General features: G+C 46.2%; 3 protein-coding genes and 1 non-coding gene across 4 annotated transcripts; 3 read left to right on the plus strand and 1 right to left on the minus strand.

The window, feature by feature from the left end:
* Positions 1–595: 595 nt before the first annotated feature.
* SNAPIN (SNAP associated protein) lies at positions 596–2,302 on the plus strand. Its single transcript, XM_005910019.3, has 4 exons — positions 596–782; positions 1,044–1,090; positions 1,322–1,440; positions 1,688–2,302. The coding sequence occupies exons 1-4, from the start codon at positions 640–642 to the stop codon at positions 1,787–1,789; spliced, it is 411 nt and encodes a 136-aa protein (XP_005910081.3). The 5' UTR covers positions 596–639; the 3' UTR covers positions 1,790–2,302.
* Positions 2,303–2,484: 182 nt separating this feature from the next.
* Positions 2,485–13,022, minus strand: ILF2 (interleukin enhancer binding factor 2). The gene is made up of 14 exons (XM_005910017.3): positions 12,928–13,022; positions 12,165–12,224; positions 11,912–11,954; positions 8,119–8,223; positions 7,660–7,737; positions 7,260–7,362; positions 6,706–6,771; positions 5,389–5,505; positions 4,855–4,933; positions 4,117–4,204; positions 3,647–3,708; positions 3,454–3,568; positions 3,157–3,247; positions 2,485–3,016 (listed from the first exon to the last, which is right to left on the minus strand). Exons 1-14 carry the CDS (start codon positions 12,930–12,932, stop codon positions 2,856–2,858), a joined length of 1,173 nt encoding a protein of 390 aa, XP_005910079.1. The 5' UTR covers positions 12,933–13,022; the 3' UTR covers positions 2,485–2,855.
* A 246-nt stretch (positions 13,023–13,268) lies between these two features.
* On the plus strand, positions 13,269–13,340 carry TRNAM-CAU (transfer RNA methionine (anticodon CAU)). Its single transcript has one exon. It is a non-coding gene; the product is annotated as a tRNA-Met (tRNA).
* A 10,052-nt stretch (positions 13,341–23,392) lies between these two features.
* NPR1 (natriuretic peptide receptor 1) lies at positions 23,393–37,656 on the plus strand. The gene is made up of 22 exons (XM_005910020.3): positions 23,393–24,532; positions 25,211–25,410; positions 25,825–25,938; positions 26,348–26,483; positions 26,849–26,940; positions 27,537–27,672; positions 28,038–28,122; positions 29,074–29,194; positions 30,252–30,326; positions 30,484–30,561; positions 30,965–31,069; positions 31,323–31,394; positions 31,502–31,658; positions 31,934–32,089; positions 32,330–32,498; positions 33,447–33,593; positions 33,678–33,801; positions 33,959–34,027; positions 34,513–34,687; positions 34,919–35,017; positions 36,398–36,489; positions 36,642–37,656. The coding sequence occupies exons 1-22, from the start codon at positions 23,821–23,823 to the stop codon at positions 36,702–36,704; spliced, it is 3,177 nt and encodes a 1,058-aa protein (XP_005910082.2). The 5' UTR covers positions 23,393–23,820; the 3' UTR covers positions 36,705–37,656.
* The last annotated feature ends 19,946 nt before the right edge of the window (positions 37,657–57,602 follow it).

The following is a 57,602-nucleotide window of genomic DNA, read 5'->3' on the forward strand; positions in this document are numbered from 1 at the left end:
GATTCAGTTTTGTATATGTTTTAGTGCCATTAAAAATACACTTAAATTTAGAAATATACTATCACTTGGATTTCCCACAAAATTAACATGGGAAAGCTATGAACAATAGGGTATGTAAGCAATTATTTTTCAACTTTGGAGAAAACAAAAAGTACCCACCCCAAAAACGGTTCCTTTGGACTTCCCTGGTGGCTCAGACGTCTGCCTACAATGGGGGAAACCCGGGTTCAATTCCTGAGTCGGGAAGATCTCCTGGAGAAGGAAATGGCAACTCACTCCAGTATTCTTGCCTGGAAAATCCCATGGACTGAAGAGCCTGGTAGGCTACAGTCCACTGGGTCGCAAAGAGTCGGACACGACTGCGCGACTTCACTTTCACTTTCAGCTCTAGAAGTCTGGAAACTTTCTCCACCAGTCACGTCAAAGCCTACAAAGAACTACAACTCCCAGTAGTTCTAGGTTCTGTCCCTTCTCTTCTCTCCGTCCCGCCCCGCCCCTCTGGCTCCGGAGACTGCATTTCCCAGAAACCCCTCGCAGGGTCGGAGCCGGCACTCCCCGGGCGCCCCCTGGCGGCGCTTTGGCGCGGCTTAAGTTCCCGGCGGCCTTCGCGGCGTGTTCCGGGCGTAAGGGCAGTTCGTGATGGCGGGGGCTGGTTCCGCCGCTGTGTCCGGTGCAGGGACGCCCGTGGCGGGGCCCGCAGGCCGCGACCTCTTCGCCGAGGGACTCCTCGAGTTCCTGAGACCGGCTGTGCAGCAGCTTGACTCTCACGTCCATGCCGTCAGGTGCCCTGGAGGGCAGCAACGGGCGGGGCCTCGCCTTGATTTGGCTTTTTAGGGGCGGGACCAAGAAAGGGCGGAGACAAGATGAGTTCGCTGGCGTTCTGGTGGGACTAGAAGCGGGGAAACAGATTGGAGGCGGGGCCGACTGGCGGGAGGGCGTGCAGGTGGAGGCAGAAGCTGGCTTCTCTAAGCACTTGGGAAACATAGGGGAGGTTTTTTATTCCATTAACTGTCTGACCGTGTAGGCCTCGTACCTCTTTGCAGAGAGAGCCAAGTAGAGCTCCGGGAACAAATTGACAACCTAGCCACCGGTGAGTAAGCATCCCTGTATACCCAGGATCCTACAGCTGACTTCAGTACCTTGTTTTGCTAACGTCTTGGGCTGGGTTTCTCTCACTTGCTTCTAGGGCTGCTGACTGACTCCTAAGTTTCTAGTGACAGTATCCATGTGGTAAAGAGTGTTTTCCATAACATTTACTAGCTTACTCGTTCCAAGAACAAGGCCATTAGGTGTTTAGTTGCCTCTTCCTTCCGTCTCCCAGAACTGTGCCGTATCAATGAGGATCAGAAAGTGGCCCTGGATCTCGACCCCTATGTGAAGAAGCTCCTTAATGCGCGACGACGAGTCGTCTTGGTCAATAACATCCTACAGAATGCCCAGGTAAAGGAGTTTCCTACCAACAGTAATTCAAGGTACTTTCCAGTTTTCAAAAGGTGTCATAAAGTCCCCAACACAATGAAAGTCACCGTCATTTTGTCTTTGGGGAAAGGGAGTTGTCAACTAAAACTTACTGTTCTTAACCTTGAGATGAATGAAGCAAGCCTAAGATACTTTCCAGCACCTAGTTGACAGCAAGCTCTAAATCCTTTGACAGGGCAGTTTTCTGATTCCAAATCTTGTTTTGCAGGAACGGCTGAGAAGGCTAAACCACAGCGTGGCCAAGGAAACAGCCCGAAGGAGAGCAATGTTGGATTCAGGAGTATACCCCTCTGGTTCCCCAAGCAAGTAACAGGCCAGAAGACGGCCCATGGCCGCAGTGTAGCACGACTACTATTCCCCAGCTGCCTGTCTCCTCTAGGACTCCCTGTAGGTGTTGGGACATCAAAAAGGGAGCCCTGTGGTTTGTTTGAAACACTTCAGAGTCTTACCCATTTATGTGGGGCCCAAAGAAACCTGTGTGCAGCAGGACTCAGGATCCCAAAGGATTTATTATGGCTCTTACTTCCAGGAATGAGTTGAGGCTTCTGCATTTTTTTTCTAAGCTGTGTCAAGGCCCACTTCCTGTACCATCTCTGAGCCTCATTAACAAGGGAGGGGCTTCCTGTTACATGCCAGGTCGTTGGACCTGGGCAGAATGTCCTCTGTGACTTCCAGTTTTCCTTTGTTTACGCTAAGGATTGAGAGGAAAGGACAGGCAAAGTCAAGGTGAATAACCAATCTACCCCCTTTTGTTGACTGCACTGGCTTGACTACTGTAGCAGTGTTACTAGAAATATTTCATTCAATAAATGCATAAATGGTATTCCAGTTTACTCTGGTATATGGAAGTGTTCCAGGAGTCTTCTACATTAATTCAAATATAGCTTCAAATTGAGATCTAGCATTCACAATGAAAAAACTCAAGTATCATTTTCAGTGAAGAGTACAGAAAGTAAATGGAAGCAAAACGATTGCCAGATGCCAAGGAAAAACAGTACCAAGAGCCCTACTAGGAAGTACTTTAATCTTTTTTCTTAGAAAAAAAAAAGTCCAAACACAGTTCACAACATTTCAACAACAAAGTACTGGCTGAGAGAGGTTTCAGGAGCTGGGGATTCTAGAATATTAGGAAGAAAAGTTGGTATCTTGCTTCACTGTAGATGGATGGCACAGGTCATAAACGGGAGACTTCTGATTACTAAGACAGTTTCAGAACCCAGTGGAATGACACTTCCTTCTACAGAGTCTTTCTTTAAATCTTCCTTCCTGTCTCCCTTACTCCCTCAGAAATGCCACCACATAAAGCCCAGTAGCAGTCAGCTTAGACTCCAGCCTTCCCCTTGGGTAAGAAAGGGGGCGGTGAAGAGATACGGAGGTCACTCCTGAGTTTCCATGCTTTCCTCTTCCTCTCCTTGAGGTGGCTCTTCTGTATTCTCCTCCTCTTCCTCTCCTTCCTTCTTCTCTGGTGGCTTCTCATAAGCCTTTTCTGAAGGTGTCACTATCACTCCATCCCAGGTAGATATTTCAGAAGCAAGATCTAGAAGAGAAAAAAGGTGACTTGACAAGCAGCCCACATGCAAGTCATGACCTACCCAGAGGAAACATGGAGACCACTGAGTGGAGTTACTCTGTGGATCAGAGCATCATAATGGACCCTGTCCCACAGTGGCCACTCACAGCTGGCATCACCCTCCTGGCCAAGGATCTTCCTAAAGCCACCATGTGAGAGGATTCGGACCAGAGTCTGAGCTGTGTAGCAGACCATATCCTGAGGGAGACCAAAGTAAGAGTAAATTAGCAAGGAGAATCAAAATACCTTCTCATTTTCATGACAGATGAAGAAAACTTTTAATTTCAAAACCAAAATTTGTGAGAACCCCCAAATCTGACCACTAAGATCACATTTCCTTTGCTTTCTGACACGGGATATTCAAGAGGGGGGCACAACGGACCATTTCAGAGCTGCACCAATACCTGCTGTTCCAGAGTCATGACTGTGTGTACTCTGAAGTTGCCACTCTCACAGGGGTCTGTGATACCCACCGACCCTGGCAGGAACAGTCCTGCAGCCAGAATCTGCAAGCATCGTCTGAAACATGGAGAGGTATTAGAAGAACACACAAGACAACTTACAGTCAAACCCCAAGCCCAGAGCAGCATGCTATACCTGTATGCCACGTTCAGGGCCAAAGGCTGTCTGGTGGGGTTGTTCATCACGGCATAGTGTCCCTGTAAGAAAATCTGCTAAGTGTGCCATAAAGCGGCAGTTCTATCTTCAAACAAATTAAAACTTTAAACCATCATGAAGAAAACTTTCATGTTCAAGAAGCAGTTTTGAAATGACTGCTCATTCAATAATTTCTCTCCTTTACATTAATAACAGTAATGAAAAAGATAAAGGAGCAGTAATAACTACCCATGTAATTGAATACTCCAAAAGCCCAAGAAATAATAAACATTGAATCTTTATTGGATTACTTGTCCTTGTCCACTAATGAGATTTCCTTTTTTTTTTTGGTTCCTCCATTCCTCCAAGATTTCTTTTAATCTGTACCAAGTTTCATTTTATGGTAGGTTTCAGACTACCTACTGATTCATAGGGTGGATCAGGAATTCCAGTTGCCCTTCATTACTTACAAGTAGGTCAAGTATCCAAGGAGTGAGGGGCTCAAAGCCAGGAAAACGAATCCTCAGGTCCTTCAGCAGTCTGATGAGAACTTTAACTCTGAAGATAAGAGACACCAGGAATTAAAAGCCGTAACAGATGATGAAACAAATCAGTGAATATAACAAAAAGGAAACAGAAACAGACCCACAGATACAGAGAACAAGCTAGTGGTTACGAACGGGGAGAGAGAAGGGGAAGGGGCACAACAGGGGCCATGGGATTAAGAGGCACAAACTACTACGTATAAATGTTACAAGGATATACTGTACAAGATGGGCATCCTATAACCTTTAAAAATTAAAACAAGGAGATTTTACTTCCATACCTAAGGCACAGAGCTGAAGCTATTATCAGAATTGTTCCCTTCTTTCCCTCAACCTAAGTTGCTTGAAGTGAAGTGAAAGTCACTCATTCATGTCTGACTCTTTGCAACACCATGGACCATACAGTCCATGGAATTCTCCAGGCTAAAATACTGGAGTGGGTAGCCATTCCCTTCTCCAGGGGATCTTTGTGACCCAGGAATTGAACTGGGGTCTCCTGCATTGCAGGCAGATTCTTTACCAGTTGAGCTACCAATTACTTCAGGTAAAAAAAAATCAAAATCCAGACAATCAGTCAAAAACAGTTGTCAGAATAAGACTGGGTTCAATGTAGTTAGAAGGATTAGGATATAATTAGGATCACTCAAATAGGGAGGGACTCACGTGGACTGAGAAGCATTTTCCTCAAACCAGCGGGCATGTCGGATGGCTGCTAAGGCACTCTGTAACACCTTGATATCCACTGGAAGACAAGCATGACATCCACCAAGATGAAACGTTCCGATTACTGAGCAAGCAATTCAATTCCACTGCCACACTCCAAGAACTCAGGAGGAGGACAGGATAACTTAGTAATTCCTTGAACTAATCCCCATGTCCCCAGATCAGCAAATCCCCAAACCACTGTTCCTCCCCTAAACCAGATGTGGAAGCATGAAAGAGCCCCAGTTTTCTCCAAAAGGTCCTTTTTCTTAAGTCCTCAAACTGCTTTCTTGGCCTGGCTGTTTCTGACAATTTCATTAGCAAGCTGATAAAACTGCTTCCAAATTACAAAGGAAGATAGCAAAGTTTGGGGGTAAACTTGGGTCCCCAAAAGGTCTCATGTGGAACAGCAACAAATGAAGTAAATTCAATAGCACTTTATACCACGTTTTAAATTTCCCCCGAATTTCACAGCAATGGAATAAAAGGACTAACAGTGGAGTTCTGGGTCCAGTTTTCGCAGATTTGGTGGCACTGTTGTAATGAGAATCTTCACTGTAGCATCAGAAGAGCTGATTTCAAAGCCAGTTTCATTGGTTAGCATGGTCAAAACTGAAAGAAGAAAAATCAGAAGTTGCACTCACATTTCCATTAGATGACCAAAGGTAAATCCAGGATGAGGATAGGGGAATAGATATTTTATTTATCTATTGATTTACCTAACAGATCTATCTATCTGTTATTATTTGTTATTTGCTTGGCCACGAGATCTTAGTTCCCCAACCAGGGATCGAACCCATGCCCCCTGCATTGGTAGTGTAAAATCTTAACAACTGGATCACTAGGGAAGTCCCAAGTTTTTAAAAACAGCAACAGTCCAGAGTCAGAATTGAGAACACAGAATTTTAAAAGTAAGGGAAATGTATTCTTTTTAATGGCTGAGTAATACTCCATTGTGTAAATGTACCACAGCTTTCTTATCCATTCATCTGCTGATGGGCATCTAGGGTGCTTCCATGACCTGGCTATTGTAAACAGTGCTGCGATGAACATTGGGGTACACGTGTCTCTTTCCCTTCTGGTTTCCTCAGTGTGTATGCCCAGCAGTGGGATTGCTGGATCATAAGGCAGTTCTATTTCCAGTTTTTTAAGGAATCTCCACACTGTTCTCCATAGTGGCCGTACTAGTTTGCATTCCCACCAACAGTGTAAGAGGGTTCCCTTTTCTCCACACCCTCTCCAGCATTTATTACTTGTAGACTTTTGGATCGCAGCCATTCTGACTGGTGTGAAATGGTACCTCATAGTGGTTTTGATTTGCATTTCTCTGATAATGAGTGATGCTGAGCATCTTTTCATGTGTTTGTTAGCCATCTGTATGTCTTCTTTGGAGAAATGTGTAAAATATCATGTATGAAAGGAGATGCCAGTCCAGGTTTGATGCACGATACTGGATGCTTGGGGCTGGTGCACTGGGACGACCCAGAGGGATGGTATGGGGAGGGAGGAGGGAGGAGGGTTCAGGGTGGGGAGCACATGTATACCTGTGGCAGATTCATTTTGATATTTGGCAAAACTAATACAATTATGTAAAGTTTAAAAATAAAATAAAATTTAAATAAATAAATAAAAATAAAAGTAAGGGAAATCAATTAGATTTTGAACACTGGTGATCTCCACTAGAAACTTCCCCAACATAAAACTCTGCACTCACTCTTCCTTCTAGCCTGACCTGACTTTGTTAAATGTACTTATAATTATAAACCTGGCTTCTGTGACCACTGTATTACATGTTCAGCAACAAACTCAAACCTTCAGAAGGATCCTGTGCTCTTAGGCTCTCCACGACCTTGTTTCCTAGTGCAGCAACAGCTTCCACTAGATTGAGAGAGAGAGATAACGAAGATTATAATTATTTTAGTCGACTTTCTATATGTCTCAAAGCTACTTTGCACTCTGATTCCTGCGGAGCAACAACAAGCAACTGAATACACACTTTTGCAAGGGGAAGTTTGTAAAAACAGAGAAACTGAAGGCTCGGCGACACCCCCTCCTTTACACACACTTTTTTTTCCACAGTAGGGATTTTTATCAGTAGGACTAATGCCATTTTGGCCTGGATAATTCTTTGTTTGGGGTTGGGAGGTAGGGTCTGTCTTGTCCACTGCAGGACGCTTAGCAGCAACCTTGGCCTCTACCTGAAGACGTTAGCCTCAAATATCTCCAGACACTCCCGAATGTCCCCTGGGGAGCAAAGTCTGTCCTGCAGTAACTGGTCATAGATTCTTTCACATACAGCACACATTTAGATGCCTCGAATCCAACTGCTATGTTCTGCTGCTGCGGCCAGAGAGAGGCACACTCACATGTTGGCAAAATCTTTAGGATCACCACCAGGTCAGCCACATTGTGTCCTGTAGTCATCGTTCCCTTTTTATACGATCCGACTTGTCGGACTTCTTCAATTTGCTGTTGGAAAAGGGATTTAAGAAAGAAAAAACAAAACTTAGAAGTGAGAAGCTTATTACCCAGATTTGGAAGTAGCAGAGTTCAAATCATATGCCAACATGAGCAATGAAAAGCCTGATTCATTACGGCCAGCTGATAGTCTGGTCCCCAAGACCAGCACTACAAAGGAATTCCACTGTACTTTCCCATTCCAAGAGTGGCTTTCAATAAGCATCTGAAGAATCAAGCAACAGGAACCAAGGAAACTTTCCCACACCATGGCTTCCCTTTCCTAGGACTAAATCTTCAAAAACTCACCACTTCAAATGTCCCTGGAGCCACAATCAAATTGTCAATCACATTGTTTATTTTTGTAACCAGGGAAAGGATAGAGGCCTGAAAGACAGCAGGAAACAAAAATACCCTCAGGTGAAATACCAAGCAACTTTTCATCAAGTTTGACTATTTCCCCCAATTCCTTCAACAGGAGATGAATCAACACCTACACCGGATTCTGAGAGCACCCTGACCCTCCCAGCCTTGAATATGCCAGAAGAGAAAACTTTTTGATCCCAAAGATAGATTCCCCAATAATAATATGAATGCACATGTAATCTGTTTATACATTCACCTGATGCTCTCCCTTTACCCACAATGAAAAATAAGAATAATTAAATCCATGGAGTTCAGGCTCTGATAACAGTAGCCTCACCAAATAGCTATATACTTCTCTAGCTTCCTTCATGAAATCTCAGGAAGAAAACCAACAGAATATACCTGTTCAGCAGAATTAGGAGCAAGGTCCTGATTCCTCTTCAGCAAGGCCTCACTGAAGGAAGTTTCATCAGGTGCTGGCTTGACCCGGGGAAAAGCCATTTCACACTAAACAAGAAATAAACTACTATTTACTACTTACCAAAAATAATATACAGCAGATTTTTCTGTTGCCACAACACAAAAAAAGAGACAATTCTACAACACTTATGCTCTCAGTACCCTACTATTAACAGATGAGGAGATACCCCTCGTCCAAGGAAAGGAGCAATGGCTGCACTTTGCTGGAGCAGCCGTGAAGAGATACCCCGCACCCAAGGTAAGAGAAACCCAAGTAAGACAGTAGGTGTTGCAAGAGGCATCAGAGGGCAAACACACTGAAACCATACTCACAGAAAACTAGTCAATCTAATCACATTAGGACCACAGCCTTGTCTAACTCAATGAAACTAAGCCATGCCTGTGGGGCCACCCAAGATGGGCAGGTCATGGTGGAGAGATCTGACAGAATGTGGTCCACTGGAAAAGGGAATGGCAAGCCACTTCAGTGTTTTTGCCTTGAGAACCCCATGAACAGTATGAAAAGGCAAAATGATAGGATACTGAAAGAAAAACTCCCCAGGTCAGTAGGTGCCCAATATGCTACTGGAGATCAGTGGAGAAGTAACTCCAGAAAGAATGAAGGGATGGAGCCAAAGCAGAAAGAATACCCAGCTGTTGATGTGACTGGTGACAGAGGCAAGGTCCGATGCTGTAAAGAACAATATTGCATAGGAACCTGGAATGTCAGGTCCATGAATCAAGGCAAATTGGAAGTGGTCAAACAAGAGATGGCAAGAGTGAATGTCGACATTCTAGGAATCAGCGAACTGAAATGGACTGGGATGGGTGAATTTAACTCAGATGACCATTAAATCTACTACTGTGGGCAGGAATCCCTCAGAAGAAATGGAGTAGCCATTATGGTCAACAAAAGAGTATGAAATGCAGTACTTGGATGCAATCTCAAAAACGACAGAATGGTCTCTGTTCGTTTCCAAGGCAAACCATTCAATATCACAGTAATCCAAGTCTATGCCCCAACCAGTAATGCTGAAGAAGCTGAAGTTAACGGTTCTATGAAGACCTACAAGACCTTTTAGAACTAACACCCAAAAAAGATGTCCTTTTCATTATAAGGGACTGGAATGCAAGTGTCAAGAAACACCTGGAGTAACAGGCAAATTTGGCCTTGGAATACGGAATGAAGCAGGGCAAAGACTAATAGAGTTTTGCCAAGAAAATGCACTGGTCATAACAGACACCCTCTTCCAACAACACAAGAGAAGACTCTATACATGGACATCACCAGATGGTCAACACCAAAATCAGATTGATTATATTCTTTGCAGCCAAAGATGGAGAAGCTCTATCCAGTCAGCAAAAACAAGACCAGGAGCTGACTGTGGCTCAGACCATGAACTCCTTATTGCCAAATTCAGACTTAAATTTAAGAAAGTAGGGAAAACCACTAGACCATTCAGGTATGACCTAAATCAAATCCCTTATGATTATACAGTGGAAGTGAGAAATAGATTTAAGGGCCTAGATCTGATAGATAGAGTGGCTGATGAACTCTGGAATGAGATTCGTGACACTGTACAGGAGACAGGGATCAAGACCATCTCCATGGAAAAGAAATGCAAAAAAGCAAAATGGCTGTCTGGGGAGGCCTTACAAATAGCTCTGAAAAGAAGAGAAGCAAAAAGCAAAGGAGAAAAGGAAAGATATAAACATCTGAATGCAGAGTTCCAAAGAATAGCAAGAAGGGATAAGAAAGCTTTCTTCAGCGATCAATGCAAAGAAATAGAGGAAAACAACAGAATGGGAAAGACTAGAGATCTCTTCAAGAAAATCAGAGATACCAAAGGAACATTTCATGCAAAGATGGGCTCGATAAAGGACAGAAATGGTATGGACCTAACAGAAGCAGAAGATATTAAGAAGAGATGGCAAGAATACACAGAAGAACTGGACAAAAAAGATCTTCACGACCCAGATAATCACAATGGTGGGATCACTGACCTAGAGCCAGACATCCTGGAATGTGAAGTCAAGTGGGCCTCAGAAAGCATCACTACGAACAAAGCTAGTGGAGGTGATAGAATTCCAGTCGAGCTATTCCAAATCCTGAAAGATGATGCTGTGAAAGTGCTGCACTCAATATGCCAGCAAATTTGGAAAACTCAGCAGTGGCCACAGGACTGGAAAAGGGCAGTTTTCATTCCAATCCCAAAGAAAGGCAATGCCAAAGAAGGCTCAAACTACTGCACAATTGCACTCATCTCACACGCTAGTAAAGTAATGCTCAAAATTCTCCAAGCCAGGCTTCAGCAATATGTGAACCGTGAACTTCCTAATGTTCAAGCTGGTTTTCGGAAAGGCAGAGGAACCAGAGATCAAATTGCCAACATCCGCTGGAGTTCCAGAAAAACATCTATTTCTGCTTTATTGACTACGCCAAAGCCTTTGACTGTGTGGATCACAATAAACTGTGGAAAATTCTGAAAGAGATGGGAATAGCAGACCACCTGACCTGCCTCTTGAGAAACCTATATGCAGGTCAGGAAGCAACAGTTCGAACTGGACATGGAACAACAGACTGGTTCCAAATAGGAAAAGGAGTACGTCAAGGCTGTATATTGTCACCCTGTTTATTTAACTTCTATGCAGAGTACATCATGAGAAACGCTGGGCTGGAAGAAACACAAGCTGGAATCAAGATTGTCCGGGAGAAATATCAATAACCTCAGATATGCAGATGACACCACCCTTATGGCAGAAAGTGAAGAGGAACTCAAAAGCCTCTTGATGAAAGTGAAAGAGGAGAGTGAAAAAGTTGGCTTAAAGCTCAACATTCAGAAAACGAAGATCATGGCATCCGGTCCCATCACTTCATGGGAAATAAATGGGGAAACAGTGTCAGACTTTATTTTTCTAGGCTCCAAAATCACTGCAGATGGTGACTGAAGCCATGAAATTAAAAGACGCTTACTCCTTGGAAGGAAAGTTATGACCAACCTAGATAGCATATTCAAAAGCAGAGACATTACTTTGCCAATAAAGGTTTGTCTAGTCAAGGATATGGTTTTTCCTGTGGTCATGTATGGATGTGAGAGCTGGACTGTGAAGAAGGCTGAGTGCCAAAGAAGTGATGCTTTTGAACTGTGGTGTTGGAGAAGACTGTTGAGAGTCCCTTGGACTGCAAGGAGATCCAACCAGTCCATTCTGAAGGAGATCAGCCCTGGGATTTCTTTGGAAGGAATGATGCTAAAGCTGAAACTCCAGTACTTTGGCCACCTCATGTGAAGAGTTGACTCATTGGAAAAGACTGATGCTGGGAGGGATTGGGGGCAGGAGGAGAAGGGGACAACAGAGGATGAGATGGCTGGAAGGCATCACTGACTCGATGGACGTGAGTCTGAGTGAACTCCGGGAGTTGGTGATGGACAGGGAGGCCTGGTGTACTGCGATTCATGGGGTTGCAAAGAGTCGGACACGACTGAGCGACTGATCTGATCTGATCTGATCTGAAGGCAGTGATACAATTAACTGTTCAGAACAAAGATTATAATCATGTTACTGTCAATTGTATGAAGGAACTATCTTCCTCACCCAGGTTACACTGTTTTTGTATGCAAAGCAACACAGATGACTCAAAACCTCCCATTTTCTACTCCAACTACCATACGACTTCATTAACAGGGAGACGCCAGGTTCCAAGAAACAACAATTGAATAGTGGCCAAGGTACTCACCAAATAGAAGTCAAACGGAATATGTGGCACAAAGGGCCTGAACCTAAAAAGCGGAAAAACAATCCAGATTACTCACCACATAAATCAAACTGACTTCACATAATGGGGCCAAACTCATTTATCAAGAGCGCATGAGAAGAATACTTCTAAACTACAGCTGGATCTCAACAAGGCAGGTAAGATTACTCCACTCCGAACTATAGATGACTGAAACGGAAACCAACGGGCACAGATGCTAAAAACTGGCACTCACCCTCCTCCTGGGCCTCCTCTGGAACCAAAGCGCCCGCCACGACCTCGGCCTCTGTCACCCCTAGAAATGCATTATTAACATATTTTAACTTTCTTTTCACCTCGTTGAAGCAATCTCCTCGATACCGGCCGTATGGTTTCAAGTTAACCTACCTCTATCGCTCTGCACTTCCCTCTGGAATCCACAGGATCCCATTCTCACTTACACTTCTACACCTTCCAAATGTCCAGCCTCACTCCCCATGACTGGATAACTGAATCACATCAAACCACATTAAATACTAAAGAGGCTCAGAGCCCTACAAGAAACACCCCGTAATCGCCGGGCCCCGCCAACTCTAATACTTCGGAGACTAATGTGACTGCTTATTTATTCGTTCATGTAGTAAAAGCATCTATCAGGCGTATCGTGCATGTCAAGCGCCTGGCATTGAGGATGAATGAGACACGTTCCAGCCGTCTCAGTCTAAACAGGAGGTGTGGGGGTGCTCCTCCTGGAACCTGAGGACACCCCGTCATCTGAACCCCCCAGAGAGCGAATATCGAAACCGCCTCTAGACTCCTGGGCCCCACCCCCCATCCCCGGCCAAGTTTCCCCGCCTCCGCTGCCCCCGACCTCCCCCTCTCTTAGACCCGGAGTTCTCAGGTTTCCGTGCAACCCCCAGGTACATGGCCCTTTCCAGTCCGCCGACTCCTTTGGACCAACTTCCTAAAGTTTTCGGTCGAATACCCGAAACATCTCCAAAGCACCCCACAACCCTTACCGCATGGCGTCCTAGATCCCGAACAATGGAGGCCAAGCCACACCAACCGCCCCTTTCCTCTGGGGATCCGACAACTGGAGAGGCAGCTTGCCGGCGTGTCCCAATAAACTCCAGCGCGATTGGCTCCCGCCGTACTCCGCTGCTTGTGCCTATTGGTTTACTTTGGCAAACCGGTTTATTGAGCCAATGAAAAGGGCCTGCTATGTCAGTAACTAGCCAATAAGAACGGGTTAGACGTTAACGCCCTTTTGCAGACACTAGAGAGCGCTGTGTAAAGAAGTTAGGATGGCTGGCATTCAGAGACCTTTCTATATGATTCTTGGGGCACAGAGAACTGCGACAGCAGAGTGGCGCAGCGGAAGCGTGCTGGGCCCATAACCCAGAGGTCGATGGATCGAAACCATCCTCTGCTAGTGGTGTTTTTCTTATTTCTTTTTCTCCTGGGACAGTTCTATTTTAAATCTCTTCAGTAAATGGAACTACCATAATCCTACTTTTTTCTCCCTCAAAAATGCAGCCTTTAAAAGCTGTTTTTTGCCATCAGCGAGTGAAATGGAAAAGGCAAGCGAAATCATGTAGGAAGGGATTTTGGGTGACTGAACACTTCATGTCTGGATGTGGTTCACAGAGGCTCTTGAGGCAGAAGAAACGGATATGAATATGTATGTTGATTGACTCAGAGAGGGAAAGTACTGATGGTAAGGGACTAGAAGGGAAACGGAGACAGCCTTTGGAAAGAAAGCTCAGAAAAGGAGGGCAAGGGAAGCGACAGGAGAGAAGGACCAGCCGTCTGCCGTTTTTTGTCGTTTCTTCTCCTTTTCCTCATTCTACAACCTCTCTGGCGGATTCCACCTTTATGCAAAGTTTCACAGCCACGTATATGGATATACTGTGGTTGCATTTACATCAACTCATATTACTATGTGCTTTTTGTCCTTCCTATAATCCTGTTTTTCCTATTTGGAACCAGTCTGTTGTTGCTTGTCCAGTTCGAACTGTTGTTTCCTGACCTGCATATAGGTTTCTCAAGAGGCAGGTCAGGTGGTCTGCTATTCCCATCTCTTTCAGAATTTTCCACAGTTTATTGTGATCCACACAGTCAAAGGCTTTGGCGTAGTCAATAAAGCAGAAATAGATGTTTTTCTGGAACTCCAGCGGATGTTGGCAATTTGATCTCTGGTTCCTCTGCCTTTCCGAAAACCAGCTTGAACATTAGGAAGTTCACGGTTCACATATTGCTGAAGCCTGGCTTGGAGAATTTTGAGCATTACTTTACTAGCGTGTGAGATGAGTGCAATTGTGCGGTAGTTTGAGCCTTCTTTGGCATTGCCTTTCTTTGGGATTGGAATGAAAACTGCCCTTTTCCAGTCCTGTGGCCACTGCTGAGTTTTCCAAATTTGCTGGCATATTGAGTGCAGCACTTTCACAGCATCATCTTTCAGGATTTGGAATAGCTCAACTGGAATTCTATCACCTCCACTAGCTTTGTTCGTAGTGATGCTTTCTGAGGCCCACTTGACTTCACATTCCAGGATGTCTGGCTCTAGGTCAGTGATCCCACCATTGTGATTATCTGGGTCGTGAAGATCTTTTTTTTTTGTCCAGTTCTTCTGTGTATTCTTGCCATCTCTTCTTAATATCTTCTGCTTCTGTTAGGTCCATACCATTTCTGTCCTTTATCGAGCCCATCTTTGCATGAAATGTTCCTTTGGTATCTCTGATTTTCTTGAAGAGATCTCTAGTCTTTCCCATTCTGTTGTTTTCCTCTATTTCTTTGCATTGATCGCTGAAGAAGGCTTTCTTATCTCTTCTTGAAAGTGAAGAGGAACTAAAAAGTCTCTTGATGAAGGTGAAAGTGGAGAGTGAAAAAGTTGACTTAAAGCTCAACATTCAGAAAACGAAGATCATGGCATCCGGTCCCATCACTTCATGGGAAATAGATGGGGAAACAGTGGAAACAGTGTCAGACTTTATTTTTCTGGGCTCCAAAATCACTGCAGATGGTGACTGCAGCCATGAAATTAAAAGATGCTTACTCCTTGGAAGGAAAGTTATGACCAACCTAGATAGCATATTCAAAAGCAGAGACATTACTTTGCCAACAAAGGTCCATCTAGTCAAGGCTATGGTTTTTCCTGTGGTCATGTATGGATGTGAGAGCTGGACTGTGAAGAAGGCTGAGTGCCAAAGAAGTGATGCTTTTGAACTGTGGTGTTGGAGAAGACTGTTGAGAGTCCCTTGGACTGCAAGGAGATCCAACCAGTCCATTGTGAAGGAGATCAGCCCTGGGATTTCTTTGGAAGGAATGATGCTAAAGCTGAAACTCCAGTACTTTGGCCACCTCATGCAGAGTTGACTCATTGGAAAAGACTCTGATGCTGGGAGGGATTGGGGGCAGGAGGAGAAGGGGACGACAGAGGATGAGATGGCTGGATGGCATCACTGACTCGATGGACATGAGTTTGAGTGAACTCCGGGAGTTGGTGATGGATAGGGAGGCCTGGCGTGCTGCGATTCATGGGGTCGCAAAGGGGATTCATGGGGTCGCAAAGGGGCGGACATGACTGAGCGATTGATCTGATCTGATCTGATCTGATAATCCTGTTTATCCTCCTTGCCTTCTTTTGCATTAATTACTGTTTATTATTCCTTCCCTGCTTCTGTCAATTGAGAGTTCCCACTCTTTCTACATTTCTAGCGGTTACCCTAAAAATTATGACGCGCCTCCTCGACTGTCAAAGTCTAATTTTATAAAATCTTTTCTCTCCTCAAGAAAAATGCAAGAATAATTTAATTCCGTTTATCACCATCACTCCCTCCAGGATTGTATATATTGTTGTGTTACTCCATTAAGTACTATATTGGTGGATTATTTACTACAGCAGAGTGCACAGATCTTAAGTCTACAGCTTGATTAATTTTGAGTAATATGTTTTGCCCAGGTATCCACCACACAGATTAACAAAAAACATTTTTATCACCTCAAAAAATTCACTGATACCCCTTTGCCCTTCTCCGAGAGGCAATCGCTATTCTAATTTCTATTATCAGAGATTACTTTTGTCTGTTGTTCACATAAAAGGGCTCTCATCCTATGTACTCTTTTTTTGTCTAGCTTCTTTTGCTTGACCCATTTCAAAATTCCTCTCAAGTTTTGCGTCTGTCAGCAATTTGTTCCCTTTTATTATGAGTCGCATTCCATTGCATAAATATTCCACAGTTTGTTTATCCATTCTCCTGTGTTGAATACAGGACCTCTGACTGGCTGAGACACGGGCTAATACATTTGGGTTGTTTCCAGTTTGAAGCCTTTATGAATAAAGCTGCTATGACCATTTTTGTACAAGATTCTTGTGAGATTCAATTGTTTCTATTGGGTAAGTGTAGGTGTATATGTTTACAGAATTTAAATTCCATATATATTTTCAATCCCATAGGACATTAATGCTTACTAAGACAATGGTCACTGAGATTTACCATTTTTAAAGCTCTTTATTCCTTCCTGTATCCACAACACTATGGAATAATACTCCTTGAGAATTAGTGCCCTTCTGCTGGTGGCTAACTTTCTTGTTTTCAGCTTCTCTGAACACATCTTTATTTCACCTTTGTTTTCGAAGGACATTTTCTCTAGATATGTAATTCTAAATTGGAAGTCATTTTCTTTCAGCACATTTACAATATTATTTTACTATTTATGGCTTCCATTTTTGCTATGAATAAAGAATTATTAGTCAAATGATCAGACAAATTGACAAAGACATCTGATGACAAAGGTCCCTACAGCCAAAGCTATGGTTTTTCCAGTAGTGAATTTAACAGTTGGATCATGAAGACAAAAGAATAGATGCTTTCAAAAGAGGGAAGACTCAAAGTCCATTTGGATGAGGTGCCAGTTAAAGGAAATTAATGTTGAATAGTCATTGGAATGACTCAATGGACTGATGTGGAATTTGAGCAAAGTCCAGATTGAAAGGCAAGAAGAAGGACAAAGGATGAGGTGGTCAGATAGCATCACTGACTCAATGGACAGTCCACAGTGAAGGGGTTGCCTGGAAGAACTGGACATGAGTTTACTGACTGAACAACAACAGTGTCACACACACAGTAATTTGGTTTTAGATTTAAAAGTAAGATCAAGACTTTTTAATTACACTCTCACTCCAGCAAATTGTATTATATAGTAAATATTTTCAATGACAAAAGGTACTCACTAATGGATTTAATTATGATCCTAATAATAATCAGTTCAAGCTTGAGAAATAAGTGATGCCAGGTTGGACTCTCATTAATGGATTTAGATTATGATGGGGACAGAGGATGAGATGGCTGGATAGCATCATCGACTCAAGGAACATGAGTTTGCAAACTACAGGAGCTCCTCACTTGAGTCTAACTTGCTCTTAAACCCATCAATTGGTTCTTAATTGTGGGCTTTTGACTATTTCAAGACTGGACTTTCTGTTTACTTCTGGTTTCCCCTACTCCTGGGTTTCCCCTAAGAGTGCAGCCTTTCAGGATCCTAAGCCTCAATAGGAAGATGGTTTCCCTGGGTGATCATCTTTGGGGACATTTGGACTCCAACTTTTGCCTCACTTGCCCCATGTAGCCTATTTTCTGCCACCAGTTTTGGATCAGGAAATGACTCCAGGGGGAAAAGGCCTCCTACTGCTGGTCTCCTGCTTTCCTGTCCTCTCATGCTCTCACTGTCTTCCTAGACTGTTGATTTTCAAAAGCATTTCATCTACCATTTTTTAGTTCTCTTCAGCTCAGCTTGAGGGTTGGACAGATTATTTAAGCCACCATGGGTAAAAGGGAAGCTCAGTTACTAAGTTAGATTTCTAGTCTAGTTCTCCTGAGTTCCAGTTCCACTATTCCAATGGCTTATTGGATACCTCCACTTGGGTATCTATAGGCACCTCAAAACCAATAAACTAAAATTGTCATCTTCCCCCCCAAAACCTTTCAGCTTCTCAACTAATGGGTCAGTGTTGCCTAGACTTCAGTTATTTGTATGCTGTCATCTTTTCCTGAATTCCAATTGGTTCTACTTATATAGCCCTATAATGAACAAGACCACATTATACATTTCAAATTTTGTTGAAAGGGTAGATCTCATGTTAGGTGTTCTTATACACACACACACACACACACACACACACACAAAAGGACACAAGGACATTTTTGGAGGTGATGAAAACGTGTATTACTTTGATGTTGTGGTGATGGTTTCACCAGCATACGTGTATGTCCAAGCTCATCAAATTGTAATATATGTTACAAATGTACAGTTTATGGTATAACAGATATACTTCAATAAAGTTGTTTTATTTTTTTATTTCCCTATCTGCTCTCCACCTCTATAGTTTCTGGAGCCCTCCCTTTAGGACAAAGACATTTTGCCTGTTGCACAAAGCTTGCATTATCTGCCCTCTGCAGCCTTTTCTTGCCTCTCCTCCTCAGTCACTCTTACACCCATATAACTTATATCTTAGATCAGGGTTGAAAACATACACTGGTGCTGCAGCCAGTGATGCAAATGAGTCAACATGGTGTATAGGAGCTGTGATGAGCTAGACTCATCTCGAAGAAATACTGGATGCTTGGTTTCAGATGATTGTTCATAGAGAGATGCACCAGCTCTGCAGTATTTTAAGACAAGTCAGAAGTCTAAATATTCATGTGCCACCTGCTGATATAAAAATGGGGGCCAATTAAATTACACATACACAAGTGTGTGTGTGTGTGTGTGTGTGTCTGTGTGTGTGTGTGTCTGTGTGTAATTTAATTGCCCACATTCTTGGTCAATTCCAAGAGAGAGAGAGAACAAGTGAGATAAAACATGCCTGCCGTCTAAAAGTTGGCCTATGGGCTACTGTTTGCTCTAGACCATAACAATATTCAAAATTCTCCTAAATATGTAGGAAACATACTTCAGAATTCTTTCTCTGTACAGAATAACTTTCTCATCCTCCCAACCCTTTCATGGATCACAGCCTTGTCATGGTGAAGGGGCTTGTATAACTCAGTGAAGCTGAGACATGCTGTGCAGGGCCACCCAGGACGGACGGGTCATAGTGAAGAGTTCTGACAAAATGTGGTCCACAGGAGGAGGAAATGGCAACCCCTTCCAGTATTCATGTTGCAAGAACCTCATGAACAGTATGAATAGGCAAAAAGATATGACACTGGAAGATGAGCTTCCTAGGTCGAAGGTGTCCAGTATGCTACTGGGGAAGAGTGGAGGACAATTACTAATTGCTCCAGAAGGAATGCAGCTACTGGGGCAAAGTGGAAACGACACTCAGTTGTGGATGTGTCTGGTGGTGAAAGTAAAGTCTGATGCTGTAAAGAACAATATTGCATAGGAACCTGGAATGTTAGGTCCATGAATCAAGGTAAACTGGATGTCAAGACGGCAGGAGACAGCAAGACTGAACATTGACATCTTAGGAATCAGTGAACTAAAATGAATGGGAATGGGCGAATTTAATTCAGATGATCATTATATCTACTACTGTGGGCAAGAATCCCTTAGAAGAAAGGAAGTGCGTAACCCTCATAGTCAATAGAAGAGTTCAAAATGCAGTACTTGGGGGCAACCTCAAAAACAACAGAATGATGTCTGTTTGTTTCCAAGGCAAACCATTCAATATCACGGTAATCCAAGTCTATGCCCCAACCACTGACACCAGAGAAGCTGAAGTCGACAGGTTCTATGAAGACCTACAAGAACGTCTAGAACTAACACCAAAAAAGATGTTCTTTTTATCATAGGGAATTGGAATGTAAAAGTAGGAATTCAAGAGATACTGGGAATAACAGGTAAGTGTGGCCTCAGAGTGGCTTCCCTGGTTGCTCAGATAGTAAAGAATCTGCCCTTAATGCAGGAGTCCTGGGTGGGGAAGATCCCCTTGAGAAGGGTATGGCTGCCCACTTCAGTTTTCTTGCCTGTAGAATTCCATGGACAGAGGAGCTTAGTGGGCGTTATAATGGTCCATGGGGTCATAAAGAGTTGGACACAACTGAGCTACTAATACTTTCACTTTCAGTTGGCCTTGGAGTACAAAATGAAGCTGAGCAAAAGCTAACAGAGTTTTGTCAAGAGAACACACTGGTCATAGCAAACACCCTTTTCCAACAACACAAGAGATGACTCTACACATGGACATCACCAACGCTCAATGCTAAAATCAGATTGATTATATTCTTTGCAGCCAAAGATGGAGAAGCTCTATACAGTCAGCAAAAACAAGACCAGGAGCTGACTGTGGCTCAGATCATGAGCTCCCTGTTGCAAAATTCAGACTTGAAGAAAGTAGGAAACACCACTAGGTCATTCAGGTATGAGCTAAATCAAATCCCTTAGGATTATAAAGTGGAGGTGACGAATAGTTTCAAGGGATTAGATCTGATAGAGTGCCTGAAGAACTATGAACAGAGGTTCGTAACATGTACTTGAGGCAGTGACCAAAACTATCCCAAAGAAAAAGAAATGCAGGAAGGCAAAGTGGTTTCTGGGGAGGCTTTATAAATGACTGAAAGAAGAGACACGAAAAAGCAAGGGACAAAGGGACAGATAAACTCAACTGAATGCAAAGGTACAGAGAATAGCAGGGAGAGATAAGGTCTTCTTAAATGAACAATGCAAAGAAATAGAGCAGAACAATAAAATGGGAAAGACTAGAGATCCTCTTCAAGAAAATTGGAGATATCAAGCCAACTTTTCATGCAAGGATGGGCATGATGAAGGAGAGAAACAGTAAAGACCTAACAGAAGCAGAAAAGATGAAGAGGTGGCAAGAATACACGGAAGAACTATACAAAAAAGGTCTTAATAACTAGGATAACCACGATGATGTGGTCACTCACCAAGAGCTGGACTTCTCGGAGTTTGAAGTCAATGGGCCTTAGGAAGCATTACTACAGACAAAGCTAGTGGAAGTGATGGGATTCCAGCTGTGCTATTTCAAATCCTAAAAAATGATGCTGTTAAAGTGTTGGACTCAAGATGTCAGCAAATTTGGAAAATTAAACGGTGGCCACAGGACTGGAAAAGATCAGTTTTCATTCCATCGCCAAAGAATGTTCAAACTACCATACAATTGTGCTCAGTATTCTCGCCTGGAAAATCCCATGGACGGAGGAGCCTGGTGGGCTGCCGTCTATGGGGTCGCACAGAGTCTGACACGATTGAAGCAACTTAGCAGCAGCAGCAGCAACATGATAGCAAGGTTATGCTCAAAATTCTTCAAGCTAGGCTTCAGCAGTATGTGAACGGAGAACTCCAGATGTACACACTGGATTTAGAAAAGGTAAAGGAACCAAGATCAAATTGCCAACATTTACTGGATCATAGAGAAAGCAACAGAATTCCAGAAAAACATCTGCTTTGGCTTCATTGACTACACTAAAACATTTGACTGTGTGGATTACAATAAACTGTGGAAAATTCTTCAAGAGATGGGAATACCAGACCACCTCACCTGTCTCCTGAGAAACTTGAATGCAGATCAAGAAGCAACAGTTAGAATCAGGCAAGACCGGTTCAAAATTGAGAAAGGAGTACAGCAAGGCTGCATATTGTCACTCTGATTATTTAACTTGTATGCAGAGTACATCATGTGAAATGCCAGGCTAGAAGAATCACAAGTTGGAATCAAGATTGCCAGGAGAAATATCGATAACCTCAGATATGCAGATACTAAGATTCTAATGGCAGGAAGTGAAGAAGAACTAAAGAACCTCTTGCTGATGGTGAAAGAGGAGAGTGAAAAAGTTGGCTTAAAACTCAACATGATTAAAACTAAGATCATGGCATCTGGTGCCGTTACATCATGGCAAATAGAAGGGGAAAAAGTGGAAACAGTGACAGATTTTATTTTCTTGGGCTCCAAAATCACTGCGGACAATGACTGCAGCCATGAAATTAAAAGACACTTGCTCCTTGGAAGGAAAGCTATGAAACCTAGACAACACATTAAAAAGCACAGACATTACTTTGCCAACAAAGGTCCATATAGTCAACATTATGGTTTTTCCAGTAGTCGTGTATGGATGTGAGAGTTGGAGCATAAGGAAGGCTGAGCGCTGAAGAACAGATGCTTTCAGACCGTGGTGCTGGATAACACTCTTGAGAGCCCACTGGACAGCAAGAAGATCAAGCCAGTCAATCCTAAAGGAAATCAACCCTGACTTTTCATCAGAAGGACTGAAGCTGAAGCTCCAATACTTTGGCCACCTGATGTGAAGAGCCTACTCACTGGGAAAGACTCTGATGCTGGGAAAGACTGAAAGTAAAAAGGAGAAGGAGGTGGCAGAAGATGAGATGGTTAGATAGCATCACCGACTCAATGGACAGGAAATAGTCAAGGACAGAGGAGTCTGGTGTGCTTCAGTCCCTAGGGTGGCAAACACTGGGACATGACTTAGTGACTGAACAACAACAAGGACAAATATACACACAGACAATCTTCATATTTATGCCTTCAGCATCTAGTTGTTGCTTAACATGTAATAGGTCCTTTGAAAGTCTACAGTGCAGAAGTTTGCTGATCTTTGGTCCTGAGCGACTGATCCGAACTGAACTGAGGCAGAAGTTTTCAGAAGTTGGTGCGCAATACCGCCAATGACTTCTTCTGGCCACTAGGGAGCAGACTGATTCCACAGCTGTCCTGCCCCGGGCCCAGCCGTCAAGGGCCCCCCAAACACTCCCCAGTATACGCCTCCGCTTGTCATTTCCAACACTGTCTGCCACTGTCCCGACAAATCTCACTTTAATAATCCTTTTTAAGACAAACCAAACGCACACGCCCGTAGCGGCCCCGAGGTCACACCTCTTGGTTTCAGCGGCCACCCACCACCTCTCCCTCCCGTTCCTACGGCCTTTTGGGAACTAAAGAGTTAACTCCGCCTTTCCACCTGGCCCTTTTTCTCCACTAATCCGCTCAGTCTGGAAGCTGGGGGGTGGGTGACATCCTAGATATAGTGGTCGCGGGACCCTGGACTACTTTAATTTCTTTTCCAAAAACCGTCACCCTCCTGCCCCACAACCTGACACCCAAACACTCACACCTTCTCCGGCTAAGATCCCAAACCTGCACCTCTTTCTTCCCGAGACGGAGCCAGTAGGAGGAGAGGGACAAGGTGGGGCGCAAGAGGCACTCTGTACTTCCATTTATCTCTGTTCTTCCAATCCCGGTGAGGGAGCCCCTTCTGCGAGTACCGCTTCTCGGAGGGAAACACATTTGGCCCGCCGAGAAGCGGGAAGAGGATCTAGAGGAAACCGAGCGGGTTGAGAGGCTCGGAGAGTCCACGACTTCGGGGCGGGGAGGAAGGAGTTAAAGATCCAGGCTTGGTTCTACGGTCTCGGAGTCTGGGAGGGGAAGCGGCCGGGAGGGAGGGTTCGGAGCTTGGCTTGGGTCCTCCCCAGTTCCCCTCGGACTGTCGGAGACTTGGGCCGGCCGGACGCCCCTTCTGGCACACTCCCTGAGCCAAGCGCTCACGCACACACACAAACACACTCCCCTTATCCTCCCTGGAGCCCTCTCTCCCATCCTTCTCCACCGAGCGCTCGCTCGCGCTCTCTTTTTCTCTCTCCTAACATACACACAGACACCCTGTGGTTCACACTCGGGTCCTCTCGGCCCCCGCGCTCTCCTCGCACCCACCTGCTCCGCAGAGCCCTGGGCACACCCCTAGGTCGCGCGCCCCTGGCGCCCCAGGAGCGGACTGTCGCAGCTAGAGGGGGAGCGTGCTCCGGGGTGAGCGCCCCCGCTCCGCCCCTCCTCCCTCCCACAGGGGCGCTCCCGGTGCCCGTACCGGCCGCTCAGCCGGAGTGGACGCTTGAGGCCATGGTGGGAGCGCTCGCCCACCACGGTGCCCGCTGAGGCCATGCCGCGCCCCGGGCGCCCCTCCGGCGCCCGCCTGCGCCTGCTTCTGCTCCTGCCGCCGTTGCTACTGCTCCCGGGCAGCTACGCTGGTAACCTGACGGTGGCCGTGGTGCTGCCTCTGACCAACACCTCGTACCCGTGGTCTTGGGCGCGCGTGGGACCGGCGGTGGAGCTGGCCCTGGCCCGGGTGAAGGCGAGGCCGGACCTGCTGCCGGGTTGGACAGTCCGCACGGTGCTGGGCAGCAGTGAGAGCGCGCTGGGCGTCTGCTCCGACACCGCCGCGCCCCTGGCCGCCGTGGATCTCAAGTGGGAGCACAGCCCCGCGGTGTTCCTGGGCCCCGGCTGCGTGTACGCCGCCGCCCCCGTGGGCCGCTTCACCGCGCACTGGCGGGTGCCGCTGCTGACCGCCGGCGCCCCAGCCGTGGGCTTCGGAGCCAAGGACGAGTACGCGCTGACCACCCGCGCGGGACCCAGCCACGCCAAGCTGGGCGACTTCGTGGCGGCGCTGCACCGACGGCTGGGCTGGGAGCGCCAGGCGCTCGTGCTCTACGCCTACCAGCCCGGTGACGACCAGCCCTGCTTCTTCGTGGTGGAGGGGCTGTACATGCGGGTTCGCGACCGCCTCAACATCACGGTGGACCACCTGGAATTCGCCGAGGGAGACCGCGACCACTACACCATGCTGCTGCGCACCGTGCGGCGTAAAGGCCGAGGTGAGAGGCAGGGCACACCCTCCTGGCCGCTTTACCTCCAGGCCCTCCTCGGGACTCTCTCCCGTCTGCACCAAACGTCTCCTCCTCTGGGCCCTTCATTCCTGCCTCGGCCTCCTCCGCCCCGTCCACCTCTGAGTTTCTATTTCCCTGTCTTTCTCCATGGTCCCCTCTCTTCTTCCTAGGCTCGCCTGTATTCTCACCTCCCCACTCCCTCGCCTCCTTCCCACCGATTCCTCCGGAGTTAACAGAGGTAAAAAAGGCCTCCAGCTACCACCTTGACACTTAGTGGGGCCCCGGCTTAGTTCCTAACCCTCTTTTTCTCCCCTATTTTCCGTCTTTTCCCAGCAGCCTCCTTCCCTCCTCCAGCTTCTCCTCCCGGAGCTCCCATATGCCCTCTCGTCTTCCAGTCCCCTCTCCAGCTGGCCCTCCTCTGCTCTCCCTGCTCCACACCTCACCTTCCCCACCTTCAGCTCCACCATTCCTGCTCTCCCTATCTGGCCTCCTTCCTCCTCCCCCTCCCACCACCTTCTCCCTCAGCTTTCTCCTGCTTAGCCTAGACTGAGCCAGGAGTTCCACTTAACCACTACAGGGTCTCAACTTCCTCCCCTGGGCCCGCCAGCTTCAGTTTCTCCTCCATTCCCTGACACCCTGGCTTCCCTGGCTTCTCTCTCTCCCCAGTTATCTACATCTGCAGCTCGCCAGATACCTTCAGAGCCCTCATGCTTCTGGCCCTGGAAGCTGGCCTGAGTGGGAACGACTATGTTTTCTTCCACCTGGACCTCTTTGGGCAAAGCCTGCAAGGTGCACATGGCATTGCTCCCCGCAGGCCCTGGGAGAGAGGAGATGGGCAGGATGTCAGTGCCCACCAGGCCTTTCGGGTGAGGGTTCAGCTTGGAAGCCCAGGCTGTGGGGCTCTGGGTTGCTGGCACATCGCTTCCGGGTCCTGGGTGCCTCAGTGTCTGAAAGGATTCCAGAAAAGGAGTTGTTGATGCTCGCTCGGAGGGAGTTAGGTGACAGAAGGGCAGGGGGCTGGGGCCAGGGGCACATAGAGGGTCGGAGGACTTCAGAACTAGGAGGCTAAAAATATGAGAGAATGCCCTTGAGGCAGGATAATGTTCACATCCCGTCGACATTCTCTGCTTTGATGCAGGCAGCACCTCATGCAGGACATGGGGTCCTATCTGACCTTGAGCTAAGCAGAGGTGCAACTCTGGGAGGTGGGCACTCAGGGTATAGGGAGGACCAGAGTCAGCATCCAACCAGCTCTCCCCTCTCCACTGACTCCTCCTCAGGCTGCCAAAATCATTACATATAAAGAGCCGGATAATCCCGAGTACTTGGAATTCCTACAGAAGCTAAAACGCTTGGCCCTTGAGCAGTTCAACTTCACCATGGAGGATGGCCTGGTAGGAGGGGGTCCTGGGTGATGTGGGCCCCAAATCTCCACTCCACAGCCCTCTGCTGGTCTCTGCCCTGCTTTCTCAGCCTCCCTCCTCTCCCCAGGCCTGCCCTTCTTTCCCTTCCCTTTGCTCCCCTGTCTCTCCTGATGATGGAGGGCGGCACTGACAACTGTTCAATCTCTGAACCTCAAATCTTTATCAGTAAAATGAAGACGATACGTCCTGCCCCACGTGCCTAGCAGGTGTACACAGATGTGTCTTATGAGTAGTGAAATCTCTCTGTCCGTACATGGGTGGGGTTGTTTTCGCCCATCCTCTTTCAAGTTCCCATTACCTCCCATTCCCTGCCCCACAGCACCCCACTCTGCACCCCTCATACTTCCCCCCAGCAGCCCAGCTCTACCTGCCCCTGCAGGTGAACACCATCCCAGCGTCCTTCCACGATGGGCTCCTGCTCTACATCCAGGCGGTGACGGAGACTCTAGCACACGGGGGAGCTGTCACCGATGGGGAGGGCATCACTCAGCGGATGTGGAACCGAAGCTTCCAAGGTCAGGGACTGCAGGTGGCAGGAATGGGCTACCCTGGGGCCCCAGGCAGGAGGCAACAGGAAGCCTCTAGGCCTGCAGTGCAGGTAGTCACTTACACACACCAGTCTCTTCCTCTCCTCCAAGCTGCCTTTAGGCTTTCTTCCCCATCTCCCTAGAGTCATCAAGAAGTCTTCTTAAGTGCCGAACACTAATCATTCCTGCTGATGACACATCTCTTTTATTTTTATATATATATATATATATATATATATATATATATATATATATGCAGAGGGCAAGACAGATAAGATCAAAAGATAGAGATGAGGTCTGGAGTCCCTGAACTTCCACTCTCAAAACACAGCCATCATCCTCCATACCCCCAGGTGTGACAGGATACCTGAAAATGGACAGCAATGGAGACCGGGAGACCGACTTCTCCCTCTGGGATATGGATCCTAACACTGGCGCCTTCAGGGTAAGGTTGTGCCCCCAAGAAGGCACTGCCAACTGGGAGTGACATCTCACCTTCCTACCTCCCTGCATAAGAGCGGACCCTGGATAAAAGCGATCCAGCCAATCTGGAGGAACAACCAGAATGATAGGGACTCAGGTGTTGTCCTTGGGGAGCCCCATGTGTAAGAAGGGAACACAGCCCTGCCCTCAGCAAGCCCCATTTCTCTGAAGGTAGGCAGGATCCCCTCCCAGCAGAGACAGGCTATATTCAGAAGGAGGAGTATATGGTTTAGGCTTGGGAATGTGGACTGAAAACACTGCCTTTTCCTATTTTCTGGGTGCTTCAGTCCCAGATTACAAACTTCCTGAGTGTGGGCCTGTGATTCTATATAGAATATAGAAGCGCTTAAGTCACTTTCAAGTTTGTCCATTCTGATAACATGGGGCGTGGGTATGAGGCTCTCTGTATCCAGTCATGCCAGGGGCTCAGTGAGCTGCTGACAGTGCAGACACAGTCTCTGGCAGCGGAGACGGGGTAGGTGAGGGGCAGGACTGCTACCCTGGACAGGAGGCCTCACCAAGGGCCCTTGCCCACCCACCACTCCTGCCCCTCCACAGGTTGTTCTGAACTTCAATGGGACTTCCCAAGAACTGATGACCATGGCAGGGTGCAAACTGAACTGGCCCCTGGGGTATCCACCTCCCGATGTCCCCAAGTGCGGCTTTGACAATGAGGACCCAGCCTGCAACCAAGGTGACTGCCCCTTGCCTTCCTGGCCTCCATTCTGGAGACACTGCATGCTTCCTGTTCAGGGAGTCGAAGAGGTGCTACTCTCTGGCACTGACGGTTTCCCGCAGAGACTCCACCTGCCTTTTTTGTCCCTTCATCCACTATCTGAGTTCATTGATTAAATATTAAAAAGTTCTGGGACTTCCCTGGCAGTCCAGTGATTAGGACTCCATGCTTCCAGTTTAGGCATGGGTTCAAATCCCAGTCAGGAGAGGAGCCTGCACGCCATGCAGTGTGGCCAAAAAAAAAATTATATATAAAAAAGTTCTTTTCTCCTCTCCAATGTCTATCTCACATCTCTCTTGCTACAACTCGGTCCTCCTCTGTAGACCACTTCTCCACCCTGGAGGTGCTGGCTTTGGTGGGGAGCCTCTCCCTTCTCAGCATCCTGATCGTCTCCTTCTTCATATACAGGTGAGCCTGGGGATGAGGGTGGTGACTGAGGCTGGAAGGCCCAGAGAACCAGTAGCAGAGGAGGTGGCAGGGACCAAGAGTGGAGAGGGAGGGGTGTAGGGACAGCACAGCAAGGCCCAGGGAGATGGGGGAGAAAAGATACTAAAAAGCCCTACAACGAAGAAGAAGGAGGGAAAGGGCAAAAGCCCTACAACGAAGAAGGAGGGGAAAGGGCAGAAGCCCTACAACGAAGAAGGAGGGGAAAGGGCTTCCCAGGTGGTGCTAGTGGTAAAGAACCCACCTGCCAATGCAGGAGACTTGAGGAGGGACCAGAGATAGGAGTGGCCAAGGAGGATCTGGGAGATCCAAGAAGGAGCAGATCTGTTGGAGCATCATAGTATGTGGGTTCTGGGCTGAGGCTGGTCTATCCTCCCTTCCTGTTTGTACAGACCAGATGGGAAGCAATGTGTTGGACCCATATTAGCTGAGCAAGGATGATGGCTTGGCCATGTACCAGGGGCTGCACCCAGAGCAGAGAAGAGAGAAGGAAGACTCACTCCTGCCTTCTGGTGGGAGGCTGACAGGTGCAGGAAAAGTTGATGACAGAGGGAAGCAAGGAGGGAGAGAAGAAAATCAGGGCTGGTTGAGCATAAATTGTGTGCCAGGCACTTCCACACACATTTCTTTTCATTTTTATAACAATGCTTTGAAATAAACGTCAAGATCCCCAGTTTCCACATGAGGACTTTTAGACGTGAACATGAGACTCAGAGAAGAGAAATGACTACCCCAAGGTCCCCAGTGAGGCAGAATTTCACCCAAGCCTCCTGACTCAGAGCTGAGAGGCTGTAACTGCCCCACCCATCTCTCAGCTCCTGCAGAGATCCCAGGGCTCTGAGGAGGGGCTGCTGAGTACCCCCGCCCTGGGTCAGGGGCTCAGACGTGGGCTCAGGTGCAGGTTTCGTGCCCCAGGAAGATGCAGCTGGAGAAGGAACTGGCCTCAGAGCTGTGGCGTGTGCGCTGGGAGGACCTGCAGCCCAGTAGCCTTGAGAGGCATCTCCGGAGTGCAGGCAGCCGGCTGACCCTGAGCGGGGTAAGAGCTCCACTACTGGGGGGACGGGGCTGACCTGGGTACGGGGGCAGCTGGGTACCGGGGGCAGCACCTGACAAGTTAGGGTAGAGAGCAAGGTTCTCATCCCAGCTCGGCCTTCACTTGCTATGTGACCTTGGGCAAGTCACATACCCTCTCTGATCAGATTAACATCAGATCAGTTGCTTCAGTCGTGTCCGACTCTTTGCGACCCCATGAATCGCAGCACTCCAGGCCTCCCTGTCCATCACCAACTCCTGGAGTTCACTCAGACTCACGTCCATCGAGTCGGTGATGCCATACAGCCATCTCATCCTCTGTCGTCCCCTTCTCCTCCTGCCCCTAATCCCTCCCAGCATCAGAGTTTTTTCCAATGAGTCAGCTCTTCACATGAGGTGGCCAAAGTACTGGAGTTTCAGCTTTAGCATCATTCCTTCCAAAGAACACCCAGGACTGATCTCCTTTAGGATGGACTGGTTGGATCTCCTTGCAGTCCAAGGGACTCTCAAGAGTCTTCTCCAACACCACAGTTCCAAAGCATCAATTCTTCGGCGCTCAGCCTTCTTCACAGTCCAGCTCTCACATCCATACATGACCACAGGAAAAACCATAGCCTTGACTAGATGAAGCTTTGTTGGCAAAGTACCATCTCAGATAATGATTACATCCACAGAGCCTCCCTCACAGGTCAGTGATAGCATATGTGAAAATACATTTTTTTTTAAGTAAATAATGAGAACCTACTGTATCACACAGGGAACTTCTAGTCAATGCTCTGTGGTGACCTAAATGGGAAAGAAATCTAAAAAAGAAGGGACAGATGCGTACATACATTTGACTCACTTTGCTGTACAGCAGAGACCGACACAACGCTGTAAAGCAACTACGCTCCGATAAATTTTGTTTTCTAAAAAGTAAATAAATGAGGATTTCAGGATGAGCTGAAATTCCACACACTGAGCTGACGTAGGGGGACAGGATGAGGCAGCAGAGCTCAGCCAGCCAGGATGGAGAACTAGGCCCTCTGGCTGACCATCCCTCCTGCACTCCACCCCTTCAGAGAGGCTCCAATTATGGCTCCCTACTAACCACAGAGGGCCAACTCCAAATCTTTGCCAAGACAGCGTATTATAAGGTAAGTCTGGGTAAGACCATTGGTCTTCCGGATGGGGCAGGGCTGTGCTCTGATGAAGGACTGGGGAGGGTTCTAGGGCAGCGGTGGGCTGTCAGAGCAGTGGGGTTCCCAGTGCTGGGCTCTTTCCTCACAGTGACCACCTCCACCCCTTGCTCAGGGCAACCTCGTGGCTGTGAAACGTGTGAACCGGAAACGCATTGAGCTGACACGGGAAGTCCTGTTCGAGCTGAAGCATGTAATGTGTGGAGGGAGGGAGGCGGTGGCCTGGGGAAGAATCTGGGGATGCGGGGAGGTTGGCCCACAGAAGCAGCATGGAGGGACATCAGCGTATCCTAGGAAAGGGTGGGCCCTAGAGCCGTGGGAGGGGCCCTTGCACATTGTGAGTAGAATCACAGATGGGAGAAGGGCTACTGGAGATTTCCTAGGGGCTCCGCTGGATGGGCTTAGGAAGCAGAGGGAGTAGGGAGCAGATTCTGGGGACAGGTTCTTTCAAACAGGAGTGGGAATCACGGGAAGCTCATACAATGTCTGGAGAGAATACATTGGGACTTAGGAAGAGTGAGGGGTCCCTGAGGGCAGGGGCGATTTGGTGAGGAGTGAGGTCTCTGCCAGGCTCTGATGCTGGCTCTCACCTGCAGATGCGGGATGTACAAAACGAACACTTGACCAGGTTTGTGGGAGCCTGCACTGATCCCCCCAACATCTGTATCCTCACAGAATACTGTCCCCGTGGGAGCCTACAGGTGAGGGTGACAAGGGAGTGTCAGGACACCTGGGTCCAGCCCTGAGTCCGCCCTTGACTGACCATAAGGGAAAGCCTCTCCTTTTTTCTGACTTTTATTTTCCCCATCTGTAAAATGGAAGTGAGGGAGGGTGGTGGCACTAGAGTAAATACGAAGCTTTGTTCTGTTCTGCCAGTTTATGTCAGCGGGACCCCTGCACTTCTCCTCCTGGGGGTGCGTGCAGGGTACAGGGCTGACTCTCACTGTCCTGCAGGACATCCTGGAGAATGAGAGCATCACCCTGGACTGGATGTTCCGGTACTCGCTCACCAATGACATTGTCAAGGTAGGTTGGGTAGAGCACACTGGGTGTGGGGCGAGGGGCCAGGCAGGCCTCTTCTCTGGCCCTGCTTGGAGGTCCCACTCAGACCCCTGCCTCCCCGAACTTCCCAGGGTATGCTGTTCTTACACAATGGAGCCATTTGCTCCCATGGGAACCTCAAGTCATCCAACTGCGTGGTAGACGGGCGCTTTGTGCTCAAGATCACCGACTACGGGCTGGAGAGCTTCCGGGATCCAGAGCCAGAGCAAGGACACACCCTCTATGCCAGTGAGCTCCGCATGACTCTGACCCCTAACTCCTACGGCTAGCACAGCCCAATAGGGAGACTGATGGCCTGGCCTGTGATGGGCTCGGGCCCACCTTTCCTGACTCCCAGTTCAATTCATCATCAGTAGAAAGCCGAGTCAGACGAAGTCGTCTCAAGCCCCTTCTAGCGCTAGCACCCCATTTTGTCTTCAGATCAGCCCAGCCACATCCTTGTTTCCTGTCACCCCTTAGCTTTGGGGCCCTTCACCCTGTGACTCCTGACCTCTGACCCACAGAAAAGTTGTGGACAGCCCCTGAGCTCCTGCGAATGGCCTCGCCCCCTGCCCGGGGTTCCCAGGCTGGTGATGTGTACAGCTTTGGGATCATCCTTCAGGAGATTGCCCTGAGGAGCGGCGCCTTCCACGTGGAAGGTTTGGACCTCAGTCCCAAAGGTGAGAGGACCACACTTTCCCCTAATGCCGCCACACTCCACTGACCCCAGCTCCAGAGAGAGGGAACCCTGGAAACGCAGCCCCCTTCTCCCCCACTGTGGCTAGTGACCCTGAGCACGGTTGGCCCAGGTCCCTGCGGGGCTTCCCTGGCCCTTGCCCTGGTCCTGGGCTTCCCCACCTGGTTACTCAACAGGCCCCAGGTTGAACCCATCTCTCATCCTCTCTCCCCCCACCACACAGAGATCATCGAGCGTGTGACTCGGGGCGAGCAGCCCCCCTTCCGGCCCTCCCTGGCCCTGCAGAGTCACCTGGAGGAACTGGGGCAGTTGATGCAGCGCTGCTGGGCTGAGGACCCACAGGAGCGGCCGCCCTTCCAGCAGATCCGCCTGATGTTGCGAAAATTTAACAGGTCGCTGGCGTTAGTCCTGGGTCATCCCAGCCTCCTCCACCCATGGCAGCCACCATGTATCCCACGCTTAAGTCTTATCCCTGTGGTGGCAGAGCCCATGCACAGCCCCCCAGACATATCCTGCTCCAGCCCACCACAGCCCCTCAGCCCCCTTTGCGAATACCGGAGGACCCAGTTGTCCCCACAGCCACCCACTTTTCATACCAGTCTCCTCCCTGGCCCCTTCTCCACAGTCTTCACTGGTAAGCAGAGTAAATGGACTTCAACCTCCTCCCTTTGCCTCTCTGTCCTCCCTGGGAGCTCCCATCCACCCATTGATCCCCTTTCCCAGTTGCTCTGTGGGGGCCAGTCCCCCAGGCACACCCCTTAGCTAGTCTGTGCCCTCACTCTCTTCTCAATTGATCCCTGTTCCTCTCTACCTCCTCTGTGTGCATGTGTGCTAGGTCACTTCAGTCGTGTCTGACTCTTTGAGATCCTATGGACTATACAGCCTGCCAGGCTCCTCTGTCCATGGGATTTCCCAGCAAGAATACTGGAGTGGGTTGCCATGCCCTCCTCCAGGGGATCTTCCCGACCCAGGGATCGAACCCTCGTCTCCTGGGTCTCCTGCATTGGCACACGGGTTCTTTATCACTAGCACCACCTGGGAAGCCCTCTATCTCCTCCACCTCCTTCTAGCCTACTGGTGTTCAACAATATGAGCAAAAGAGCCAATACGTCTGAAGCTTCACACTTGACCCTGGGGACTCAGGGATGAGTTGGACTTTCTTCTTACCCTCTTCCCTGCACTCCCATCCTGCTGTGCCCCCAACCCTGACCATCTCCAGGGACTCTGCTGCAGTATAAGTTAACTTAAGTCTGGGTAGGGTGAGAGCCTGGGGTGGGCACTGCAGGGTTGGGCATGCTGCTCCCCCTCACCACCACCCCCTCCGCCACCCCCGTCCCCAGGGAGAACAGCAGCAATATCCTGGACAACCTGCTGTCACGCATGGAGCAGTACGCCAACAACCTGGAGGAGCTGGTGGAGGAGCGGACCCAGGCCTACCTGGAGGAGAAGCGCAAGGCTGAGGCCCTGCTCTACCAGATTCTGCCTCAGTGAGTGCCTGTGCTTGGTGCCCCCGCCAGCCCTGCCCTTGCCCCGGCTCATCTTCTGATCCTGCCTCGTCCCTGACCCCTCAGCTCAGTGGCTGAGCAGCTGAAGCGCGGGGAGACGGTCCAGGCCGAAGCCTTTGACAGTGTCACCATCTACTTCAGTGACATCGTGGGTTTCACAGCCCTATCAGCAGAGAGCACGCCCATGCAGGTGAGTCAGGCACAGCTACAGGTGTGAGAGCAGCCAGGTGTGCTGTGCTGGCTTTTCATCTCCATCTCACAGGTCTGCCTTCTGGGTCTGCATTTTCCACCTGAGCCCAGGTGGGGTCCCTTACTCCTCACCCCTTGTGGATTCTCTTTTCTTCCAGGTGGTGACCCTGCTCAACGACCTGTACACTTGCTTTGATGCCGTCATAGACAATTTTGACGTATACAAGGTGAGTAAAGATGGGAAGGAACAGGCAGACAGTTGTGGACAGGGTTACAGAAAAGTGAAGGGTAGAATGACATAGAGCCTTAAGAGAGAAGACTATCCTGAAGAGGGAAATGGCAACCCACTCTAGTATTCTTGCCTGGAAAAGTCCATGGACAGAGGAGCCTGGTGGGCGGCAGTCCATGGGGTCACGTGACTGAGCATGAGCGCATGAGGTGGGTGGAGGGAGATGGCAATAAACAGGTAGAACTAAAAAAAAAAAAGAGAGAGATAAAGTAGACCAAGGGACGTGAGCAAAGACAGTGTCACGAGGAGGTGTCACGGGGAGACCCAGGAACCGCCAGAAAAACAGGGCGGAGTATGGAGGATGAGCAAACACAACGGCTGGTAGACGGGTGGATTAGGAGCCAGTGCCCTCTGGGTGATGGCCCACACTGGGAAGAGAAAGTTGGAGCCCTCAGGTCCTGCTCTCTCTCGTGACCCTCACAGGTGGAGACCATTGGTGACGCCTACATGGTGGTGTCCGGGCTCCCGGTGCGGAACGGGAGGCTGCACGCCCGCGAGGTGGCCCGCATGGCCCTGGCGCTGCTGGACGCGGTCCGCTCCTTCCGCATCCGCCACCGGCCCCAGGAGCAGCTGCGCCTGCGCATCGGCATCCACACGGGTGAGGCTGCGAAAGATGGGAGACCAGCCCCAGCGCTCTCCAGCTCTCCCTACACACGCGCATACACCTACACCTCCTCCTACACACACCCCTGGGCTCCCACGGACCACGGATCCCACCTGCTGCCTCTCCTGGGGCACCCTACTCTAGCCTCACCCTCTGGCCCCACCTAGGTCACCCTCCATTCCTCCCACCTACTCCCCTGAACTCATGCGCTTTCACTCCCTTCAGGACCCGTGTGTGCCGGCGTGGTGGGGCTGAAGATGCCCCGGTACTGTCTCTTTGGGGACACAGTCAACACTGCCTCACGAATGGAGTCTAATGGGGAAGGTACTCTGGGTCCCCTGGGTGGGACAGGGAGGGCAGGGGGGCTGTAGTTGCCCAACTGGCAGCGGATGCCTTCCACTCCCTGTTCTCTCTCTTCCTGAGTTGCCATCTCATAAGGGTTCAACCTGGCCAGGTCACCTTGAGTCTAATCAGAGACGCAGGTCCCAGCTGCTCCCTTTGCCAAACGACAGAAAAGTCTTTCCAGACCAACGTCTGACAGTTTCCAGCAGGAATCTTACCTTTAGGGCCCTCTTGGGTGTGGTCAAAAGGGCTTCAGAGAAGCCCACTTGGGTCTGGATCTCAGTTCTGCAACTGATGTTTCATGTCAATTTGCTACACCTCCCTGAACCCCTGTTTTCCTTATCTGGAAAATGAGAATTAAACATCTACCTCAGAAGAGTTATTTGAGAAAGTCATATAACATGACTAGCACGTAATAGTTGTTCAGCTTGTCTGAGCTTCAGCTGTTTGTCTTTAAAAGGATGATGTCTTGGGGTTATAAAAAACACAGCACAACCCCTGGAACACAATGAGTATCTGATAAATGCTTGCTCGCAGCTCTTCCCTTAGGCTTGCTTCCTGTTGATCTGCTTCCTGCTGTAGTCAACACAATTCAATTCAGTCACCATTTATTGAGCAACTACTGAATACCAGGCCCTGGAATACTAAGATTACCTAGACCAGTTTGCTATGGAGTCAAGGAAGGGCTGCGGGGAACAAAAGTCAGGAGGCCTGGGCCTGACCTCAGCAGCCTGCGCAGATCTCCTCTCCAAGGCCTGGGCTCCCTCAACCCTAATGTGAGGGTGCTGAGTTAAAAAACGATGATGGCAACCAATTGTACAGTGCCTCCTAAGTGCCAGATTCTTTTAAAATACTTTATGAATAACATTAAGTTTAATCCACTCAGGAAAACTTTGAGATGGGTCCTGTCACTCTCAGCATTTTGTAGACAAGGCAAATGAGGCACAGAGAGTTAATATTACTTCCCCAGCTGAGTGTCCAAGCTCGGGTTCGAACTAGGCAGCGCAGGCTCCAGTGTCTGAGCCCTTGACCTCTACACTCTACTATAAGCTGTGTTGTCCAATATGGTAGCCTCTGAGGCATTGCATTTTATTTATTTATTGCATTTTAACTATTTCATTTTAATTGCAACTTAAATAGCCACATGTGACTAGTGTCTATCATGGTGGACAACACAGCTCTGGAATTCTTAGGGCAAGCCCTGTGTGGTCAGACACCATGTGGAATGGGTGGGACTCTGAATTAGGAGGCTTTCAGGGCTAAAGGAAGGTGGGAAAGCATCTTTCTAGCCCCACGGCCCCCAGTCTCCTGCTCCCAACTCTTGCATCTCTCGTCTCCCTTCTCCTCCCTTATCCTACCCAGCCCTGAAGATCCACTTATCTTCTGAAACCAAGGCTGTCCTGGAGGAGTTTGGTGGTTTCGAGCTGGAGCTTCGAGGGGATGTAGAAATGAAGGTAGAAAAGAAAGTCCCTGCCCTCACGACCCCTTGAGGTCCCTGCAGGGCTCACCTTCCTCCAGGCCCCTTCTCAAGCAACCATCCCCATTCCCACCATTTGGGAAAGTGGATGTATCACTCCCCACCCCAATGGCCTCTTTTTCCCTCCAGGGCAAAGGCAAAGTTCGGACCTACTGGCTCCTGGGGGAGCGAGGGAGTAGCACCCGAGGCTGACCTGGGTCCCCTCCTGGCCTTCCACTCCCCCCTTCCCTGGGCCGGAGATGACAGAGAGATGCCAGCATCAGCCCGTCCACAGCAACCCCACATTGCCAAACAAGTGGCTTGAATAACTCAGATGTGCTGACCCCAGTGGAGACACCAGATACTACCTCTGACAGAGGACTGGTATGGGGGAGAACTTGGAGCCCACAGGACGGGACCAAAACTCACAGTCATGCCCAGGGAGAACACACACACACACACACACACACACACGTAGGCACACACACTCACTCTCCATCCTATCCCAGCCGAGGCCAAGGTGGGATGTGGATTCCTTAATCCTCCTGCCCCTCCCTGTGCCCACTGTGACTATTATGGGCCGGGGGCGGGGGGGCAGGGGGGGGCGGTGGGAAGAGCCCCCTGAGTGGGAATAGGAGAAGGGACTAAACATGGATCTAGGGGCTGGGGGAAGCCCACATCTGGGCCTAGCCCACATGGGCCACAAGCACCCTGAATCCCCCGTGACCCAACACAAGATATTCAGCACATAGGGGAGAAAGGGAAGTACAGAGGGCCGTGGGCTTGCATGCCTTGCTTCTCCTGTGAGTGGAGACCATGAAAATCTTTATTCCAGTGACAGTGTCCTTTCTCGAGCCAGGGTTGCCAAGAAACACAACCATATTCTCTACCCTCAGCTTTAAATAAGACGTTTCTCAAGCTGGCAATTTAATATGTGAGAAAGTTCCCTTCAACTTTGAGGAGCCAGTGTAACAGCCTATGAGTGACCCCAGCAGTGCTGACTCTGTTGGTCTCAGGATCTGTTTACACCCTTAAGAATTACTGAGGGCCCCAAAGAGCTTTTATGTGGGTTTTATCTATCGATATATTCTGTATTAGAAGTTAAAACAAGTCTTTATTAACTCATTTAAAATAACTTTAATAAACCCATCACATGTTAATTTTTTACTGCTTTATCAATGACATTCTTGAGAGAAACTGGCTTTTGTTTTTTTTTTTTTTTTTTGACAATGACTGGTTTGGTGCTACTGCCTTGATTTATGCTAAGACACCAGCCTTATCAGTACACATAACAACACAGTCAGTAAGGTAAATAAAAAACTTCCCTGGAAATCCAGTGGTTAAGACTCCATGCCCTTGATGCAGGGGCACAGGTTTCATCCCTGGTCAGGGAACTAAGATTCTGTGTGCTCTTCAGTGCAGCCAAAAATGGTAAAATAATATATAATTAGTAGGATTATGGGAAAAAAACTTTTTTTTTTGGCAATGCCGCGCAGTTTGCAGGATCCTACTTCCTCGACTAGGGCTTGAACCCAGGCCACAGCAGTGAAAACACCAAGTCCTAACCACTGCACTGTCAGAGAATTCCCATGAAAATCTTTTTGACCTCATCCATCCCCTGAAATGGAGAAGGAAATGGCAACCCACTCCAGTATTCTTGCCTGGAGAATTCCATGGACAGAAGAGCAAAGCAGGCTACAGTCCATGGGGTTGCAAAGAGTTGGACATGACTGAACTGACTGACTGAGCAACAGCCCCTGAAAGGATCTTGGGGGCTCACAGAATCTGTGGACTACACTTTGAGATCTCTATTTATTTGCTCTATTACCCAATGACCAGCATACAGTAAGAATATAATGAATGCAGACTGAATGGGCAGTCCTGGCACCTGCCCCAGGAGGTCTGGGAGCCAAGAAGGAGGGTGGGGTGGGAACATAGGGATCCCCTTTTACCTCAGTTGAAATGTGGGAATTGTCCACCTGCCCATCCATTCCCCTGACAGTGCAGGCAAATGTGAGTGATAGTTTACAACTCTCAGTGGGGCTAAGGGCCCTCCTTTCTCTGCTCCGGCCACCCACCCCACCCCCTTCCTGAGCAGGCAGGCAGGAATGTGAATGCGGGGGAGAGGTGGCTGCAGTTTCACCTCCCCCATGGGGAAAGAAAGTGCCAGACATTTCTTCAGTACCATCCATCAAGTGCAGACAGGCCCCTCCTCCGACCTCTGCAAGCCTCTTCCTGGAGTCCACGCCCAGCGGCACTGGAGGTCAGGATGGTCCAGGGAGAGCTTGGAGGTCTGCCTTGGAGACAGCGCTCCTTGATACACAAGTGGCTGAAGAAAGGATAAATTGTCCTCCCTTTGTCTAATGAGCCTTCTAGAATATCCTGTGCTCCCTGCCCACCATTTTTGGCCTCAGTCAGATTTGATTTATTGGGAGAGGGACCTAACACAGTCAAATCCTCACCCTCCTCAGCTGGGGACAAATAGCTCTGGGAAGGCCTAACACAGAAGGGTGGTTGCCTTGGTAACACGGCAGCACATCCAACTTCCTGATGGGCCCTGGTGGCCATGTTGACTCCCAAACCCCCATTCCACCTCCCCCAGGGTAGTGACAATCCCAGAAGAGAGAGGAAATGCTAAAGAGAACTGTGGGGCCTAAGAAGTCAGATCAGGGTGGAGGTTGGGATATCCAGGAGACTGGGGCTTTGGGGAGGGGAGACTGCAAGAGATGAGGTGGGGAGGGAAGCGGGGAGCTGATAGACTGAGGAGCCCCAGTCAGACAATTGTAGGAAATTGCCGGTCAGATCCTTCCGGGGCAGCCTGGCTCCGCTGCGGGCACTTGGAGGGGAGGGGGCTGGGGGAGTGGGTGTGAAGACAGGCCAAGGGAGTCGATAACTTCAGTAGCTCGAGAACTTTCACTGGAACTGAGGAGATTTCCTTCCGGAGTTAGGCCCCCGAAGCCAGGAAGGACTGGGAAAGCCATTACTGAGGGGAGGTGGGGGGGCGGGTAGGCGGGTAGGGTCTGAGGCAAGCAGTAGCGCCCCCCCGCTGCTAGAAGGAGAGACGGATTTGCGCCAGGACCTCCGCCCACGTGGGAGGGGCTGTCTAGCCTCGCTTGAGTTTCGCCGGCTGTCCTGCAGAGTAGGTCTGGGAGGGTGGGAGGCAACAGGGTTTCCCTGGAGTATGATAAGAATAATAACAACAGTCATCATTGGCATTAGATTGTGCCTTGCCGTTGACCAAGGCTTTCACATACATTATCTCATCAGCCCACGTGACACCCTTGGAAGGTGAGGGAGTGCAGCTGTGGGTAGGAGGGCCCACTGTAGACAGTGTGCAGAGGGAACCAGCGGTGCCAGAGCCTGGGACCCGAAAAACAAAAGCTGACAGAAAAAGACAAATATCTTCACACACCACGCCCCCCTCCATCCTCTCTTTTCTCTAGGTCGAAGAGCTTGGGTAGTTTATTTATTATAGCAGTACGTTTAGTAATGATGTTTTTAAAATGATTTATATCTTTCAGGACAGATCCATGGAATCTAATTAGCAGTAGAGGCCAGTTTTGCAGCCTGAAAGTCATTTTTTTCTTTTTAATTGCAAGAGTTGTCAAAATACAAAAATAATCAACCATTAAAAAAATAACCTAATGCTGTTCCGGGAGGTTTAATCTCATTGAACTGGAATTCAATACAGATTCCAGGCGAGGTGTTTATCATCAAGATGCTGATAAATTTGGATGCTGGAGAGGAGGATAAGGCCTTAGAAGAGAGATGGTGTGGGGCAGGAACCCACTTAACTGTAGTGCTAACTGCAGGTGTAGTGAGGGGGTCCAGATGGGGATAAAACCTACCCACCCAGTTCCCTATCACAAATTTCACCCGTGAGTGAGTGGTCAGGCTGGTTGCCCTGTAAGAACCTTTCCATAGCAAAGATTCCATAATCAGATGCATCTGAAAATCACTATGAAACCTCTTCTGGACTGATCCATCCCACTGTTTCTGTCTGCCTTAGGCTTTCAAATGTGGACTGCACATGGCATACATTAACTATTGATAATGTCCTGTGATCAGGTCAGCTTATCACCAAACTCCCAGCAGGCCAAGACCAGGCCATCATACAATGTAGAACTCAGGATTCAGAACTGGAGCAACCTCAAACCTCTAACAAGTGAGAGGCATTATGATGCTGATTAAGAGACTAATTCTGGATTCAAATTTCAGCTCCGCCTAAAATATATATTTTAGCCTCACTGTGTGGCATGTGGGATCTTAGTTCCCCCACCATGGATTGAACCTGTGCCCCCAGTAAAGGAAGGGTGGAATCTTAACCATGGGACCTCGAGGGACAACCCTCTGCCACCTATAATTCAAGTAGCTTTGGGCAAACTTCTTAACTCTCTAAGCTTCAATTTTCTGCTCTAACGTGGTTGTTGTTCAGTCGCCAAATCATGTCCAACTCTTTGTGACTCCAAGCATGCCAGGCTTCCCTGTTCCTCACCATCTCCTGGAGTTTGCGCAAGTTCATGTCCATTGAATCGGTGATGCCATCCAATCATCTCATCCTCCGTCGCTCTAACATGGGAATGATCGTAAAAAGACCTACCCCATAGGGTTGCCTGGAGGATTATGTTTTTTCCCATCATATCCTTAGAACACTGAAGGGCAGGTAACAGGAACTCATTAAGTTGGCTGCTATTATTAAAAGTCTATATTATGCAAACTATAATGATAAATGTAAGGAGTTACTGATATCCAGGAACGGTTGTAAGTGAAATGCAACATGATTAGACCCCCTCAATGAGAGGTAAGATCTAAAAATCTTAGAAGAAAAGCTAGAGGTTATGCATTTCAACCGCTTATCTGGGACTGAAATCCTTTTAAAAACGTCTGTGTATCTTTCATGTTCTACTGGAAAACTTTCAAGGACTTGGAACCAAGACCATTCTATTTTTGAACAGCTGTGATTAGAATATTCTCCATGATATAAGAAGATGGAGATATTTCAATCACAGAATTCCTTTTGAGGAAATAATTTGTGTTTACAGACAAGGAAGCACGCCCATGCTCCTTCAGCTGCCTTCTAAGGAAGGCGCATCTTGTTGGATGAAGGGTCCTTTGTTTTTCGGAGCCTCGAGCTGAGTTTTTATATAAATTGTGAGCTCAGGATGAGCTTGTCTAATAAACCCACTTGTGTGATAGTTGAGAGAAGAAGCAAGGATAGAGTAGCTGAACGGTGACTTTGAAGACCAGATATATCTAATAGAGACTTAAAAAAAAAAAAGAGATAGTGATTGGAGTTCCCTGGTGGTCCAGTGGTTAGGGTTTGGCACTTTCACCTTCAGAGCCTAGTTCAATCCCGGGTTGGGGAACTAGGATCCCACAAGCACTGCCAAAAACAAACAACAACAACAAAAACTTGTGACTTTATTGTTTTCTAGAAATAACATACTTCTATAAAGAGGTACAGAGAAGAAATTAAAACTTGGCCATTGAATAGTTATTGGTAACATTTGATGAACATCATTCCAGTGTGAGTTATAAATTGTTTGATGTTGGATGTTTAATACAAATTCCCTTTATGTTTATGGAAAGGCCAATCTGCCTCTTACCTCTTCCACTGGCCCTAGCACTGTGGTTTCTAGCTCTGTAAAAGTCTCCTCTCTCTTCCAAAGACAATCTGCCTCCCTAATCCTAACTGCCCTTCCTCCCCCTCCTTCCCCCCATTGGAGTCTCAGCAATATAACATCACTAGTTTCTTTAGAGATTCCTCTAAAATATGACTCTAAACTCTGTACCATTCTGGGTGAGCTCCTATGTGTTCACCTTGGTTCATCAATGTCCCTTTGACAGCCTACCTCCCTGTCTGGAGCAGAATCACTCAGGGGAGGTCTAAGGAGGACAGAGAGCAGGAAACTATCACCTCCTAGCACCTGTCACATGATGGGCTATTATGGAACTTGTGGCCACACATATCCCTCTCTCCCCCGACCTCCACAGTTTTTCTGACGTTGCTACTGTTAATCAAGTCTCTCCCAACTTGTTCTTTGTGCAATTTCAAAATAAAAAATACCTATTTTACTAAAGATTTCACATAGTTGATGATGAAGAGGAGGGTTATGTCACTGAGAGCACAATCAGTTCAGTTCAATTGCTGTCGTGTCCGACTCTTTGTGACCCCATGGACTGCAGCAACCCAGGCTTCCCTGTCCATTACCAACTCCCAGAGCGTGCTCAAACCCATGTCCATTGAGTCAGTGATGCCATCCAACCATCTCATCCTCTGTCACCCCCTTCTCCTGACTTCAATCTTTCCCAGCATCAGGGTCTTTTCCAATGAGTTAGTTCTTCACATCAGGTGACCAAAATACTGGAGCTTCAGCTTCATCATCAGTCTTTCCGATGAGTATTCAGGACTGATTCCCCTTAATATTGACTGGTTTGATCTCTTTGCAGTCCAAGGGACTCTCAAGAGTCTTCTCCAACACTATAGTTCAAAAGCATCAGTTCTTCAGCGCTCAGCTTTCTTTATGGTCCAATTCTCACATCCATACATGACTACTGGAAAAACCATAGCTTTGACTAAATGGACCTTTGTTGGCAAAGTAATGTCTCTGCTTTTTATTGTGCTATCTAGGCTGGTCATACCTTTTCTTTCAAGGAGTAAGTATCTCTTAATTTCATGGCTGCAGTCACCATCTGCAGTGATCTTGGAGCCCAGGAAAATAGTCTCTCACTGTTTCCATTGTTTCCCCATCTGTTGACCATCAAGTGATGGAACTGGATTCCATGATCTTAGTTTTCTAAATGTTGAGTTTTAAGCCAGCTTTTTCACTGTCCTCTTTCACTTTCATCAGGAGGTTCTTTAGTTCCTCTTTGCTTTCTGCCATAAGGGTGGTGTCATATCTGAGGTTATTGATATTTCCCCTGGCAACCTTGATTCCAGCTTGTGCTCATCCAGCCCAGCATTCCATGTGAGGTATTCTTCATATAAGTTAAATAAGCAGGGTGACAATATACAGCCTTGATGTACTCCTTTCCCAATTTGGAATCAGTCCATTGTTCCATGTCTGGTTCTAACTGTTGCTTCCTGACCTGCAAACAGATTTCTCAGGAGGCAGGTAAAGTAGTCTGGTGTTCCCATCTCTTGAGGAATTTTCCACAGTTTGTTGTGATCCACACAGTCAAAGGCTTTGGCATAGTCAATAAAGCAGAAATAGATGTTTTTCTGGAACTCTCTTGCTTTTCCTATGATCAAACCAATGTTGATCTCTTATTCCTCTGCCTTTCCTAAATCCAGCTTAGACATCTGGAAGTTCTCGGTTCACGTACTGTTGAAGTCTGGCTTGGAGAATTTTGAGCATTACTTTGCTAGTGTGTGAGATGAGTGCAATTATGCAGTAGTTTGAATATTCTTTGGCATTGCCTTTCTTTGGGATTGGAATGAAAATTGACCTTTTCCAGTCCTATGGCCACTGCTGAGTTTTCCAAATTTGCTGGCACACTGAGTGCCACACTTTAACAGCATCATCTTTTAGGATTTGAAATAACTCAGCTGGAATTCCATCATCTCCACTAGCTTTTTCCGTAAAGATGCTTCCTAAGGCCCACTTGACTTTGCACTCCAGGCTGCCTGGCTCTAGGTGAGTGATCACACCATCACGGTTATCTGGGTCATGAAGATCTTTGTTGTATAGTTCTTCTGTGTATTCTTGCCACCTCTTCTTAATATTTTCTGCTTCTGTTAGGTTCATACCATTTCTGTCTTTTATTGTGTCCATCTTTGCATGAAATGTTTCCTTGATATCTCTAATTTTCTTGAAGAGGTCTCTGCTGCTGCTGCTAAGTTGCTTCAGTCGTGTCTGACTCTGTGCGACCCTAGATGGCAGCCCACCAGGCTCCCCCTTCACTGGGATTCTCCAGGTGAGAACATTGGAGTGGGTTGCAATTTCCTTCTCCAACGCGTGAAAGTGAAGACAGTCAGTCATGTCCGACTCTTAGCGGCCCCATGAACCACAGCCTACCAGGCTCCTCCATCCATGGAATTGTCCAGGCAAGAGTACTGGAGTGGGTTGCCATTGCCTTCTCCGAAGAGGTCTCTAGTCTTTCCCGTTCTATTGTTTTCCTCTATTTCTTAGCATTGATCATTAAGGAAGGCTTTCTTATCTCTCCTTGCTATTCTTTGGAACTCTGCATTTAGATGGATATATCTTTCCTCTTCTCCTTTGCCTTTTGCTTCTCTTCTTTTCTCAGCTATTTGTAAGGCCTCCTCAGACAGCCATTTTGCCTTTTTGCATTTCTTTTTCTTGGGGATGGTCTTGATCACTGCCTCCTGTACAATGTTACAAACTCCCATCCATAGTTCTTCAGGCACTCTGTCAGACCTAACCCCTTGAATCTATTTCTCACTTCCACTGTACAATTGCAAGGGGTTTGATTTAGGTCATACCTGAGTGATCTAGTGGTTTTCCCTGCTTTCTTCAATTTAAGTCTGAATTTTGCTATAAGGAATTCATGACCTGAGCCACAGTCAGCTCCTGGTCTTGTTTTTGCTGACTGTACAGAGCTTCTCCATCTTCGGCTGCAAAGAATATAATCAGTCTGATTTCGATATTGACCATCTGGTGATGTCCATGTGTAGAGTCAGCTCTTGTGTTGTTGGGAGAGGGTGTTTGCTATGACCAGTGCATTCCCTTGGCAAAATTCTGTTAGTTTTTGCCCTGCTTCATTTTTTATTCCAAGGCCAAATTTGCCTGTTACTCAAGATATCTCCTGACTTCCTACTTTTGCATTCTAGTCCCCTATGATGAAAAGGTCATCTTTTTTGGTGTTAGTTCCAGAAGGTCTTGTAGGTCTTCATAGAACTGTTCGACTTCAGCTTCTTTTACGTTAGTGGTTGGGGCATAGACTTGGATTACTGTGATATTGAATGGTTTGCCTTGGAAATGAACAGAGATCATTCTTTCGTTTTTGAGATTGCACCCAAGTACTACATTTCGGACTCTTTTGTTGACAGGGCTACTCCATTTCTTCTAAGGGATTCTTGCCCACAGTAGTAGATATAATAGTCACCTGAGTTAAATTTGCCCATCCAGTCCATTTTAGTTCACTGATTCCTAAAATGTCAGTGTTCACTCTTGCCATCTCCTGTTTGACCACTTCTAATTTACCTTGATTCATGGATCTAACATTCCAGGTTCCTGTGCAATATTATTGTTTATAGCATTGGACTTTACTTCCATCACCAGTCACATCCACAACTGAGTGTCATTTTTGCTTTGGCTCAGCCTCTTCATTCTTTCTGGAGGTATTTCTCCACTCTTCTCCAGTAGCATATCGGACATCTACTGACCTGGGAAGTTCATCTTTCAGTGTCATATCTTTTTGCCTTTTCATACTGTTCATGGGGTTCTCAGCGCTAGAATACTGAGGTGGTTTGCCATTCCCTTCTCCAATGGACCACTTTTTGTCAGAATTACCCCCCATGACCTGTCTGTCTTGGGTGGCCCTACCTGGCATGGCTCATAGTTTCACTGAGTTAGACAAGGCTGTGAGCCATGTGACAGCACAATATTCCTACCTAAAAACTCATTAGATAGGCTTACTGTCTCCTCAAATTCCCTCTCCAGCCAGCCACTAGCCAGGATGGATCCAGGTTTTGTGGGTCTGGAAGCTTATACAATTTGGTGGATCCTCTTTAAGAAAGACAATACAAAATTAGGGATGAAATATTTAATTAGAATGTGACGATAAAGTTACAAATCAAAAATTTTACAAAATTTAAATTTCCAAAAACTGACAAACATGCAAACATACCAAAATCTAGAAAAATAACTTTTTTCTCTTCCTTTTATTATTTATTTATTTGGCTTCATTGAGTCTTAGTTGCATCCTGTGGGATCTTTTGTTGTGGCGCACACACACACACACACACACACACACACACACACACGCTCTCTAGTTCTGTCGCCCAGGCGCAGTAGTCACAGGGCACAGGTTAATTGCTCCGCAGGATGTGGGATCTTAGTTTCCCCGACCAGGGGGCAAACCAGCATCCCCTGAATTGCAAGGTGGATTCTTAACCACAGGACACCCAGGGAAGTCCCTCCATTATTGTTTATTACAAGACATTGAATATGATTCCCTGTGCCACACCACAGAACTGTGTTGTTTGTTTTATATATAGCAGCTCGTATCTGCTAACCCAAACTCCTAACTTATCCCTCCCTCCCTCCCTTTTCCCTTTGGTAACCGTAAGTTTGTTCTTTATGTCTGTGAGTCTGTTTCTGTTTCATGGATACGTTCATTTGTGTCGTATTTTAGATTCCACATGTATACAATATCATATGATACTCGTCTTTTTCTGATTTAGTTCACTTAGTGTATGTTAGGTAACTGAATATATTCCTGATAGGAGAGAACTTCTGCCTTGACTAGTTATCAATGAAAGTTGAATTCTCCCTTTACAGTTTTATATATTTGATAATTGGAAGGATTTTCCATAGACTATTTTCTGGCTCTGTATATTTCAAATCTTGTTTCTCCTCTGCTAACCATGTGCTTCCAGTGCTCAGCATAAGGGATATGTTCACATGCTGTGTTTATATAGCCTCTGGCCCTGTTCTTGTCATCATGTTGGAGGAGCCTGCTTAGACCATGGTAGACTCCTGAAAGCTACTCCTACATGGAAATGATTCTTAATAACTGTGTATGAAAGTGACTGCAAACTATGTCAATATATATAACTGAACTCCAATAAAGTGTAGTGCCAACTCAACCTCACCTTAGCCAGATCATCAAAATGCCTGTGGCCACCTTCATACTATACAACAGAAGGGGAAGCTTGTAGAGGGGCCAGAGTGAAAGAGTGGTCTTAGCAAATTATAGTTAAAATATCCCCCTTTTGCAAATTTTACAAACACATGTGAGCACATTGCTACACCCTCTTCCAAGGCCTTGGAAGCAATCAGTGAAAGTGAGTAGCTCTGAAGCTGAAGCTCCATGTGGAATCTCCCTCTTTGGGCTTCCCTGGTGGTCTAGTGGTTTGGAGTCTGCCTGCCAATGCAGGAGACATGGGTTTGATCTCTGATCCAGGAAGATTCCACATGTTGCAGAGCAATTAAAATCTGTGTACCAAAACTACTGAGCTCGTGTGTCTAGAGCCTTGCTCTGCAACAAGAGAAGCCACTGCAATCACAGCCAAATAAATAAATAAATCTAAAAAAAAAAAAAAAGTCTCCCTATTCTATATCCAGCCTATATCACCTTCCCTACCTCACCTCTGGAGAAAGAAATGGCACCCCATTCCAGTATTCTTGCCTGGAGAATTCCATGGACAGAGGAGCCAGAGGAACCTGGCGGGCTATAGTCCATTCGGGCACAAAGAGTCAAACACAACTAAGCAACTAACACACATTCACACATCACCTCTAAAATTTGCCAGGATCCAGTTCCCAGGGGATCACAGAGCCTCTCCACTTTTTGCTGCTGCTGCTGCTGCTAAGTTGCTTCAGTCGTGTCCGACTCTGTGCAACCCCATAGATGGCAGCCCACCAGGCTCCCCTGTCCCTGGGATTCTCCAGGCAAGACCACTGGACTTCTTAACTGAGATATAATCGTTATATTAGCTTCAGGTATAAAACATTCAATATTTGTATACATTGCAAAATAATCACCACAGTAAGTCTAGTTAACATCCGTCACCATACAGAGTCACAGTTTTTTTTTCTTGTGAGAACTTTGAAGATCTACTCTCTCAGCAACTTTCAGATAGACAATACAGTGTCATTTACTATAGTCACCCTGCTATGCATTATAAGTGAGATTGTACAGTAGTTGTCTTTCTCTGATTTATTTAACTTAGCATAATGTCCTGAAGGTCCATCCATGTTGTCTTTTGTTGGTGGTGGGTTTTTTTTGGCTGCACTGGGTCTTCACTGCTGCATGCAGGCTTTCTCTAGTTGCGGAGAGCGTGCTTCTTGCGGTGACTTCTCTTGTTGCAGAGCAGGGGCTCTAGCTGCATGAGCTTCAGCAGTTGCAGCACAGGGGCTCATTAATTGTGGCTCTCGGGCCCTAGAGCATGCAGGGTTTAGTCATTGTGGTCACAGGCTTAGTTGCTCCACACCATGTGGAACCTTCCTAGACTAGGGATCAAGCCTGTGTCCCCTGCATTGACGGGTGGATTCTTATCCACTCTGCCACCAGGAAGTCCCATGTTGTCTTAAATAGCAAGATTACATTCTTTTTCATGGCAAAATAATATTCCATTAAATATACATACCACATTTTCTTTATCCATTGCGTTAACAGAAACTTGGGTTGTTTCCATATCTTGGCAGTTTTAAATAGTGCTGCAGCACACGTGGGGATACATATGTCTTTTCAACTTAATGTTTTCATTTCCTTCATCTCAATATTCAGAAGCAGAATTGCTAGCACATATGGTTGTTGTTGTTTAGTCACTAAGTCGTGCCCAACTTTTGGCAACCCCATGGACTGTATGTAGCTTGCCAGGCTCCTCTCTCCATGGGATTTCCCAGGCAAGAATACTGGAGTGTGTTGCCACTTCTTTCTCCGGGGGTTTTTCCCAACCCAGGGATTGAACCTGCATTTCCTACACTAGCAGGTGGATTCTTTACCACTGAGCCACCAGGGAAGCCCCTTATAGCCTCTTTTAAGTTAAACTAGTTGAATTTTAAAGTCAGTAATTACACAGTTGAAATGTATATAAAGATACACTGTGAAAAATTTCTCTTGCATCTGCCCCATTGTCCTCTATATCCATGTAAATATAAGTAGGCACTTTTATTAACTTTTTTTTGTTCTTACCAAGTTTCTTTATGTGAGCATGAGCACACACAAGTATAAATTATGTTTTCCCTTTCTTACACAAATGGTAGCATCTTGCTCAGCTCACTTAATAACATATCTTTGAACTCTTTACATTGAACTTGGAAATAGTTTCTTTTTTAAAATTTAATTAGTTTTAAATTGAAGGATAATTGCTTTACAATATTTTGTTGGTTTCTGCCATATATCAACATGAATCAGCCATAGGTATACATATGTTCTCTCCCTCTTGAACCTCCTTCCCACCTCCCACCCCATCCCACTTGGAAATAGCTTCTTTATTCTTTTTGAGCTGCATAGTATTAATTTTTGTGTTTATGTCATAATCTATTAACCTCATTGGTAAACATTGACGAGTTTTCAATATTTTGCTCTTTTTTAAAGTCTGTTTTATTTACTTATTTTGGCTGCACTGGGTCTTTGTTGCTGTGTGCAGGCTTTCTCTAGTTGTAGCAATCGGGGGCTACTCTCTAATTGTGGTGCATGGGCTTCTCATCACAGAGGCTTCTCCTGTTGTGGAGCACCAACTCTAGAGCAGGCAGGCTCCAGGAGTTGTAGTGCACAGGCTTAGTCAGTTGCCCTGTGGCATGTGGAATCTTCCCAGACCAGGGATCAAACTCGTGATCCCTGCATTGACAGGGAGATTCTTAACCACCGGACCACCCCGGCAGTCCAATATTTTGCTGTTTTATGCAATGTCATAATGTTTAATCTGATTCATCTACCAAATGTGTACTCTCATATCTTTGTCATGTTGCATGCAGTATATCTACAAGATAAACTCCTAAAAGTGAGATTCCTGAGTCAAAGAGTATATATGTTTGTAGTTGTTATATCTATTTCAAATTGTCCCCATATAAAGGTTACCAACACGTACATCCAACAACCAAACATGAGTATGCCTAATTCCCTAAAACTTTGACAACTGTTTTCCAAATTGGGGATTTTTGCCAACCTGACAGATGACAGATTTTGCCAACAAAGGTCTGTCTAGTCAAAGCTATGGTTTTTCCTGTGGTCATGTATGGATGTGAGAGTTGGACCGTGAAAAAAGCTGAGCACTGAAGAATTGATGCTTTTGAACTGTGGTGTTGGAGAAGACTCTTGAGAGTCCCTTGGACTGCAAGGAGATCCAACTGGTCCATCCTAAAGGAGATCAGTCCTGGGTGTTCATTGGAAGGACTGATGCTGAAGCTGAAACTCTAATACTTTGGCCACCTCATTCGAAGAGTTGACTCATTGGAAAAAACTCTGATGCTGGGAGGGATTGAGGGCAGGAGGAGAAGGGGATGACAGAGGATGAGATGGCTGAATGGCATCAGTGACTCGACGGAGGTGAGTCTGAGTGAACTCTGGGAGTTGGTGATGGACAGGGAGGCCTGGCGTGCTGCGATTCATGGGGTCGAAAAGAGTCGGACACGACTGAGTGAACTGAACTGACAGATGAAAAGTGGTGTCTCAATTTTGTTTTATTTGCTCCATTTAAAAAATTGAGGTAAAGTATATATACATAGTAAAACATACAGTTCAATAAATTTTTACATACATATGCTATCACCCAGGCTTCCCAGGTGGCTCAGTGATTAAAAAAACAACAACAAACAAACAAACCTGCCTGTCAATGCAGGAGATATGAGACGTGGGTTAGATCCTTGGATTGGGAAAATACCCTGGAGGAGAGTGTGGCAACCCACTCCAGTATTCTTGCCTGGATAATCCCATGGACAGAAGAGCCTGGCAGGCTAAGGTCCACAGGGTCGCAAAGAGTCAGACATGACTGAAATGACTTCACACACATGCATACACATGCATGCTATCACCCAAATAAACCATGTAACCATCACCCAAATAAAGATCTGACTGTTCCTAGTATCTCAGAGGAAATGGCAACCCACTCCAGTATTCTTGCCTGGAGAATCCCATGGACAGAGGAGCCTGGTGAGCTGCTGTCTGTGGGGTCGCACAGAGTCGGACACAACTGAAGCGACTTAGCAGCAGTAGCAGCAGCAGCAGTATCTCAGAAGTCTCCTTCATTTCCCTTCCCAATCAATACCTCCTCCAACCCTCACTTCCTCAGAGTTAGTCATTATTCTTATTTCTACTGGCATAGATAACTAAGTATTCTTGAATTTCATATACATGAAACGGCACAATATATACTTAGTGTACTTAGTAAGTCTGGATTCTTTCTTATTTTTCTGTAAGACTTTATAAAAGGAAATTTACACTACACTACACTAAGTCACTTCAGTCGTGTCCGACTCTGTGTGACCCCATAGACGGCAGCCCACCAGGCTCCCCCGTCCCTGGGATTCTCCAGGCAAGAACACTGGAGTGGGTTGCCATTTCCTTCTCCAATGCATGAAAGTGAAAAGTGAAAGTGAAGTTGCTCAGTCGTGTCCAACTCTTAGCGACTCCATGGACTGCCGCCCACCAGGCTCCTCCGTCCATGGGATTTTCCAGGCAAGAGTACTGGAGTGGGGTGCCATTGCCTTCTCCAAAGGCAATTTAAGGTCCCACCAAAACTGAGGGCCAGGTACAGAGATTTCCCACATACCCTTTGCCCCAACATGTGCATAGCCTTCTCCATTATCCACATCCCCCACCAGACTGGTACACTTGTTACAACCGGTGAACCTACACTGACACACTGTTAACATCCAGACTGACTAGTTTACCTCAGTGTTTACCTTGGTATTGTACATTCTACAGGTGTGGACAAATGTATAATGACATGTGTCCATCACTATCATGTCATACAGAGTATTTTCACTGCCCTAAAAATCCTCTGTGCTAAGTCACTTCGGTCATGTCCAACTCTGTGCGACCCCATAGACGGCAGCCCACCAGGCTCCCCGGTCCCTGGGATTCTCCAGGCAAGAACACTGGAGTGGGTTGCCATTTCCTTCTCCAATGCATGAAAGTGAAAAGTGAAAGGGAAGTTGCTCAGTCGTGTCCGACTCTTAGCGACCCCATGGATTGCAGCCTAACAGGCTCCTCCGTCCATGGGATTGTCCAGGCAAGAGTACTGGAGTGGGGTGCCATTGCCTTCTCCGAAAAATCCTCTGTGCTCTCCTCATTCATCCTTCCACCCATAATCCACCCCCTGGCAACCAGATCTTTTGGCTTGCCACACAGTTTTGCCTTTTCTGGAACGTCATAAAGTTGTAATCATACAGTATATAGCCTTTTTCAGATTGACTTCTCTCACTAAGTAATGTGCCTTGAGGATTCGTCCATGTTTTTTCATGGCTTAAGGCATCGTTTCTTTTTGGTGCTGGGTTGGGATTCTTTCAGTCAACATTATGTCTGTGAAATGCATCCACTGTTGTGAGAGTTTGTTCTTTATTTACCACTATATATTATTCCATTGTATTAATATATCTATAATTATTTATCCTTTCTATTATTTTTCTTTTTTTAATTGAAGTATGAGCTTCCCTGATAGCTCAGTTGGTAAAGAATCCACCTGCAATGCAGGAGACCCTGGTTTGATTCCTGGGTCGGGAAGTCTCCCTGGAGAAGGGATAGGCTACCCACTCCAGTATTTCTGGGCTTCCCTTGTGGCTCTGCTGGTAAAGAATCTGCCTGCTATGCAGGAGACCTGGGTTTGATCCCTGGGTGAGGAAGATCCCCTGGAGAGGGGAAAGGCTATCCACACCAGTATTCTGGCCTGGAGAATTCCATGGACTGTATACTTCAACTAATTGAAGTATAGTTGTTTTACAATGTTGAGTCAGTTTAAAGTATGCTGTGCTGTTCTTAGTCACTCAATCATGTCCAACTATTTGCGACCCCATGGACTGTAGCCCACTAGCCATGGGATTCTCCAGGCAAGAATACTGGAGTGGGTTGCCATGCCCTCCTGCAGGGGATCTTTCCCACCCAGGAATCAAACCCAGGTCTCCCGCATTGTAGGTGATTCTTTACCAGCTGAGCTACCAGGGAAGCCCCAGTTTAAAGCATATATAAGTATAGAGATGTATAGAGATATTCCTTTTTACAGCCTTTTTATTATTGATGAACTTTCTGATTGTTTCTAGTTTTTTAAAGAAGACTCTTTTTTAAGAGTAGTTTTTGGTTCACAATTGTTTCTGGTTGTTTTACTGTAATAAAGAGTGCTACTATGAAAATTCTTATACATGCTGTTTTGTAAACACATGCAGTAATTTCTCTTGGCTGTAAACTTAGAGTGGAATTAATATGTCCTGGGATGGGCAATTGTTTAACTTTGGTAGATACTATTCAACAGTTTACTAAAGTAATTAGTCTAATTTCCACACCACCCAGCAGTATATGATAGTTCTAATCACTAGACATCCTCACCAACACTTGGTATTGTCAGTCTTTTAATTCTCATAAGTGTTTAGTGATATCTCATAAGTTTCTTTTTCAAACTTTAAAAATCTGAAGTAATTTTTAATTACAGAAATGTTGCAAGAAGGGTACAAAGAACTTCTATACACCCTTCAACTAGATTTACCAATTAACATTTTACTACATTTTCTTTATCATTCTCTCTCCCTATCTATATATGCTGTATATCTATAACATAAAGGGTTAGGATTATATATATGTATAAATATACATACTAATATATTGTTTCTAAATATGTATAAAATATATATGTGACATTTCTTACTATTAATTATTGATTGAAGTCAGGAAATTTACTGCTATCTAGTCTATAAGCATGTATTCAAATTTTTCCAATTTCCAATTGTCCCAATAATGCATATTATAGAAAACATTTTTCTTCAGTCCAGGATCCAGCCCAGGATCACACATTATGTACAGTTCTTATGTCTCCATGGTATTTTTTTTAATCCATGATATTTTTTTATCTAGAAGAGTTCTTCAGTCTTAGATCTAAGAGGCTTAACATTTTGGACAGACCAGTTATGTTGTAGAATGTCCCTCAATTTGGGTTTCTCATATTCTTGCTTAAATCCTTGTTACTATGATTTTTGTCAAAGGTTATTTTTTCATTGTGGTTTTTAAAGGTTATATTTTCACTGTGGCAACATACATGTAACAAAATTTACTGTTTTAACCATTTTTAAGTGTGTAAGTCAGCAGCATTAATTACATTCATGACATTATATAACCATCACCATTATCCCCAAAATGTTTTCATCACCTCAAAAAGAGAATCTATAACCACTAGAGAATAACTCCCTATTCCCACCTCCCTTATTCCTGGTAACCTCTAATCTATTTTCTACTTTTTTGAATTTGTCTATTCTAGATATTTCATATATGTGGAATCATGTAATAGTTACTCTTTCCTATCTGGATTATTTCACTTAGCATATTGTTTTTAAGGTTCATCCATGTTATAACATGCATTTGATTTGTATTTCCCTTATTACTAATGATGTTGACCAACTGTACATATGCTTATAATTGTATATCTTCTTTGGGAAAATATCTGTTTGAGTCTTCTGCCCATTTTCTAATGGGGTTTGTTTTTTTTTTGTTTTTGAGTTTTAGGAGTTCTTTATGTATTCTGGATATTAAACCCTCATTTGATTTGCAAATATTTCTCCCTTTCTATGTGTTGTCTTTTAACTTTCTTGATAATATCCTTTGGTGTACAAAAGTTTAAAATTTTAATGATATCTAATTTCTTTTTCCTTTTGTTGTTCATGCTTTTGGTATCATATGTTAGAATCAATCCATTTTGAAATCCAGTGTCATGAAGCTTTTGTCCTATGTTTTCTCCTAACAGATTTATAGTTTTAGCTCTCATATTTAGATTGTAGGTACACTTTGAGATAATTTTTGTAAATGGTGTGAAGTAGGGGTCCAATTTCGTTCTTTTGCCTGTGGAAATCCAGTTGTCCCATCGTTGTCTGTTGAAGAGACTGTTCTTTCCCCATTGTATGAACTTGGCACCCTTGTCAAAAATTGACTAGCTATTGGGACTTCCCTAGTGGTACAGCAGATAAGAACCCACCTGCCAGTGTAGGGACACGGGTTCTGTCCCTGGTCTGGGAAGATTTCACATGCCTTGGAGCAAAAACCCATGTGCCACAACTACTGAGCCCAAGCTCTAGAGCCCACAAGCCACAGCTACTGCAGTCTGCACCCTAGAGCCTGTGCGCTGCAACAAGAGAAGCCACTGCAGCGAGAAGCCTGGGCACCGTAATCGGAAGCAGCCCCAGCTCTCCATAGCTGGAGAAAGCCTGCTCACAGCAACGAAGACCCAGCACAACCAAAAACCACTTTTTTAATTGACTAGCTATAAATTTATTATTTTATTTCTGGACTCTCAATTCTATTCTCTTGACCTATATGTCTATCTTCATGCCAACACAACACTGTTTTTATTACTATAGCTTACTGTAGTCATTTTTAAAATGGGAAGTGTGAGTCCTTGACTTTGTTCTTTTTTTTTTCTCTCAAGATTATTTTGGCTATTCAGAGCCCCTTGCAACTCCATGTGAGTTTGTAGATTGACTTTTCCATTTCTACCAAAAAAAAAAAAAGCTTTGGAATTTTTACTGAGATTGCATTAAATCTGTAGGTCAGTTGTAGTACTTCAATATTGTCTTCTTACCCACGGACATAGGATAGCTTCCATTTGTTTAGATATTCTTTAATTTCTTTCAGCAATAATTTGTAGTTTCCAGAGTGCAAGACTTTTACTCCCTTGTTTACATTTATTCCTAGGTATTTTGTTCTTTTGAAGATACTATAAATGGAATTGCTGCTTTTCTTTTTTCTGGCACACCATGTGGCTTGCAGGACCCGGCAGTGAAAGCTCAGAGTCCTAACCACTGAATAGCCAGGGAATTCCCGGAATTGTCTTCTTAAATTGCCTTTCAGATTATTCACTGCTGTTATACAGAAACACAACTGGGGCTTTTTGTGTTGCTCTTGTACCCTACAAGTTTGCTGAATTCATTTATTAGTGGATTCTTGTGGATTCTTTGGGGGTTTCCTCTATATGGGGTTATGGATTTCATTTATGCATAGATACAATATTATTTTTTCCTTTTCAATTCGGGTATCTTTTGTTTCTTTTTCTTTTCTAATTGCTGTGGCTAGAATTTCCAGTATCACTTTGTAATTTCAATCAATATTGTCCTCCGTTCAGTTCAGTTCAGTCGCTCAGTCGTGCCTGACTCTTTGCGACCCCATGAATCGCAGCACACCTCCGTGTCCTAATGACTTGATATTAACAAACTTTTCGTGTGTTTTTAACCATTTGGATGTCCTTCTTTGTGAAATGCCAGCTTACGTCTTTTGTCCACTTTTCAAATGAGAGTTTCCTGTGTTTTATATATCTCTATCTACCTACCTACCTATTAATATCATCTTGTGATGACAGTTTTTATCAGATATGTGCATTACAAATATTTTCTCCCAGTCCACGGCTTGTCTTTTATCCTTTTAATGATGTCTATTAATGGACAGTTCTTACTTTTTTTTAAAATTTCATTTATGTATTTATTTTCGGCTGTGCTGGGTCTTTGTTGGTGCGAGTGAGCTTTCTCTAGGTGCGAAGAGTGGAGGCTTCAGCAGCTGTAGCACACACACTCGAGCGCAGGTGCAGTAGTTTGGTGCACAGGTTTAGTTGTGCCAAGTTGCACCATGGTGTGTTGGCATGAAGTTGGACCAAGAAAGTCCAACAGATCTTAATTTTAATTAAGTCCAGTTCATCCATCCTTCCATTATGATTTTTGTGTCTATGAAGAAATCTTTGCAGACTTCCCAGGTGGTTCAGTGGTTAAGAATCCACCTGCCGATACAAGGGATATAGGCTCAATCCCTGGTCTGGGAAGGTTCCACATGCCTTGGGACAACTGCGTCCACATGATGGAACTACTGAAGCCCCCACTCTCCACAACTAGAGAAAGCCCACACACAGCAATGAAGACCCAGTGCAGCCCAAAAAAAAGAAATATTTTAAAAAAGAAATCTTTGCCTATCTCACTTCACTAATTTTTTAATATTAATTTTAGGAGCTCACATTTATCCCTGTTTTAAATCCTTTCTAGCCTAGGCCTGGGCATACAGGTAAGCACACTTTCCATTATTAAATAACTTCATGTTCTGTTAGTTCAATCTCTGACCTCATTAATAACATTTTCAGTGCTATATGGTGATCTGGTCTATTAGCTACTAGTCTCAGCTTTATGTTTTTATAAATTTTATAAGTATGCCTTTTTAGTCTTTACCCAAACCCTGTAATTCATCATTCTCTCTGAGGTAGGGAGATTCCTTTATTGTCAAACCCAGAAGTCTCTCGGGATTATTAGG

The sequence above is a fragment of the Bos mutus genome, chromosome 3, assembly GCF_027580195.1.
Source record: "Bos mutus isolate GX-2022 chromosome 3, NWIPB_WYAK_1.1, whole genome shotgun sequence".
Lineage (NCBI taxonomy): Eukaryota > Metazoa > Chordata > Mammalia > Artiodactyla > Bovidae > Bos > Bos mutus.

What these genes read in the sequence shown, in the direction of transcription:
- ILF2 (XM_005910017.3), bottom strand. An exon ending in CTCCTAATTCTGCTGAACAG is followed by an intron (nt 7,738 to 8,118) that starts GTATATTCTGTT and finishes GCTGTCTTTCAG; the next exon opens with GCCTCTATCCTTTCCCTGGT. An exon ending in CTTGGATACTTGACCTACTT is followed by an intron (nt 3,709 to 4,116) that starts GTAAGTAATGAA and finishes ATTTTCTTACAG; the next exon opens with GGACACTATGCCGTGATGAA.
- NPR1 (XM_005910020.3), top strand. Translation starts at nt 23,821, where the DNA reads ATGCCGCGCCCCGGGCGCCCCTCCGGCGCCCGCCTGCGCCTGCTTCTG. An exon ending in TTTGGACCTCAGTCCCAAAG is followed by an intron (nt 32,090 to 32,329) that starts GTGAGAGGACCA and finishes CCCACCACACAG; the next exon opens with AGATCATCGAGCGTGTGACT. An exon ending in GCGCATCGGCATCCACACGG is followed by an intron (nt 34,688 to 34,918) that starts GTGAGGCTGCGA and finishes CACTCCCTTCAG; the next exon opens with GACCCGTGTGTGCCGGCGTG.
- SNAPIN (XM_005910019.3), top strand. Translation starts at nt 640, where the DNA reads ATGGCGGGGGCTGGTTCCGCCGCTGTGTCCGGTGCAGGGACGCCCGTG. An exon ending in TCTCACGTCCATGCCGTCAG is followed by an intron (nt 783 to 1,043) that starts GTGCCCTGGAGG and finishes ACCTCTTTGCAG; the next exon opens with AGAGAGCCAAGTAGAGCTCC. An exon ending in AATTGACAACCTAGCCACCG is followed by an intron (nt 1,091 to 1,321) that starts GTGAGTAAGCAT and finishes TCCGTCTCCCAG; the next exon opens with AACTGTGCCGTATCAATGAG.